A 69,074-nucleotide genomic window follows, 5' to 3' on the forward strand; every position below is an offset into this window, starting at 1 on the left:
ATGAGATAAATTCATACATATAGCCCCACAGTAAAATATGAGATAAATTCATACATATAGCCCACAATAAAATATGAGAAAACTGATCTACACCTCACAGGAACAAAGGCTTGTTTGGTGGCATGCCTGAGCTCATGAGGAGGACATAGAGGACCAGACTCACTGAGCCGATGTTGGAGAGTGTAAACGTGCCTCCCGTGAGGTCAGCGGTGCCCAACTGCCCCGCGGAGCCCAATGCCTGCAGGCGGTTTATCTCCACGGCAACGTCAAAGATGCTCAGCATTCTGGACGTTTTTTATGTTGGGCACCAGCAATCCCTGAGGGGTGTCCATGGCCAGGCCGATGTTATGCGATGCCTGAGAGAAAAAGAGAGATTAAAATAAATGTTATATAATCAGAAACACACAAAAACGCTTTAGGGACAACGTCAAACTAACTTTAGACGGTTGCAATAATTAGACAACCTGTCCAAAAATGCACCTAATTATTGGCATACAGTGCAATACAATACACAAGGCACAGCAAACGCAGCTGATTAGACCAATACAATACAAACAATATACATACAATATAAAAATATGCATCAATCAGATGCAGGTTGATCCACAGGAGAATGAATAAATTAGTGCAGTTTGTTGATCGGGTGTTATGCACTAGGAACAAAAGATATCTTGTTACATGAACGTAGTCGGACCCAGAGTGATAGAAAAAACACTCACTCTCTCGGCTCTGGCTGGTTGCAAATAGACCACTGCAGACCATCATTGGAACATTCTTTTTTAACTTTTGAGCTGATGACAGACTTTACCTATTTTTCATGAATTTCGCCCCCAGAGCGAAAAGTGTTTGGGCAAAATTCGTGAGGGTGTTTCGCTGTGTGGAAGCCTAGCATAAAAGTAAAAAGAAAGCACATGCGTTTTGTCCGACATTATTTTTTCCCCACAGAATTTACCCCAAACTTTCACTACGTAGCGTTCAGTTCCCAAACCTGTGGAAATTCGGGTCAGTTCTCAAAGGGCACCAAGGCAGCACTGGCTCCGCCACCAGCACCGGCATGGGCACCAGCACTGTCTAGTGGAAAAGCGCTATAATAAACCGTTTTGTCTGAGGTACATCTGTAGGGTTAAAAGCAGCTCAAATCTGGACGTGAAGAGGGCCATCTAGTGTCATTAATAACAGTCAGAGCCTTATTGTGTACAGCTGTATCATAAACAACACTGGGTATCTTTAGCTCCCAATCGACTGTTTTCCCAGCTGTTCTGACCATCCTGCCCAGTATATTCTGATCACGTTTTCATGCCAGCCTGAGAGATTACAAACAGGCTCTCCATCAGGTTGACCCATGGCCTTCTCAGGATGTGCACCATATGAGCCTGATTGTCTGATCAAAAACAAACAGAGGTTTGGAGAGGGGATTTGTTCGTGGGAAAGGTGAGGAGGTTGTCTTGCCTTGTAGGTGATGTTTTGGCAGCCCTCGTCCACAGAGGCATTGAGAATGGGAAAGTGTAAGAGGCCCAGAGACGCAGCCTGCCCAGGAAACCAACAAAAACACTGGGTTACACAGAGAATCAAACTCGCAAACATCACGAGTCAGCAGTCACTAATCTTTTAAACGTTAGATGAAGTGGCATTTGGGCATGCATCATAGTATTATGTGTAAAACACAGAACAAAAGTGTGACGTGTGAATCCGAGAAGATAAATATCAGTGCTAATGAAGGGACTCATACACTTTTGCAAACATTTAGACATCAGAAAAACAGGTGAGTCAGCTCCTGCTGTCCTTACTCATTACTAATCCACCAAAGATCCACAGATAACAGAAACATGCAACACTCCAAATACTCCCAAAATCTCACAGGGTTTTCATCTTACATAATATAAATGAAGATGTGAAAATGACATGACGTCTTTACAGGAGAAATATCCAACACTGTCTCCATAGGAGAAATATCCAACGCTGTCTCTATAGGAGAAATATCTAGTACTCTCTCTATAGGAGAAATATCCAGTACTCTCTCTATAGGAGAAATATCCAACACTGTCTCCATAGGAGAAATATCCAGCACCGTCTCTACAGGAGAAATATCCAACGCTGTCTCTATAGGAGAAATATTTAGCAGATGATACCTAGCACTGTCTAATCCTGATGAGTCCTGTGTTTTCATGAGAGAGGCAGTGCTGCAGTGCTCACCTCTCACATTCACACAGTGAATGACTTCAGAAAGTTCTAGCATTAGCTTGAAATATGACTTTAAACAGGGTGACTAGTTTCTGTGCTTTATATAGTGGAGTCAGGTCTTTAATCACACAGATTATCAGTTTTACCAGAGCTTACTGCGATTGGCTGGCACACGTCACCGAGAGACACAGACGATTTAAGGTCTATAAAGTCTAACAACATTGCCAAATGACCATACAGCTGGATAAAGAAAACCACAAGCTACAAGTAATTAAGCTATAAAGTAATTATCTCATAATCAGGAAACATGAAGAAGAAGGTCTTTATAAAAAAAAAAAAAAAGAGAGAGATTTAAAGGAGCCATTGATGGACCATAATTAGATAAGGACGCTCACAATGGAACCAGACTACTGCTGTTCTCCTGTTCATGCCACTTGCAAAACTGAAGTGCTTTGTAATGCCCTTTCCAGCTGCCTTATCCACCTCCACAGGCATCCCCCGCTGTCCCGGGGTGGCGTCACAAGGGCTCATCTAGTTCTTAGGAAGGAAGGGGATAGCCGTAAAGTAAACAACCTGATACGGTCAGTTCTGTGCTTTAGATTAGAGCTCCCGGTGTCATCAATGTAACTATCTGTGTAGAAGTTATTCATCTCTTTCTACATCATGACTGACTGATTTATGCTGACTGTACTGTCTGCCTGATGTATATATACAATGCCTTTTTGACTGTCAGGCAGTCACTTCTTGATTCTATGCTTGAGGTGGCTCCCTGCGCAGGTTGTACGCTGAAATAAAACTTCAAGCCCTTGACTTCGTCTCCTTTGGTCCTTCCATAATTGTTGGGGTTGCACCAGAATCCATAACTCATAAAGATCAATGAGGGTGCTAATATGGTTCACGTGTGAACGGACCTTGATGAAGAAGGGCATGTAACTGAGTTTGACCCCTCGAGATTCGGCCAATCCTTTCAGCTCTGAGCGCAGCCGTACTAACTGGGTCAGGTCCACTTCGTCACAGTACCCAAAGTGAGGGATCTTCAAAGCTGCCGTCATCGTTTTCACCATGGCTTTCTGAAAACCTGAAAACGTAGAAATGCACCTCTTAATCCTATAAACTAACTTCAATTCAAAACTTTTCAAAACTTCTGAACGAAAATTGTGAGTCTAACAGTAAAGGTGTCTCATAAGCTGATTCTTAACCATTTACACTTTGTGCAAAAGTTTAACACAGAAAAACACAAACAAGGATTCACGTGACACCTATCAGCAACATCTACAATGCAAACTTTTGCTTGACAGGCAGCAAAACCACCCCAAAAATGCCTTCCATCTAAGCCTTTCCATCTCACACAGTTTAAAACACTTTGAAAGTTCACACAAAAGACCTTTCTTAAGAAAAACAAAGAATAACTGATGTACTGAAATGATTAGCTGTTGTGCTAGAGAGGTGGTATTCAGTATGTCCGCTATGAGGATCCATACTTCATCTGTGGAAAACAATTAATGTTGCGAGTTAGTGATGACAGGGTATGTCGTCAGGTTTTTGAATTGCTCTTGTGCTCGCTCTCGTGCTGCTGAGCTGAGGCAAAGTGTCAGTTTATTGGAGTTCCTGAATAAAGAAAATCTGTTTATAAGTTCAAACTTCTTTTTCCCTTTTTATTTCCCCAACGAACCCACATTGTCCACAACAACAAAAACAACAACAAAAACAATAATAAGCAAAGTAAATAAATGAATAAGTGTCTAATAAATAAATAAATAAATAAATAAATAAATAAATAAAATGTCAAGTGTCATTGTTCTTGAACACACCGCTTTCTCACACTCACCTCTGAGTGGTTCCGTGCGGTCTTGGCCAGTGAAGGACGGTTGTGGAGTCGGCGGCCGGGGGACACCTGCAGCAGGCGCCTTGTCAAGGGGGGCGGAAGCGTCTGGGGTTGGAGGCGTCTGTTTCTCCTCGTCATAGGGGAGAATAGCTCCGGTCTGCTTGGCCAGGAAGTTGAGGATGTCCTCCTTCAGAATGCGCCCGTCCTTCCCTGTCCCCACCACCTCACTCAGTTTGATCTGATGGAACACGGGCGGTTTTAAGCCTCACCAAAATCTCCGCAGTCACATCAAACATACACAACAGCAATGCTGTGGGTTTTAATCCTTCTACAGCAGCCAGATGAAAACCCAACAAACTATGGCCTTTTAACAATCAGGAACTTTTTTTGACTGCCTGAGGAAACATCCCTATTCGAACAGACCAAGCTTTATGTCATGACAATTTAACCAACATTGTGGATAGAAATGGGGCATTGCGCGTGCTCGTGAGTAGCACTCTGTCTGTCACCTTGGCTGATACTTCTCAGGGCGACTAAAACACCCCTGAAGATGTACACTGGGGCTGTTAACCAAGCCTGCAGAGTGCACATCAGCTGTCTGACAGCAGCTGGTAAAACAGCCGCAGTAAAGCCAGCCCAATCAGAATCACTAGCACGACGGTATGGTTGCTGAATATATGCATGACAGTGTTGGAGGAAAGCAGGTGTAATTCAGTTTTCTGTAATGGGTTACTCAGGTGAAGCATCCTGACTTGGGCTAATGGCATTTTTGGACAGGTTTGTCAGAACAAAGCTGTTCTGTGTAGACCTACATTGTTTTCCATGGCTAGGCGACGCACTGCAGGGGTGGCTTGGGTTTTATGGCCCTTGATTTCCTGATGCGTGTGTTCACTGGACACTGCTGGTGTCTCCACCACATCCTCCTCAGGGGTGCCCTCTGCAGGCAAAAGAGAATAATACAGAGCTCAATGTTCAAGAGAAAAAATTGCTGCCAGTCCCTCCTAAGTACCACAATATAAAGTGTTCAGAAAAGTAACTATAACAAAGAGCAGAGTACCAAGAGAGAGAAAAAATTAAGAGGAAAAAATATAAATAAACAAAAATAATGAGATCTTCAGTATTTACCCAAAGCTTTGTCTGTTTCAATGTCAACAAGTGGGGAGCCAACAAGAGCAATGGCATCAACATCATAGTAGAGTTTCCGGATGATTCCGTTGTAACGACTTGTAATGGTGACTGATGCCTTGTCACTCTGGACCTCGCAAATGCTGTCAAACTGGGAGACTTTGTCCCCCTCTTTAACATACCTGAAAATGTGATGAAATGACAGAAAACATTGTTTAGATGTTCTGACATCGCTAACATTTCACACAACATGTACAACAAAAATATAGGGAAAGTAAAAAAGAAAGAATCTGTCCAAAAAAAAAAAACAACAACACCACCACCACAACCAAAAACAACTACCTCGTCATACAGAATTAGTCATGGTTTTAAATACATTACACCGCAAATAAATAAATAGCAAACAGCACAGTCCAGAGCTATTAAATCTAGGTCTTCTTATGATGATCACATCTCTAGAATCCAAATGCTTGAGGTCTTCTACCAAAAGACACAATAATAACAAGCTCCTGAAACACTCACTGTCTAAAGTGGTTCTATTAACTTCACAGCTATCAAAACTTGTGCTTGTGCTGATAACTTGATTGTGTACTATTAGTCACTAAACTTAGTTTCCTGCCTAGTTTCCAATTATTCCCTCAAGTTAGTCTCTCATCATCACCATAACTTCTCAGTAACTCATGGAGCCTGCTAAAGACAGGACCCTCCATGTATGTATGCATGTGTGTGTATGTATTTATTTATTCATCTGTTTGGGGGGGTGGGTTCAAAAGATAATACTAAAACAAAAAATTAGGGGCTAGAGGATAGATGCTGAACACTGGAACAAATCAGACAATGGTCCCCTCATGTCCTCTGACTGGAAACATACCACTCTTTCACCGTCACCTCCATGATCCCCTCTCCAATGTCTGCCAGTCTGAACTGTACAACTTGTCCTGTGGCCACTGAATGAGCAAAGAGGCAGGATTATATCAAGCACAAAACTAAAGCAACAATGATGTAAACAATGATGTTAGAACATTATCAGAAATTAGATTTTTATCTCAGAACAAGATTGAGATTTACTTAAAGGACAGAGAGAGTTTTGACTATAAAGTATAGAGTAACAGTACGACTGTGGAGCACTCCCCATTACATTACACAGTGCTGCATAACAGCAGTCTCTATGCAGCTGTAATAGTTACGGTAATTTCCTAATGTTAAGATGTCGAGTGCTACTGTGCAGACAGTGAACAAACTGTGAGTGAACAGTCACCGCTGGCACATACCATAGCTCACTCTGAAACCTCTTCGCTGCAGTGGAGAGTAGACAGGGGGAGGATGGGATGTGTGGTGTGGTCCAATCGCTTGAGTTTGGAGCCCCTGTCTGAGACGACGGCATGATAGCTGGGGCTTTGAAATGAACGATAAGACTATTAGTGTAGGGATACCGTCTTTAACATGCATGTTTTGTCTGAACAAACATTCTTACAAGAGTTAGTCGCTCAAAAGACACGCCAACCGTGTTGCTAGGGACAACTGGGTCACCTCAATGTCGACAGTCATTTAGCTAACTTCAAGCAATTTTAGGATATGTGTTTTACTCACAGCATAACAAAAACAGTAAATGGACTGACACTGCAGAAGGCGAAATGACAAACGTGCATCAGGTTCATTTTACAGCTCACTGTACATCTCACTTCCAAGCGAGAAAACTTTACAGAGAAACTGTTGACCGAGACATGCATTGCTGACCGATAGTGTGGTGTCGGGAAACTTTCTGTCCCTTCCTGAATAAGCATGTTTATAACCATGGCAGCAACACGTGTGCTGTCTTACCAATCGCCTTAAAATCCTCAAAGAACTCCGCATCGTTGTCACAGCCGCCATCTTTATTCCCCACTCAGACAAAGATATTATGGGCGTATCAAGAGACAAACAGCGCCCTTGCTCATGTTTGTGTTAGAACTCGTAACACCAGGTCCACTCTCTAATGGTTAAATAATTTTAAGCTCAACGTATTTAAAATAGCACTGCCTTGTAAGCTATAGGAGTGACCAAGGAGTTTAAAGTTTGCCAGAGTATTAAATAACCGGAAATGGCAACCCCTCAGTACATCGAAACGGAAATTTCATACAGACGTCTGTCTCAAAATATTATTCTCTTTAAAAGAAATGACAGTGATTCTGACGACATACACGCGCCTCCTTTGAATAGCCAATCACCACAATCACAACTATTAACCAGCGAAATTCGTCTTTATTTTCAAAGCTTTTGTTTTCTCTGTACGGCATTTATTTAAACACAGTTTTGACGAACCATGTGTTAGCTTTAGGAAAATAATAATGTAATAAAGAAATAATGACACATTTTACACAGTACACTGAGGCATAAACATGACGTAAAACATAGGTGGATTGCGTGGATAGTAGTATGTATTTGCACGTATACTTATTCAAACTGTTCGCCACTCTGGAAATACGTTGCCAATTTCATTCTGTATGACTTGAAAGAAATGTAAATTCTGAAAAAGTTACCATAAATATTCAAGATATAATATACCTACAACCTAGTAGTAATCGAATTAGCTCTGCCATTACGAATTGCTTATGGAACATAGATATCACATTCTGGAACACAGATATCACATTCTGGAACAGTTCACACTGATCCCGCGCGTGTATTCGGTCTGCAGGGCGAACACTTTTTTATGTGGAATATAACTCGCTTCCCTTTTTTAGATCTAGGTCAGGTGAATTAATTTATGACAACTGCTTGCCATAAATTTCTTCAAAATAGGTTTCCTTTGTAGCGAAACGAAAAGGATTTCGTACATGACACCTGATGTTCGATGGTCTGTAATGCTCCACGACCTCCTGTTCAATTATTTCATTCATCTGAAGTGATCGCTGTTATGACCATAGCGCCCACGCACTGTAAATGGTGATGTTTCTACACAGATGACCCAGTCTTTCTGACGTCACATCACTCAAGTTCTGACAGACCAATTGGCAGCAGAGGGCAAGTGACGATTCTCACATTAAGATTAGCGTCACCTGGAGCTCCGAGTATTTTCCACTGGTCTCTTAAAGTAGAGCTTAACGGGCTGATTAGATAGCCTGAGACAGGAATAGATAACAAGGTCTGACTCGGGTGTCACATACTGAGAGGGAGAGACGTGTTTCCTGGGTTAGAACATTGGGAGTATTCAAAATAAATGTATTTCAAAGAAATATTAATAACTTCTGTCATGTCATGGGAGCAGCTCTCCACTGTCTGACCTACACATTAGTTTCATTTTATACTCAGTACAGTATGTTCTTGTAACACTGAGTCAATGCAGTCTGATTGGATGCCATGAAATTGCACCTCATATTTTTTGGACAATGGGGTGGAAATTCTGCTTGAAATTCAGTGTGTTGGTAATTTAAAAAAAAGAAACATCAGCGACCGTGATTCTGAAATCAGTAACAAATTACGGGAAAGAGGGATACGATGATAAGAAATGGGTTGCGTAGTACTCTCTGCCAAATTCTTTTGTTCTGTCTTTGGCACTTTTTTTTTTTTTTTTAATGTTATGTCTGAGTGAGGAGGAAACCTGTTTTTGTTCTCGAGCAGGGCCCACTTCCTGTGTTTCTCATATAACTGCATACAGAAGAGATAACCTTTCTCAAACACACTTATTGACCTTTCTGTTATTAGAACCCTTGGTCTGTTCAGGTACTGGCCTCAACATAGCGACACCATCTCATGTTTTGAGTTCTCCACTCCGTCTTACTACTTCCAAATCCCACAGGATAGTGCCAAAGGCCTGGTTACAATAAGAGCTTTACATATTCACACTGCAATACAGCCACTGAGATGAATAGAGAGAATATAAGCTATTGGCAGAGGTCATATGGCAGAAGTAGTCAGTCTGAGAAGATATTCTGAGAGGAGAGAGATTCTCACCTTATGGGAATCTGGTGTAACAAAACACTCCTGTGGGACTTGAGCTTGTTTTTTGTTTTTTTTCCTTCAGGGTTGAACAGTAACCTGAGTGTGTCACCTGAGCTGCTCGTACCCTTGTTACATGTCACTTTGTTAGGCGAGGCCTTGAATCGGCACTGCTTTGCCTCTCTGGTCTCCCTTAGCGGATAGACCCAGTCAACACGGTACCTGCCTCTAAGCTTCGTACATGTTGGTGAAGACCCCTCGAAAGGGACTTCTTAACAAACAGTGATCAAGGTCTCTTCCTCACCTGGACTCTATCTCTTCTCTAACTGGACCTCAATGACGGCATGTCTCGTGTCTCAGCCTGGGGGGGACATTGGCGAGTCAAACGCAAGCCTCCAGCGTCACTGCCCCAGACAGCCTGGATCTCACACATTGCAGGTAACATCTCTGTGCTAATGGGCGAGCCTGTGTGTAGTGCCTGTCATAGGTTTTCAGTGGAGTGGAATGAATGAGCATGGTCAGCTTATGAGTGCAAAGGCAGAGTGTAACAAAAACATTTGCCAGTTGGACAGATGACTTGGGTAAGGGGAGGGTGCGTATAAATGTACAGTATTTCCTGTAACCTCTGTGAAATATTTCAATAGTTTTGGACTTTTTTGAGAAAGATGAGAGAAGTGTGTGATTAAATTGTTTTTTTATTCTGCTTAGGAGAGGAAATTTATTTTATTTCTTTTTTCTTACATACGTCCATTATTTGAATCGCGTCCATTGTCTGTTAGCTTCTTACGAATCTGACCGCAGTCGTCTGATGACCCGATGAGTGTTAAGGATTGCGTTTGAGCGTGTGCCGTCCGGTCAGTCTGATACTTATATTAAGCCGTGGTATGGTTGAAGCACGTCAAGCGCACGTGCATGTCCTCTCCGCAAGACCTCACACGGAAAGCGGGACATGATCACATTATCCTATCCTGACAGACACACCTCTGGGCTTTTGTGAGAGAACTGAATATCCTTAGGTGAAAGAGGAACTACAGAATCTGTAGTAAAGAAATGTAACATTTTTGTAATAACTGCGAAAAAGTATGCCTGTAAGTGAGAGAGTGTAGTGGAGAGTGAAGAGCAAACAGGTAAGAGAAAAGTTCTCAGATATATAGTGAAATACAATGCATATTGTACTGCTGCTCGAAATCAATAGCTACAAATAATCGTCAGATTTAACTTTGTGAGCTGAGCTGAGTTCATATTGGATTTAGTGGTAAAGAAAGCTCTGAAATTTACAATGAAAGCAGAGAATATCCATATCGTACCGACATTTCGCCCTACAGTTATCAGTAAAATATTCTCCAAAGCTTTCCTTACATCTCCTAGATGACCAAGACCCAGACATGTGCCCGTGAAGTTCCAGATCGTTTTAGAAATGCAGTGGCATTAATCCAAAATCTCGTCTCATGTTTATGTCTGGCGCAGCGTCTTCAATGCTGATTGGTCAAAGAAACCCCGTCCTTAGCAACGTGCCTTTGTGTGGTTGTGGGGCACGTGGTTACCAAGTATTGAGCCCTGAGGAGTATGCTGAAGTTTTGTTACTTTGTTGCGGTAATAGGCGAACATTTTACGCGAAAGTTTACTTTCTAAAACTAAAAAATGGCGTGAAAAGGCAAGAAACGTTTTGTGCATTTAGGGATTTCGAGATTCTGCAGTGATTTATCACTTAGAGGATTATGAGAGAGTTTTCTCCCTCTTCACAGGACATGGGGCCTTTTCAGTGGGATATTAAGAGCTTTTTTGTGGTTTATAAGTAGAATTTTCATCATTGCTTCGTCTCCTGACACTGCGATGTGATCGAACTACTGGCCCCAACCGCAAATTAAGTTTTCTTTTCTTTTTCTTTCTTATTCAAAATTGTTAACAACCTCCACAGGCAAATCAAAGCTTGTACAAACATTTAATCGTTTAAAAGTGTCAAGAGTTCGTAAATGAGATGGCTGATGACACTGATCCACTTGGAGCCACTGAGTTTATAAAAGGTAACTTATTAGTACAAGTTAGCTAATAATATCCCCTAGTCGGTATTAGTATACCTGTGTACGTGTCTTAGGCCATAAGCAAATCTGCTGCAAACCACTGTAAACTGTAGCTAATGTAAAATTTATAAAAATGATAGTTCATATCTAGTTTAATTATTTTACCAAACGTAGATCAACAAAAGAGGCTAAAATATTTTGTCAGGTGTCGATCAGGTATAACTGCTAGCCTATTTAGTGATGAGGGATCAATGTTCCATATAAAATAACGTTAATTTATTTTCATTTCCCCAATAGATCGGTTGTATTTTGCCACTCTCAGAGGCAAACCGAAAAGCACGGCAAACGCACACTACTTCTGCACCGACGATGAATTTATCTATGAAAAGTAAGTTTTTCTCTGTATGAAAGAAAACCGGACTACGGAAATGCACCGCTTAATAGCCTCCTTTAAATGTTAGCAACTGGTTCATAACCTGTCTTACAAAAATTTCACAGCGAAATCAGATGCTTTGCAAATACCGATAAAGACAGAGTTTGATTACAAGTGTTCCGATTTGAAAAGAACAGCTAACTTATGTCATGCGTCACAAATAGGTCTCAGGTGTGACAATCGTCTTGACCTTCTAGAACTCAAAGAACGCGGGCATGTTCTTTTACAAAATGACATACACAAAGCACAGTTCCCCAGATTATTGCTAGCCTACAGTACATTAATTCAGTGTTGTTTCTTGCTTAACTTTTGTGTGACGATATTTGTCTGTCTCAGTTTCTATGCAGATTTTGGACCTCTCAATCTGGCAATGTTATACAGGTACTGCTGTAAACTCAATAAAAAGCTGAAGGTAAGGCAACGATCGGTACCTGTCCTCCCTCAGGGATTTCTGAGTGAGCCCGTCAACCTCATCAGTACCTCTGTAACCTTGAAAATAAGGTGCTAGTAGTAACCTTAGGGAGAGTTCTGTGCAACCAAAATGTCCCCTGTGTAGATGTGGAACTGACGATCTCTCTTTTACATTTTCATTCACATCTACATTTATAAATAGCCTATAGCATAGACACTTTATTCAAAGCGACCCCCAAGAAAGGCAGAATACAAACCAAGCAATGCACAGTTTATAAATGGACATATTTACTCTTGCATTGTTTGAGGCTCATACTGACTCGGACATGTCCGTTGGTCTTAAGGGACATGAGCTCGGTTTATCCATTCGTTACATGACCATCCAAGGTTATATTCAGCCTAACATGTGTTTATCATATAATGAACTATAATCAACACCGTCCACAAGAGAGCGCTCTTTCTCCGGCACGATGTCAGCCATGAATATGACAAAAATTTATTTTAGGAAGGGATTAAAATCCTCTCTGAAGTGAAAGCTTATTCTTGCCAAGTTTCGAAATGACTTTCCTGAGTTGAACTTTGCGTGTCAAGTTGACTGTCTCACAATGACGGACAAAAAGCACAGACTATTGTTAGCTGTTAACGGGAATTTCACAGTGATTAAAAGCTTTTTAGTCCAAGATAAGAGTTAATGTGTGTCCAGATAACCAGCCCAGAGTTGCATTGTTTTTGACCAATAAGCGTATGTTTGCATTACCATCAAACTCAAGAGTGTGGCTTGTGTCGTTTAAATTTGATCAAGTCAGAAACTAAATGAAATATTTTGTTAAATTGCTGCGATGTACATGATACAATTACATTTAAAATTCATTACGTATTAACTAAGCCTTCCAGTAAAGGATTCATAAGAACTAAATGCGCAGGGAAGTTTGCAATTCACTGTTGCCCCCTTTACCTCTTTATTTTGGTATTATTTCACACATTTATTAATGTGTGTAAATCAGACGAGTTTGAAACTGAGATAATGAAACTGATTGATAATCAGTCTTTCATTTCAGCCTTTTGAACCTGACAGTTCTGTTCTGTTTCTTATAGTCCTTCACACTGTCCAGAAAACGCATCATCCACTACACATGCTATGACCAGTGCAAAAGAGCCAATGCCGCCTTCTTAATTGGTGCCTATGCAGTGAGTACAGCTCTCTGTTTTTCGCCCACCCGTTCCCATCTGTTTGTGTATTTGTCCCTCCATCCAGAAATGTTTTCTGACAGCCACAGTTGATATGAGTGTCGCTGGCTGTGTTCCAGGTAATCTACTTAAAGAGAACTCCAGAAGAGGTATACAGGGCTCTGATCTCTAGAACCAATGTGTCATATTTGCCCTTCAGGTAAAGTGCCCGATTCATTTAATCTGTTCTCGATGCTTCCAGAATCATAGTGCACTAAGCACCTCATTAATCGGATCAGTGAGTGCAAAATGGATACCTCACCAACTGACTGGAGTAGTGTATCTGTTCTGAGCCAGGCACTAATTGCAATGTTGGTTGCAATTTGTTTTACTTATATACACCGATGAGCCAAAACATTGTGACTACCTGGATAATATGTTGTTGGTCCTCCGTGTGTCACAAAAACAGCACCGACCCGCAGGGACTTTACAAGCCCCGTGAAGGTGTCCTGTGGTAGCTGGTTGCAAAACATTAGCAGCAGATCCTTCAAATCCTGTAAGCTGTGAGGTGAAGCTGCCGTGGATCGGACTTGTCAGTCCAGCACATCCCACAGATGTTCAATCAGATTGAGATCTGGAGAATTTGGAGGCCAGGGCAGCACCTTGAATACTTCATCATGTTCCTCAAACCATTCCAGAACAATGTGTGCATTGTGGCAGGGTGCATTATCCTGCTTAAAGAGGCCACTGCCATCAGAAAATACCATTGCCAAGATTAGAACTTGAAGGATCTGCTGCTAATGTTTTGGTGCCAGATACCGCAGGACACCTTCAGGGGTCGTGTAGAGGTTTTTTTGACGGTGCACGGAGGACCAATTGCATATTAGGAAGGTGGTCACAATATTTTGGCTCATCAGTGTGTGTATATATGTACATAGATGCATATAAACATATATATAAATTTATATGTATTTGAATATATATGAATTAAATAAATAATGTGCAATTTTCATTGTGTTCTCAGAGATGCAGCGTTTGGGGAATGCACGTATAATCTGACCATTCTCGATTGTTTACAGGGGATTCGCAAGGTAAGTGTGTAGAGGAACACTAGCCAAGATTTGTTCTGATCAGACAGTTTGCTCATCTCTGCTGTCGCCACAGTTTCAATCTTTTTACATCTCGGTGATGTTTTGAGATTTAGCGCTGCGTTATCTCAGGGGTCAGTTGACTGTGCTTCAATGACTGGCCCTTTAGCACAAAATCCTTTTAGTCCAATTATCTGTCTTTCCTGTCATGGCATGGGAAAGGCTGCTGATGGGAGCCAGAACACAGGAATTACAAAAGCAAAATCCGCAGAGCACAAACAAAGCTGGATCAGAGAGTTAGAAAAGAACAAGGATAACAGATAAATCAGTGACTGGAACTTTCCAAGGGAATAAAGGACTTAGTTTATCATGTACTGTGATAAATCTAAGATTAATTGTGTGGTAGTTTTGTCTTCTGCTCATTCTCTTAAGCATTAGTGTGACTGGTTAGATCCATCACTGAAAAAGATGAGTATTTTGTGTTAATATTCCCACTCTGTTCTCTGTGACCTAAGACATTCTCCTGTTAGATGATCCACCTGATATCAGGTGTTACCGCAGAACTATTCAGAGCATCAAATGAAACACGATTTCCAATCACACATGTCACATGATTTCTGCCAGGTGTTGTGTCTTTGGGAAAATTCTTAGGTGTATGAGTCTGATTGTACCTTGTATTTCAGGCCCTGCAACATGGTTTCTTTAATTTTGAAACCTTTGATGTTGAAGAGTATGAACACTATGAGGTAAAAGTCTGCTCATTTGAATAGAGACAGGTCACTCAGACTTGTTGTGTATTTATTTCAATAATTTGGCCTGTCCTACAACAGTTAATAATACTGTTTTCTTCACAGACTACAAATTTAATTAGAAATGTCCACACAGTAATCAATAATAATGAATAATCAAAACCAGATATGAAGAGATTGTTTGGATATACGTCCAATTTCATGCAAATTAACAAGTTGACAGAGATACTAACATTCATATGATTTTTCACCCTTAATCTAGCGTGTAGAAAATGGTGACTTGAACTGGATTGTACCAGGGAAGCTCTTGGCCTTCAGTGGTCCGCATCCCAAGAGCAAAGTAGAAAATGGTGAGTTTGGGATGTTCGACTGCACATCACGTCAAAGGCTGTGTCTCATTTTTGCTCGGAGAGTCAGCTTGTTCTCAGAGTCAGCCATATAACAATGTGCCTTTCTCTGTGTATAATCTATGTGGCTTTCTCTGTGTATAATCTATCTTAATCTACGTAAGATATAAAAGTATGTACAGTATCCAGTATAAAAACAATACACTGTTGTTACTGTGTATTACTATGTGTCACTGTCATGTTGTTCAGTTAGATGTGAACATGTTGTTCCATGTATCGCACAGTGTTATATCTACATCCACCCTTTTTGAAGTGGAAAGAGGAATAAATCTGAAAAGATATTTTATAAAGCAGTATTTGAACATGACTCTTTGGAGTGAAGGTTAACTATTTTTAGAATATCCAGATTTCAAATCCAGATTTGGTTGCTAAGTTCCTTCAGTCCCAGCTGAACAAACGACCTCTTTACCTTTGTGCAAATTTCATGTCTCTCATTTCTCTCCTCCGACCCCTCAGGTTATCCTTTTCATGCCCCTGAGGCGTACTTTCCATACTTCCGCCAGCACAACGTTACTGACATTGTGCGGCTCAACAGGAAGATTTATGAAGGTCGACGTTTCACTGACGCTGGCTTCGAGCACCACGACCTGTTCTTTGTGGACGGCACCACGCCCAGTGACTTAATTACGCGACGCTTCCTCCACATCTGCGAAAGTGCTGAGGGAGCGGTGGCTGTACACTGCAAAGGTGATGGTGTTAAGATATTGCAAAATTAGCCCCCTACCCTTCCCTTATACCTTGCTTAATTAACTGAAAGACTAAGAGCGTAAGCATAGATCTGAAATGTTGAACTCCATTTTACTTCCTCCTGTAGACTGTGATAAGAGCTGAGGAAGAGGAAGGGGAAGAATTCTGGAGTTCCACAACAGGAGATTAGTGGGGGGCCATTGGGAGTTTGACAGCAAAAGTTGGAGCCTCACTCTCATTTTTCCCCCTCCCTCTTGTGTGCAGCGGGCCTTGGCAGAACAGGCACTCTTATTGGCTGTTACCTGATGAAGCATTACCGATTCACCGCTCCGGAGGCAATCGCGTGGATAAGGATCTGCAGACCTGGCTCAGTCATTGGGCCCCAGCAGAACTTTCTGGAAGAGTGAGTTGTGTGAGGATATGTGGGTGTGGTATTCTTCAGTTCTGGTCCTTGAGGTCTGGGATTCCTAGTGTTTTTTGACCTGTGGACTGATTTTAACCTGGGAAATACCCATTGTTTTTTGCATGAAACACAGTTGGACCACTGGGACCAGATGTGAGAAACTGTGGTTTAAACAATACAGGCACTGGTGTGAAAATGAAGTGAGAGGTGTATGTGGAAGATGCTGTGGGGATCCTGTGGGGAAAGTTAGCACTGCATATCACACAGTGTTTGAGAATCAACAGCATGTAATGATTCCCACTGCTGCAGTTTACAGCCCTTGTGCACAGACCTTGCTGTTCTGACATGTAAAAGGTGTTCAGGGCTCTGATCACACAGTCTGATGGTGGTTAAACACTTTCCATGAAATTGCAGTTACAACACAGACTCCTGTCATGCTGCACACCTATGATTTTAAGGAAGAATGGTCATAGTGTGATGGATCTCATGGCATTTGGTTAGAGAATCACACAGCGTATTCCCAGAATTATTGGTTTTTATTAGTTCTCTACTTTTCTGACCTTCTCTCTGTGCACTCTTTCCTCTCACTGTCCATCCTCTCTCCTCCTCTTTTACAACATCTTTTTTCTCCAATTTTATTCCACAACATGTTTCTCTCTTTACCCTGACTCTCTCTCCTGTACTTCTTATTTCTTCCCCCTTCTGTTTATTCCTTTCTCATCTCTCTCTCTCTGTCTCTCTTTCTCTCTCTCTGTAGAAAGCAGCATAGTCTGTGGGTACAGGGGGATATGTATCGCTGTAAGCAGAAGCAGCTGCAGCTGCGCAGACAGCAGGTGCGCGACATGTCCCGTCTCATTTCCAGCATGGATGATATGTCAGTCAGTGGCAGCATCTCCCAAAGCATGGATGAGGTGAGCACACCAAAGACATATCACAGATGTACCACATAGCCCAGACTGTGAGTGGGGTTTTTTTTCCACATGCAGACCTTCGGACTCACTGCCCTGTTGTTTTTCACTCATGTCGAGTCCTGTTCAGTCCTGTCCTGTGTATGTGTTGTGATCTTGTGATAAAAATCATTCTGATTCAAGTCAGTTCATCAGTCCAGCTGTCTTCAGTTTATATTGGAGTAAAGTGCATTAATGTGATGGGTGTGAGAAACATGCTGTTAGACTGCACATTGTGTCTCTGTTGTATGGTGAGTTTTTAAGTGTATTGTATGTTGCTTACCTGTCTGTGGCAGAATGACTGTATAGTAGAGAACAGAGCATTGACCCAGGGAGATAAACTGCGTGCTTTAAAAGGTCAACGCCACCCTAGATCACCCAACACATTCAGGTATGTCTCATTTCAAATAAAACTAAACACATTGAGAGAGAGAGAGAGAGAGAGAGAGAGAGAGCGCGAGTGTGTGTCTGTGTGCACATGTATATGTGCATGTATGTGTGTATATGTGTCTGCACGTGAGTGTGTGTGGGCATGTATGCATGTACATATGTCTGCACGTGTGTGTGTGTGAGTATGTGCATGTGAATGTGTGTGTATATGTTTGTGTGTGTGTGTCAGTGTCAGGACTGTATCTCTCGCTGAGTTCAAGGATCACTGACTAACGGAGCACCTAATTAAAGAGATCTTGAGACATTTCTGCCGACTTTCATAGTGGTGTACATCAGTGGTTCTCTACTCCAGTTCTGGGGCCCACTGTCCTGCACGTCTTTGTTTGAACTTGTCTGAGCTCAGGTCTGACACACCTGATTCCACTGATCAGTTAATCATTAAGCCCTTGATTAGCTCAATTAACTGTGATAATGAAGAGTTAATACAAAGATGTGCAGGACAGTAGGCCTTCAGGACTGGAGTTGAGAAGCACTGGTGTACATTACCATAAAAATAGCATACCATCCGGTAACAGATATGCCGTAAACAGACTTTTCCAGACTGTCTGATTCTTTTCTAAATGCATCAAATAACTGGCAAGAAACATTCTCAGCATATGTAACAGCAGAAGAATTAGGTAAACAGTGCTAAATAGAGACTGTAACAGATATAAACTGAATAGTGCAGATGCAAAGTGTACTAGGCAATAACAGAATTAGATAGACAGTATTAGAGATAGATACTACATGGACAGTGCTAGATATAAACAGTAGTAGATGTTATGATGGTGTAATTGTAACACAGTTTGGTGTGGCATTGATTTGCTGTGTGATCATTCTCTAGTGGGATAAATCTAATACAGGGTACCATCCCTCAGCCCAAGTCTTCCAAAGCTCCCCTCTCTCTTTCATCTACCTCTGCACCCCGGAGGCTTATGCGTAGCCCTTCCTCTTCTGCTGGGAACCTTAAGAGGTGAGCGTACTATCATGTTGGTACTGAATGTTTAATATTGTTTTACCTTACCCTCACCACCCCAACCGTCTGTGCCCAATACAGTGTCAACCCCCGCTTAGCCCGTTCTCTTGGCAATCTCTACACTGACGACGACATCTCTGAGGATAGCATGGACGCAGCCTCTCCTCCCTCCTCCTTGTCTGTCTCTTCTCCGACTTGTCCTCCCTCATACCCCATAGGTCCTCAGGCCAGGTTTGGTTTCTGCTACCCTAACAATGACCCCCGACACCCTCCCAACCCAAACTACCACCAGGAAGACGACAACAACCGCGGCAGCTCCCCTGGGGTTGCCACAGCCATACCCGGTGGCACAGGCAGGCCAATCAAACGCCTCGGCTACATCCAGAACCCTGGCGGCCAGTCGGGTCCTCGTAGAGGCCCAGGTCGTCCCGGGCTCAGTAGGCTTAGAGGTCGCTACCTCAGCCGCTCTATCCCTGTGAGTACATGAATAGTCCTACTGCTTCTCCCCTGTTTCCGCTTCAAATTCCCCCTCTGACCCGAGCTCTGACTCCCTAATTCAATACTTGACACCCCCCCCCCTTTTTTTTCTTTTTGTCTATGAATATGATTTATCTTTGTCCTGGAACATTTTGATGGTGACAGGAAAGACTGATCATGGTGAGATGACATCTTTCTTCATAGTAAAGGAATGTTTGTTTATTTGAATTTAAATGTTTGTTTCTCTCCCCCCCCCCCAGTCCCTTCAGTCTGAGTATATTCAGTACTAAGGCTGTGGTTATGCGTTGACACCATTGAGAGTTGACCATGGAAAAGAAGATCTTCATGTTTCTCTGCAGTGGAATAACATCACATCCAGTTCCGCACACTCTGAAAGCAGTGTCACCTCAAGTGTGTTAGCAATGGTTCATTGTTTAAATACACAAACCAACACACATAACACATGGCTGTCATATCATTCCCTCTGATGCATTTTCAAACATTTATTTATCAGTATGTTTATTCTCTGTATTTGCTTAACACTTAACAGCTATAAAAGTGAAATGAACATTTTTGATTTAAAGGAATCGTCCTATTTCTTACAGTATGCAGGTGAAAACAATGTGTGTGTGTGTGTGTGTGTGTGTGTGTGTGTGTTCGTGCACACTAGTGCATTAGACTGTTAATATCACTTTTTTCCAGTATGTCAGGGTACAAAATCATGTAATTTTACATAAAATATCATTTCTAAAACTTATAGTTTTTATACCATATACTCACGTGTTCAGCTGGCAGTTTTGTGACTGTAACATTATAGAAACATTGCTAATTTCATGTCAACTGATTAAAGTTTTATGTTATTGTATGAGGTTCATTCTTTTTAAGGAAAAAATATCATACTCATTTTTCATTTTATATGTCATGGGATGGAGAGGAGGTGAGAGCCCTGGAAATGGTGCTTTCTTTTAACAATCGAGTCACAGCGACCCATAAGTGTGGCAGAGAGACCTGCAGCCTGGACTAGCCTCTGCACTCTCCCTCTCCTGGTCCACTCAGCTGGAGGTGGTCATCTCTAGCCATAGCTCTGCAGAGTCTGGGGAACTGGGCAGAGATGTTTACCCAACAGTGCCACAGCAAACTCCCCTTCCCTTCCCCAGACTCATGCTCTTATCCTGCAGCTGATGGGTTTCCATGAGCTTCACACGCCACTCGTCAATGAGCAGCTGGCCATGCCTCCATGGTGTTTCTGCTGAAGGCTTCTCCAAGGGCCTGTCCATCATCTCTCTCATAGTGTGTGTGTGTGTGTGTGGTGTAAACTCACATACAGAGTGAGAGAGAAATAGATATAGTTATAAAGATATAGATTTATATAAGGATGGTCAACTGATGCCACTTAGGCCTTATTAAATCTTGAGATAAATAATTAGAAAGCCACATTGTCAGAAACATGACTAAAATGTCTCTGGAGTTTCCTGCATAAGTTTGACAGAGGTTAACATTGTTAGCAGTCAGCCAAATAGCTCCAGAAAACTGTTTATTTTGGAACACTATCACACGCCCCCACACCCATCACTTGTGGCGCCAAGGCTACTGAAAGGTGACTTTCTGATTTTCAAAACAGAACTCCATTCTCTCTGTACAACTTCATTTTCTTTCTGTTCTGTGACTGTGGTTGTTTCATACACAGGGCCACTGTCACTGAGCACACAGTCTCTTACATGAAAACGGACCCTTTTCATCACATTCCTCTGATACTGTATGCTTAAAAGGATTAGGTATAAAGCTAAAGTTGTGCTTGCTCTGACCTACAGTCTGTTGTTTGGATTTAGAGGTAGGGGAGTGAGGGGGTTAATGGTTTTGCAAAAGCATGCACTGTTTTTAGACATTCTGTGGGTGTCTTTCTTTCTTTCCATTATCATAGTGTTATTGTATAAACTATACTACAGTTAAAGAGCAGAGCAGAGCAGGATGTGTCCCCAGACCGGCCCTACTTCAAGGCTTATCGGACCAAGAAATTAGAGAGGAATGGAAGGAGGAAGATTAACTAGAGTAGCATTTTTTGTTTACCTCAAACACAAAGACATCCAATTCAATGAAGAAAATAACAATGAGGTTTACAATGAAGTGTAATGCTTTGGTAAAGGGTTAATATCACAATATCATAATAATGATAGTTCACACATTGTGATTAAAATATGGCTTGAAAGACTAACGAGAAGAGCGTTTCCACAGTTCATTTAGGATGTTAACCATGTTCCTTGTACTAGGAGAAAGGGACAGGGATGTTTGACTGACCACTGTGGTGGAGCAGACCAAAAGAGGCAAAGCATCAGATCAAGGAAGCAAGCCACAAGGGGAAAAAAACTGCATAAAAAACATTCATTAATTTGCCATGTGTCAGGCTCCTTTGTGGAATATACTTTTTTACTTTCATATGGTAGGATACTGCACTGTAGGTTAAGAGTTAAAGTGTCAGTCACCAGTTCTCTTGGAGGGATGAATGAGGTGGAAATCTGTGCTGCCAATTATGTTCTGTAAGTTTCCATGGAGATTGACCTGACAGATGTTTAAATTAGATTGTTAGTGATCTCATGAAAAGTGCCAAGCTGCATTTCAGTGCCCAGGAAACCCAGTAAACCATTCTTCAATTTCTTCATATATATATGTGTGTGTGTGTGTGTGCGTGTGCGTATGCGTATGTATGTATGTATGTATACGTATATGTCCATAATGAGGGGCCAAACAGGAAATACATAAATATAAAGCTGAATATATAAAAGTAACTCTGAATATATAAAAGTTAGTTTATACTCAGGCATATCACAAGATGGTCGTTTTTCTTTTTTAAATAATTTCTCTTTTTTTATTCATAGCCTACTGAGTGAGCAAAACAAGTTTTACATTGGCATTGGTAAAATATGGTGTAATTCCACCATATGGAGTAATAATGACATGATATATAACTGTATAGTCACTAAAATTGCAATGACCTCAGAACTGATGTAATTTCTCTGTGAACCAATCTAAACAAGAACTATACGATGAGAGCTTCAGTAGTCTGATATCAATCGTGCTATTTAATCGTATCCAAGGGTAGGGGGCAACGGTGCTTAAGTGGTGTAATAAGAGCCAACCGGGACTTCTGAGATCTAGAAGAGGGTGATTATAACGTGATGTGTTTCACTACGAAAGGACACGTTTGCCTTTAGGGAAATTCATGGGGAGCTTTCCACCCTACACTGCCCGCTCTGAGCCGCTCAGAGTGGCAAGAGACCCGGTGCGACCTGGGCTGTCTCTTCCTATGTGTCACTAGGTTCGGGTTTCTCACTATTTTTGTGTCCTGTATAGTTCTTTCTAGATACAGTGCCTGTAGTGTGCTTGTGTGTGAGGATGGGTGTCATCTGTAACATCTGGCGGCGTAGCGGTGAAAGAACAAACTCGTGCATTTGTTCATACCGTCTGACTGAATGTTCTCTTAGATTTGTGTCCCAAAACAAAAAAAACGAAGATTGCTCCTGCACCACTACGTTAAAAGCAAGAACGCGCATTTAGATTTTGTTGTACTACTGCAGTCTGGCGTGGAGGTTCAGTTTCAATTAGGATAACGATGAACTTCCCAAAAATCATTATCAAATCATGAAGAGGACAACTTAATTTTCCAGTGCTTTCCAAATTTGTGGGCTGCTTAGATCTGACGTAAAGAAACGCGGGCTGGACGGTATTCGTCGTCCTTTGAATGATTCAAAGAATACACTTTGTCAGGGACGTTTGAAATAATGAGACTTTGAAAAGAGGGATACATGATTGTGTACTTACATTTTTAGTCATACAGTTTTTGGTAATTCATAAAAATACTAAATGGATCGATATTTTGCGCCGACATTTCTCGATAGCGATATCCCGTCAAGCCAAAAAGTGACGTTACAAATCAGCTGTTTTGGCCGGACAACCTCTAACGGGAAATTCCCGATCCTCCGCATTTATATTCGCATAATGCTTTGCAACGTATTCACTGAACAAACAGGAGCTACTTGATATATCCTAACAGCTTTAGGAACGGCAGTTCTTAACACTACCAGTCCCCAAACATGCAAGCCGTGTCTCTGTTTTGGATATTAATTGTACCGACAACAGGTGAATCTGCGCATTTGGAAATGCTAAAAGTACTTAACTAGAGTGGCATTATATACAGATTAACTTACAACTTTTATCCCTTCTCTCAGCTTTTAGAGTGAAGGTGAGCCCACAAAAAGCGGTGAGACATGTTGGAGACGCGTTGAAGTTGACATGCACGCAGACGGTCTGCCCAGATGATCAGTTAACCTGGGGAACTGCAACCGACATTCCGCTCTTCGGCAACCTGAAGGACAAGGAATATGTGATCAACAACCTGACCTTAGGCCATAATATCCGAATATACTGCAAGGCCTTCTGCCAGAACGAAAAAGGGCAAGGGAGCGCAGAGATAAAAGTGTATCGTGAGTATTTTATTTGTGTCGAGTTACTTAGATATAATATACTACACTAAATATGTATGTATGTATGTATGTGTGTGTGTACATATATATATATATATATATATATATGGGAAGCTTGATTGTTACAGTTTAACAAATAAATAAAACTAGGTACATGCTGCATGATTATGTAAAGCACAAGTGCACATTCTTGCACCCGTGTCGCTACTGAGTAATGCGTTTAATGCTTTACAGCATTTCCTGAGGGTCCTGAGATATCGGGCACCGAAGGTTTGCGTGTGGGTGAGGAGAAAAGCATCAACTGTTCTCTCCGGGCTGTTGCTCGTGACTACAAAGTTGATATCGAATGGCTTCTTGGAAATAAAGTTCTTCATAGATATACAGATCTAAATAAAAGTGACAGTGAGGACACTCGGAACGTATACTCCGTCTACAAACTGAACACTTCGGTTCAAGACAATGGGGAAACACTGACATGCCGGGCAAACCTCAGCCTTGAGTCTAATAACCGACTTGTCGGAGAATCTAGTCGTCGTTTGACTGTTTCCTGTATGTTGACTGTTTATATTTCTCAGCTGATTAACTACTGAACAGCTTTATTTGTAGCAGCTTCATAAACAATAGTAATAGGCCTACATGTTAGCATTCGCAGTTTTGCAACTGTCACTAATTTCAAAAGTTTATCTTCAGACGCGCCAGTAAACCTCATCACATCAGTCACCGGTCAAGCAGACCTACAGACTGGACACAATTTTGAGCTAACGTGCAACGCAGAAGGAAACCCTAACCCCGAAGTGGTGTGGATGAGAGCGGGACAAAACAAAGTGCAACCCACTCAGACTTTCAACGGAACGTTGGTAATACAAAACGCCTCCTGGTTCCACGCAGGCGAATATTTGTGCGTGGCGCGCAATGCAATTGGATATGACAACTCGTCGGTCAATCTCACTGTGCGAGGTCAGTGAAAAAAGAATTTGAGTTTGTTTGTGTGTGTGTGTGTGTGTGTTCTTTAAAATGCATATACATTTCTCAGAACGCTATATAATATAGGCCTACTTGCAGGTCCTCCTGATGCTCCTGTAATCACATTAAGTTCAGAATCAGATCCCAGAGAGGGAGACAATTTGACGATATCATGCCAGGCGAATGGTGGACCGACATTATCAGTGGTCATAATCAGACATCTGGATGAACTTAAAAACGTTACTTGGAGGAAACTACCGGTTGCTTCCACTTACATCCCTTCAATTCAGTTAAGAGATTCTGGGCTTTACCATTGTGTGGCCAATAACAGTTTTGGCTCCAAGATAAGCAGCATCAATGTCACCGTAAAAGGTAAACTATAGCCTACATAACTCACAAAATCCAACGAGTTTACAAGTCGTATTTTATCGTTAATGAAATAGCTTTATGTTGATATTGTCAGTAGGCCAAAATATCGTTCTCTACTAATTCATCTGTAAAAGGTCTTCAACTATAGAATTAAATACCAACTTGTGTTGATGTTCATTTGTGCCGACGTATGAGGTTCAAGTAGGCTAATTAATAGCACGCTAATGCTGCATTTTTCCTCCCTGCACTTGTAGAGACATACCATAGAGATCCCAGCCCAAACACACCTGACTTGCCGAAAATTGTTGTTCCTGCTGTGGTGTCCATACCCCTGATTTCCGCTGTAGCACTGCTAGTCCGCTTCTTACGACGAGCAAAGAGAGGGTCGCCGGACATTACTCCTCTGGACATGGCGCTAGGCATATAGACTCGAACCTAGAGGACAAAAGATGTGTTACTATAAGTGTCTACATTTTCGAACTTAATCTTAAGTGACGATTGGACCGCTGACCTTATACAGGAGGCGTTTGCGTTCCTATATGAGTGAATATGAATACATCCTGAAAAGGTAAGAGTATCTGGTCTGGACAGCTTTTTGTGAATTAAGTCCTGGCACGCTTTGTCAGATTTAAATTATTGAAAACTTAGTATGTGCAGGCACAAGATATCACAATGTTGGATCAGTGTAACGGTCAGTGTGTTGATTTTGTATATGCAAATAGTAATAATTATGTTATTTTAGAGATGCAAAAAGACATGGGTTATTTCTAAGAGAGCGAGATGATTCAACAATAAGCTAAAAGCTGTGGGGCTTTGTTTTGTTAATTTAATTTGGAGCTGTATATATATATATATATATACACATATACATATTTGAATGTTTATTGTGTGTGATATTAATAAACAAATAACTTTTTGTGCAGAAACAGTGATCAATATTATCACGGCTCAACCAGCACAAACCAATCCTAATTAGATCTGTGTTTCACCTTTGTGCTGATTCATGACTTATGCTTTTAACCTCAGTTTACTGAGTATTGAAATTGTCTTTATATTCTTAGATGTACAGTATTAAACTGCAACAGTACTGAGATATAATATCTGTATTTAGCTATTGTACTTTTAATAGTGTCTTTTTGTGAATTGTTTGTTTGTTTGTTTTGGACTGAATAAATAAATGGTAATGACGAGTAGGCAGACCACAAAGACAAAGATGGTTTGGTTTCAAGAAATCCCTCACAACCTTCATTTCACAAATTAAAAAAAATGATAACCATTTTTTGTTTTTCTTTTTCTTATTGTGTGCGTCCCTCACATAATGTACTGCTATTCCAAAAGGTAAAAGTGAGTCATGATGAGAAGAGTGGATATACAAGCTCTGTTCATACATTAGTTTTCATGTTTGTATTCACTCAGGTGCATTTTGCAGAACATGAAAAGCAACATGCAACTTCTCTTTTTGAATAAGCACATAAACTTCTGAACTGCAAATATGAACCCATTCAACCACAGGGAGGACTATTTCTGCTGTTAAATGAGCTAGAGAAACACTGCAAATTGACCTGGACTGAAATTCCCTAACTGAAAAGAGTGTTATCATTAAAGGGACTTATTTTGATGTTTAAAAATGATGTTAAAAGTTCCCTCTTCCATCTCCGATGACCACGACAGGTACTGTGGTGTAATGTGAAGTGGTTTGTTTGCCATGTAGAAAGAACACAAGCCACAATGCCTTGGCCAAAGGGAAAAAAATGTTATCAGCTCTGCTAGAAAAGGCAGAAAGATGTATGAGGAAAACTTATTGGAATGGGAGCTAAATAGTATTCAGTGAAATTCATCTTTGAGAATTCACTTCTTAGCAATGCTTTGGTTTACAATGATTGGAGATGTGTCAGAGCTTTCATTTTAGGTTGAAATTCATAGGTCTTAATATCCATACTAAGTCCAAATATATCAATCTTTCATTAAATTTAGAGGAACAAATACAGAGTCCTTATTGTAGTTATTGTATTAGTGGGCTGAACAAAGGGGGCTACCAGAGTGACTTCATGCCTTTTCCAAAATAAACACTACAATGTTTTTTCAGAGTATCTGCTCATTGTAGATAGCACACAACATCCAACTGCACATCATCTAAATCTTTTACACTTTGCACAGAATGTCCCACAGATAAGGAAAAGAGTTTAGGAACCTCCCCTGGATCCAGTTGTTATTACAACTCACATGATCCCCTTCGCTTCCTAAAATTAAGTGGTCGCCTCAAAGTGAAAGCAGCCGTGTTATTGTCAGACCCTCTGATGTGGAATTTCGTAATGCAAACCTGATAAATGAGTGGAAAATTTCTATTTGAGGTATTGCTTTCAATGATACGACTGAGGACACCTCCCTCAAAAACGTATGAGGGATACAGATGTAGCCTACATCCTCTTCATGGACTGGTTTGCGCCCTGGTTTTTTGATGACGGTTTGGTTTGTCAGTTTGGCTTCAAAGTCAAAATAACAACAACAGCAATAATAATAATAATAAAGATAATGAGAGAAAACTTTTTAGCACCTTTTATTTCAAGGTTCTTCCTTTAGAAAATTTTAAAAAACAATGAAGTCGAGCAACTTTGAGCAATGGTTATATTTCTAGGCACTTCTCCATGACATTCTCCCAGGGCTGTGGAGTCGGAGTCGTGGAGTCGGAAGCAAAATTGGGTTACTGGACTCGGAATTGGTGGTACCATAAATTGAGTGGTTAGAGTCGAAGGTTTTGTGTACTGACTCCACAGCCAACTCCACAGCACTGCTTTATTATACAGCAGTGCTGTGGAGTTGGAGTCAGAGTCATGAGGTCGGAGTCGGAAGCAAATTTGCGTTAGTGGAGTTGGAGTCGGAGGCATTGGTACCATAAATTGAGGAGTCAGAGTTGGAGTTGAAGGTTTTGTGTAGCAACTCCACAGCCTTGCATTCTTCTTCAAGTGTCCGCAAGAAAATGAAACTTTCTTGCGCACATTTTCTTGAAGAAAGTGTCACTTGTGCTTGGAACTGCAGCATCAAAGGAATCACAGAACGACTGTAAAACAGCCGACAGCCTGCTCTGACCTTTTTCAACTGTTCCTTTTCTCATTCTGCTAGGGCAACAAAGAAAGGTGGGGGTATAGCACTAATTTAAAATATTTATTTCTCTTCTAACACCTTAGCTTACCTAGTTTTGCCTCCTTTGAGTTGCTCTCCATGAAGATATCCTGTGCTACCTCATCATTCCTCATAGAAGTGCTCTAAAGCCCCCCGAGGCCCTGTAGTCAAATTCTAGACGAGTCCTCTGAATTTATCTCTGATATTATAGCTACAGTGAATAAAATTCTAATACTGGGGGACTTTAATATCCACATCAATAACAGTTCTGATTCTCTTAATAAAGCTTTTACAGCCATCATAGACACTTTTGGCTTCAACCAATATGTCCACGAATCCACTAGCTCTAGTGGCAACACTTTAGATCATATTCTAGCTCGCAGCCTAGATGTCTCTCACGTAGTTGTCTCTCCCTACTCCACTGCCCTCTCAGACTATTTTCTTATTACTTTCCAGGTAACACTCCCGTTCCCGCCAGTCGTCTCCACCACAGTTCATAGCGGCCGTCGCATTAACGCTTCCACCACTGCTGCGCTTGCTGGTCTGCTTCCTTCTGCCCTCACCTCTTTCAGTAATCAGCAAGGGTCCTTGAACAACTTAACGGACAGTATAAATTCTACCCTCCTTAATGCAGTTGATATGGTAGCACCATTAACTATAAAACATAGACGTAGACACTCAATACCTTGGTTTAAAAATGATACCTCCATGCTGAAGCAGGTGTGTAGGAGATTAGAACAAAACCGGTGCACCACTAAACTTGAGGTCCTCCGCCTTGCCTGGCATGATAGCCTGATGGTTTATAAATGTGTCCTCTCCACAGCCAAATCCGCTTACTATTTGAAAATTACTAAGCTTAACAAAAATAACCCCAGGTTCCTTTTTTACACTGTATCTAAACTAACCTAGAATCACTCCCCTCAGTCTAACCCTTTTACAGCAAATGATTTTGTTGAATTTTTCTCACAAAATTTCTCGCATGGCCTTGTCATGTCTCATCATGTCCTGTCATGTTTGTGTGTTTGAGTTCCTGTCCGTCCTTCATATAATAAAGGCAGTATTTTCAGATGAAAAAGAAAATGCAGATACTCTAGAATCACACTCAAACCAAATAATTATATTTACATGAATGTGATCACACTACAGAGAGCATCACACCTGCTATGAAGATTAACTGTACGTTCACACTGACTGTATGTTCACACGAGAGCGTCAAAACGACTGGAAGTCATTCATTTTCTGTGTGAGCCAGCGTCTTTGAGCGGCGAAGAGCGGAACGGCGAGTGCGTCAGAATAAAGTTGAAGTTTGGCTATGACACGGTTTGGTGGCAACCGCACTAGAGGATTCTAGAGAACTTTGTTCCCACAAAACATTTAATTATAGTTCCCAGCACAACGGAGGATTGTTTGATCAGCCGTTGCGGGTTGAAATGTTGAAATTTGACATAGCATTGTTAGTATGTTAGCGCTTAGCAAGACCACAAAAGTCACACCACACAAATGGTTTTTAATTATTTTGTTAGTTTATTTTGTTATCAAACATTGTTATTGTTATTGTTTGTTATTAATCATTGTTATTGATTAATTAATTCATTTCTTTCCTTAATCAATCAATTTCTAAGCTTCACATTTAAAAGATTTCATGAGTTAACTTATACCCTACTTGTGGTCGGTCGGCACAAAGATACTGGTCAACACGTTTGTTTGCCTTTCAGCCCCTTTAAACAACGTTTTGTTGTTATTTAACATAAAACTTACTGCATTAGCCTATCTCTAGATGATGGGTTCTTCCGTTTACTAGACGACAGTGTTTATAACCATTGTTTATGACCAGAAAAGAGTGAGGGAAATTCGGTGCTCCATGTTCTTTCAGTACATTAACGCTAGGCTTCCACACAGCGAAACACTTTGCGAATTTCACCCTACCTCTTTTCGCTCTGGGGGCATGGTCACGAAAACAGCGAGCAAGCTTGGCTGTCTTGTTAGTAGCAAGTGTGGTTGTGGTGCGAAGAAGTAGCCGGCTGGCAAGCTAGCTAGCTAACTAGCAAGCTATTGTAGCAAGCGATTCAGCTAGCTTGTGAAGTCAACCAGTCCACTGTGATGAAATGGCATAGACATTGCATTATGTATGCTCTCCACCAGTTTAATTACCTTTGTTTTTTGCCGTTTGTGTTCTGAATACAATGATTTTATTAAGACAGTTAAATTATGTTGTGCACAATGGTATGTTGTACAACAACACCGTGAATAAAATTCGCGCATGTGCTTTTGCTATCACCCGCTATATCCTACCTCCTGCTTTAAAACATACATTTTCTTAAGCTAATTATATTATACTGTGCACACATCCATATTTTTTGGTACTCCCGCCTCTCCAGAGAATGTCACATACCAAACACATCACATGCTGAACTAATTGGTTCTTGTGTGGTTCTCATTTGCATAAAGTTGGGGATTTGCCATTTCAGTTTCGCTTGCTTAGCTGGATTTTCTCAGATTTCGCCCAGTCAGAGCAAGTTTCTCCCCATACAACCCGAATTCATAAAGCTGTTTCCTCGTAATCAGGTTCTATGGAGAGGCAATCCCTTAATAAGTTTAAAAGTGGTTGGCAATCTTTACCTTTTATTCTTGCTTCTGGTTGCAATCAGAGCCATTGGTCTACAGTGTACAGCTTATAGCGATTTAAAGTACATTGGAAAAGGGTCAGAGCTGACACGTGATTGGTAGCGTACTTTGCACTTCAGCCAGCCAGTGTACCGCTCTAAAGGTGCAGACTAGAATGCTCAGAAGCTTATTATGCATATGAGGCTCGCGAGGGGGGCCAGCAATTGTATCAAGGTGGCCAGAAGAGAAAGGTCTACTGTGTTGGAACAGTGCGGCAGATTCGCCCTGGCAGGGTGCAGCCTCTCTGAGGATGCAGCAATGAGGAAGAAAGGCAGGGGAGCCTTTGAAAAGAAAGAAACCAGGCATGATGGAGTCCAGCTCAGGGCACTTAAATGGTATGACAATTGTGCTGTTACACTCCTCTCAGTCTCCATGACAAAGTGGGAAAAGAAAAGAAAAGAAGCAGTGGAGGTTACATGCCCAAGTATTGTTCAGACCTACAATAAAAGTTTGGGAAGAGTGAATCTTCTAGACTTGCTGATTGCTCTTGGTGGAACAAAGATGAGGTCAAGGAAGTGGTATCACAGGGTTGTATTCCACATGATGGATTTCACTCTAGTTGACGCATGGCTTTTATACAGCAGGGACTGCAGGGTGTAAAAGATGTGTACAGCTTGCTGAAAGGGTGAGGTTGCAAGTTGCCTTTGCATGGAGAGGAAAGTCTCGAAGAGGAGGGGAGACTATCACAGAATGTTTATGGAGACCTGGCCGAGAAGAAGCCTAGAAGTCATGCTGCACCAATGCCATCAACACCCACGTGTCAGGACAACATTGATCATTGGCCTGTTTGGGCAGATAACAGGGGACAGTGCAAACACCCTGGCTGTAAGGGCAGTGCTCAAAGTATGCCACTTACCTATGCTTCACAGCTGAGAAGAACTGCTTCATGAATTTCCATAAGCAGAGAGCCAAAGATGGCAGCAACACAACAAATGGTGGCAACATGTCAGGAAAGACACGTACCAGGAAACGGAAAACAAGCATCTAAATGTAACACAAATGATCAAACACTAAAATGTGACTCACTATCTTGTTTTGAAAAGGGTTATGATAGTTTGGTTTAAAGGATTGTTGATGTTAAGTTTGCTGAAATATGCTTACATTCCTTAATGCATTCATTCCTATGGGCTGCTCCACAATGGTACAATGTTGTCTGAGGGTAATATTCAGACAACCAAAATTATGAAAAGAGTTCATTTTTAATGTTTTTCTACATCAAATGGCATGATTTTGAACTGTTGAGGCAACTGAATATTTTCCATGAGTATTGTAAAAAATTTTATTCAGATTTTAAACAATAACTCTCTTTTTTCATTCCTTAACATTATGGTACTGTATTGCATTAAGGTAACGCATCCTAAAGTACACCCAAAAAAATAATTTCTTAAAAATTTCTTTAAATTTGGTCTATTTTACGATAAAAAAAAAACATTACAAGTGTGGCACACCCCCCCATTAATCGTAATTTTGTATTCCCATTTGTATTTTTTTGTATCCCCACCAGGATTTTGTAGACCTTCTCTTTGTTGTTGCATTCTGATATTTTAGTTATTGCCTCTGTTTCATGCTGTGTTCAACTGTTTAAAATACGGACAGTTTGGGTATAAGGGATTGTGAGTAAAGTGAATGAGAAATGTTTCGGTTCTTGAACACATACCCGTTGCTTAGGGTTACGGACAAGCGCACATGCGCTATACTTACCTGCTGGAGTAGTAGAATCCGTTGGAAAAAACTGTCGAGTGAGTAGAGTGCGAACCGGTGAGAGGAGATTGTTGGAAGAATATCGATTTATTGGACGTTACGGAATAAACAGAAAAACATACAAAAAAACAACACTTGTCCCGAGCATCATTTAGTCAAGTGTGTAACAAAAATTGGCGCCCAACATGGGGCTCAACGCGTCGCCAAAGGAGTGCAGAAGATCGGAAAAGGTTGAACACACAAAATGGAGCTGGAGCGGCTACAGGATCAGCTAACAGAAATATTGTGTCAGCTTACGTTGGAGCAGCTAAAAGAGGTGTGTACTCAAGCCAAGATCTCTGCAGATAAGGGAAGAAGGCACACGTTGATCCGGTTAATTAGTGAATCAGTCGATCAGGCATTAGAAAGTGAGGAGGAGGAGGTTGTTGAGGCATATATTCGAGACTTGCTAGCTGTAGCTAAACGGTTGAGAGAGAGTGAGATGCGCGAGCCGAAGGGGAAGGAGCGAAAAGGCAGTGAGGACGACGAGCTACAGCGTCTACAAAAACAGTATATGGATATGAGGATAAACTTCCAGGCCTCAACCAGAATGCTTGAGGAAGAAATAAGCCTGTTAAGAGAGCAAGTGAGCAGAACAACGGTGAATTCATCACCGGAGCCTCAGCCTATTCACCTCACCATGCCGTCTCCACTCTCCAGAGCGCCTGAGGTGGTCATCAGACGTGAGTTTCGAATTAACGGTCAGATTGGTGAGCCGGGTCAGAGGGACAAGTTATCATATACTAATCTAATGCACCAAATAGATACGGGAAAACGTAAGGGCCATAGTAAAGTGGAGATAGTAGAAGCTGTAGTGAAAGCTGTTAGTCCTGGGCTCAGTTTACGTGACATGTTGGAAACGAAGAGTAATCTGACACTGGCACACCTGAAGACAATCCTCAAAGCTCACTTTAAAGAAAATAGTGCTACTGATGTGTTCCACAAACTCGTTAATATAACCCAAGATGCAAAAGAATCTCCTCAAAACTTTCTTTTTCGTGCAATTGAACTCAAAGAGAGGCTCATGGCAGCTGCAAATGATGTGGGTGCAGATGTACAGTACAGTCCAGAACTCATTCAAAAGAAATTCCTCAGGTCAGTCAGTACCGGACTGTTGAGTGATCACATAAAGCTTCAGCTGAAGTGTTATCTGGATGATCTAAGGGTGACTGATGAGATCTTGATAGAGAGAATGAATGAGGCTGTAGCTGTTGATGGAGAGAGACAACAGAAATTAAAAAGAAATATGAGTAACAAGCAGGCTAGAGTGAATGAGCTGCAAACAGAGACAACCACCTACCAGACATGTGATGACAAGACAATAGCCCCTGGTCAGTCACCTGGACACAGCGCATCAGTCAACGCCAATATTAAAAGTCAGAAGATAAAAACAGTCAATGGTCAAACAGGCTCTGAACTGATGGAGGTAGTGAAACAACTGAGAGAGGAGGTAGCTGAACTGAAGAAGAGTATGCAATACTCACCCCGACCACCTAACCAGTTCCAACGCAGAGCCAAGAGGGCATGTAGGGGGTGTCAAGAGAGTGGCAATGACGAGCGGTGCGACCACTGCTTCAAATGTGGCCTAACTGGGCATCTCTCTAGAGGCTGCCGAGCTCAAAGGAACACAGCAGGTAAAAGTGATTCTGTCAGTGTTGCTGGCCAAAAAGTTGAATGTACATCTTCTGTTACTCAGGAGCAACTGAGCAGGTCACCAGATACCCAGATCGCCCTCACAGAAAGCATTCATCAATTAGAAGAAAGACTGATAAAGGACAGAGGGGGCCCAGGTGAAAGACTCGCAGGATCTGTGTATATCAGCCACATTTCCCCACGGCACCACTCACAGCTGTTAAGCCTCATCGGAAGCAAGTGCATGGTGAACTGTTCCCTTGATGGCGTAAGAACTCAAGCGTTATGGGACACAGGATCACAAGTCTGCCTCATCAATGAGACCTGGAGGAGGAAGTATATCCCGCAGGCCAAGGTCCGGAGCACTGAAGAGATCCTTGGCCCTGGTGCTCTCATTGGAAAGGCCGTCAACCAGACAGACATTCCCTTCAGAGGCTGGGTGGAGGTGAAGTTCCAGCTGGATCCAGCGCAAGCTCCGCAGCTGGAGCTTCAAGTGCCTGTGCTTGTGACAGGGGAGAAAGGGGTAGCGGAGGAGCCTATCATCGGCTACAATGTAATTGAGCAGCTGTTGAAGAACGGTGTGGAGCATCCATATGAGGTAGTAACACAGGCCGCGAGTACAGCTTTCTCCTTTGACTGCCAGAAAACAGAAATATTGGTGAAAATGATGAGAGCCAGTGACCCCGAATGCAGTGATGGTGTGGTGAGAGTGGGGAGGCAGAGGGAAATGATCCCAGCTGGCCAGGTGAGAAATGTGAAATGCTCTGTGAGAACCAGTCCTCTGCTGTCCAGTCAAGAAGCTCTCTTCCTTCCAGAGGAACACGCCCCCTGGTCCGAAGGTTTGAGCATGCCAGAAACGATGATAACTTAGTAAAGGAACATATTCTCGTTTAACACTGCCTGTCACTAATAACACCTGTCATGATGTCACCCTCAGTCCACGCACAGTGTTGGGGCAGGTCCAGCATGTTAAAGCTGTATATCCAGTGGAGGCCAAGCCAGTTACTCACCTGCCAGTTTCTCCAGCTGCATGCCCAGAGGTCAACAAAACCGATAAGCCTGAAGAGGATGAAAAGACTGCTGATGAAGGGGAACGGTGGGACCCGCCAGTCACACTGGACCATCTTCCCTTGGTTCAACAGAGAAAGGTGAGGCAGATGCTTAGAGAAGAATGCAAAGCATTTGCCAAAGAGGATGACGACGTAGGGTGCATTCCTTCTCTGCAGCTGAAAATTAGACTCACAGATCCAACACCGGTAAGACGCACTTATGTTTCTGTGCCTAAGCCGCTTCATAGAGAAGTCAAGCAATATTTAGAAGATTTATTGAATAGGGGCTGGATCAGAAAATCCAGGTCACACTATTCATCCCCCATAGTATGTGTGCGTAAGAAAGATGGAAAACTGCGTCTCTGTTGTGATTATAGAGAACTTAATCAGAAGTCTCTGCCTGATCACCATCCCACTCCCCGCATCCAGGACATGCTTGATAGCCTACATGGTAGCGCCTGGTTTTCAGTGTTAGACCAGGGTAAGGCCTACCATCAAGGATTTATGGAAGAGAGTAGTAGACCACTCACTGCCTTTATAACACCTTGGGGCCTGTATGAGTGGATACGCATTCCTTTTGGACTCTCTGCAGCTCCTTCAGAGTTTCAGAGAAGCATGGAGGAATGCCTTGTTGGACTTAGGGATGAAATCTGCCAGCCTTACCTTGATGATAACTTAGTGCATAGGTGAACCGTTGATGATCATCTAAGAGATGTGAGGAAAGTGCTTCAGCGTTACCAGCAACATGGGGTTAAGTTGACTGCAAAGAAATGTGAGCTGTTTAAAAATCAAGTTAGATTTCTGGGAAAAGTGGTGTCAAAAGAAGGTTATTCAATGGATCCAGCAGAAGTAGCACCCGTTCAAGACATGAAGAACAGAAAACCAGCTACAGTGGGTGAGTTGAGGAAAGTGTTGGGGTTCATCTCATACTACAGAGCTTATATTCCAAACTTCTCTTGTATTGCCAAGCCTCTCTATTGTCTATTGTGTTCAAAGAAGTCGATCAGTGATACCCCAAAAGCAAACAGGAAACAGAAGGCTGGAGGTAGAAGGGAAAAACAAAGCCAGCTTCCCTCCCACCAGCACATTACCTGGACAGAAGAACATAGTGCGGTACTTTGTCGGCTGATCGATTGTCTGTCCAGCCCCCCTGTCCTGGGCTACCCAAACTTTGAAGAACCATTCATTCTACATTGTGATGCTTCCCAAGATGGACTGGGAGCAGTGCTCTACCAAAGACAAGAGGGAAAGCTTGTGGTCATTGCCTATGGGTCCCGCACCCTCTCAGCCCCAGAGAAGAATTACCATCTTCACTCTGGTAAGCTAGAGTTTTTAGCAATGAAATGGGCTATCTGTGAGAGATTTAGAGATTATTTGTATTATGCCCCATCTTTCATAGTATATACAGATAATAACCCCCTCACTTATGTGCTGACAACAGCAAAACTGAATGCAACTATGCTGAGATGGGTGGCTGAACTGGCTGACTTCAGATTTACCATTAAGTACAGGCCAGGGAAGTCAAACTCAGATGCAGATGGGCTATCAAGGATGCCCCTAGACATAGAGAAGTATATGCTTACCTGTTCCCAGCAGATACAGCCTGAAATCTTGTCCAGTGTGTCTAAAGGTTTGTCAGTCTACTAAGATGAGAGGGAGCCATGGCTGTGTCCGGTGATCATTGCAACAGCGATTGCAGAGCAGAGCAATGAGCAGCAGATGAGTACTGTGAACCCAATTTCCCCTCAAGTGCTGAGAGCCGCTCAAGAGGAGAACTCACTGTTGCAGCAGGTGAGGCAGTATGTCACACGACACCAGTGGCCAAGAGTGAAGGATGTTCACAGTGAGTTGGCTGTTTTTGCAAGGGAGAGAGCGAGATTGTTGATTGATGCTAATGGTGTGCTCCGGCGACAGACAGCAACACGAACGCAGCTAGTGGTACCTCCAAAATTCCATTCACAGATTCTTAAGGAGTTGCATGAGGAGATGGGACATTTAGGTGTTGAGTGGACGCTCCATCTAGTCCGTGAGCGCTTTTTCTGGCCTCACATGCAGAGGGATGTAGAGCATCACATAAATCACATAAAGGTGTGTAGCTGTGTGAAGCGGAAAAGACCACACAAAACAGTAAGAGCACCTCTTACCAATATTGTGACAACATATCCCTTGGAGATGGTATCAATTGACTTTTTGCACCTTGAAAAGTGTAAAGGAGGTTATGAGTACATTCTCGTGGTCATGGACCATTTCACTCGGTTCGCTCAGGCATATGCATGTACAAACAAAACTGCTAAAACTGCTGCAGAAAAGATATTTGGAGATTTTGTCCTGAAATTTGGCTTTCCAACTAAATTACACCATGACCAGGGAAAAGAATTTGAGAATAGATTGTTTGCTGAGCTCCAAAAATATTGTGACATCCAAGGTTCTCGCACTACTCCCTACCACCCCCAAGGGAACGGGCAAGTGGAACGCTTTAACCGCACCCTGCTGGCCATGCTGCGTAACTTGGATGATGACGCAAAAGCTGATTGGAAAAGCTCTCTGGCCAAAGTAGTGCATGCCTATAACTGCACACGCAATGAATCGACAGGATATGCCCCATATTATCTACTCTTTGGTCGTAACCCCAGGTTGCCCATTGATATCATGTTTGGCTTCAGACCCTGTGACAGCAGTGCATCCCATCAAGAATACGCCAAGAAATGGAAACAGAGGATGGAGGAAGCATACCGGTTAGCGTCCAAGGCAGCGGAGAACAGTGGCAAGAGAGGAAAAGACTGGTATGACCGAAAGACTCTGGGAGCGGAACTGGATCCTGGATGCAGGGTACTGATTAGGAATGTGACAGAGAGAAGTGGACCAGGTAAACTCAGGTCATTCTGGGAGGAGAAAGTACATGTAGTCATAAAAAGAAGACATCCAGACAGTCCAGTTTATGAGGTAAGACAAGAGGATGGCCAAGGCCGCACCAGAGTGCTTCACAGGAATCTGCTGCTCCCCTGTGACTTCCTGCCAGCAGACACATACACTACAAATAAGAAAACAAGTGGCAGAAGACACAAAGAGAAAAAGCCACCAACAACACAGACCACGGAACCGGAGTCTTCATCTGATGGAGAAGAGGATGAATGGAGATGCATCTCAGGACCCCAAGAACACTCCCCAAGACAAACCAGGAGCAACCTCAGAGCAGAGGCGAGGGAGTTCCAGCCATGGACAGCAACGCCAGTACCTTCGGGAGACAACAGGGAGGAAAGGGAGATCCTGTGGACATCGGAGGCAGACATAGATCAACCAGGAGACATGATGGAGACAGAGCAAGAGGATGCGCATGAAATTGCAGTGACACCAGAGCCGTGTGAGGACATTGAGGAGGCTGAGCTCGAGACAGCAAACCATCACGACGAGGAAGACATATCACCACTCTCCCCACTGCCTGCGCGGAAGTATCCTTTAAGAGTTAGAAATGCACCCAAGACATTTACATATAATAGACTGGGGAATCCCACGCTTAACTGAATTGGTTGAGTTTCAGTATGTTAAATAAGAATTGATGAGAGATGGGAGGTTCATGCTGTTCAGTTTAATAGTGCAAATTTATGTTTATGTAAAAGTCGTTAATTCAACAGGTGGTTAAGAGAAAGGTGTTTAAAAGAATTATTTTAAGTTGATATAGGCCTACAAGATAGGAGGGAGTCAGTTCATGCACTTAGAATCACACTGGAAAATTGCCGATGTAGAAATGGTTGTTAGACAACATGCTTATGAAAAAGAAAAGGACTGGGGTAGGACTCATACGACAAGATAGAGGAAGAGGTTGGACTTTGAGTCATTGCAATTAGTGAAAGTGTGAGATCCTGTGTGATTGTATTACAGGTCAAAGGTCACACCTATGCCAGTCAAGAGGAACTCCCCGTGGACACAGCGGAGTAAATAGTTGGCTGTCGTAGTGCACAATGACACCCACTGTTTGACACATGACAATTAAGAAGAGATGTTTGTTATGTGAAATCTGTTATCAGATGTGTCTCTTGAACACTGGACTCTTCTAACCTGTAAGCAATCAAACTGTTAAAATACAGTGAACTGGGACTGGAAATGTCGGGACGACATTTAGTTGTGCAGGGGAGAGTGTGGCACACCCCCCCATTAATCGTAATTTTGTATTCCCATTTGTATTTTTTTGTATCCCCACCAGGATTTTGTAGACCTTCTCTTTGTTGTTGCATTCTGATATTTTAGTTATTGCCTCTGTTTCATGCTGTGTTCAACTGTTTAAAATACGGACAGTTTGGGTATAAGGGATTGTGAGTAAAGTGAATGAGAAATGTTTCGGTTCTTGAACACATACCCGTTGCTTAGGGTTACAGACAAGCGCACATGCGCTATACTTACCTGCTGGAGTAGTAGAATCCGTTGGAAAAAACTGTTGAGTGAGTAGAGTGCGAACCGGTGAGAGGAGATTGTTGGAAGAATATCGATTTATTGGACGTTACGGAATAAACGGAAAAACTTACAAAAAAACAACACTTGTCATCATTTAGTCAAGTGTGTAACAAAAACATTTTTTGATCAACTGGCATCATAATGGGTTCTGTAGAGTGTTAAGCCCCACATCCAGTACATTCATTCATTCGTTCATTCATTTCTAATCTGCTTATCCTAATTAGGGTCACAGGGATCCTGGAACCTATCCCAGCGCTCATTGGGCGAAAGGTGGGGAAACACCCTGGACAGGTCGCCAGTCCATCGCAGGGCATGTCCAGTACATGTTTCGTTAAATGATTGCAGCCAACCAGAATGGTCAAAAAAGTATCAAAGAACAGTCCAACAAGGTGTGAGAATCACTATTAAGCGTCATTTGAAGGCAAGACTTTTTTGACACATGGTCACAGGAGCACATGGTATGAGAAGAAGGTAAGATTATTTGCTTTAGTAATCTTACTTAAAATGACATGAACTGTAAATAAAAATATGTGCGTGTGTGTATGAAGGTGTAAAGAAGCCTTTTGTCAGGTTTTATGAAGTTTTTTTTATTTTGCATGTTCAAAAATTCAGTTTTTGTTTTCATTTCCTCGGGGCAACGTTGTGCGATAAGTGTCTTTGCTGATGATATGTTTGGATGTTATCACATATTATCACAAGTATTTGTGAGCAATATAAGCTCTAAATATATTTGTATTTTTCATTTGATTTTGCTTCTTTTAACACATTTTGACAGAAAAACGGACATAAGATTGTTCTATGGAGGAAAAGAGCAGGATTGGCATGTTAGGAAAATCCCATCTGACAGTGAAGACAGTGAGATATACAGCAATGACAGTGAGGAGTGAAATGGAGAAAAAGGTTTGAGCAGAAGTGAAAAAAACAGGGTTTTAAAAATTGCTCCTCTGGTTGTTAGTGAGCTCATTTGTACACATCCATATCTAATGTATTGATTAATTTTCTTTAACAGAAGTTCTGACAGTAGATCTGGTTGTCATTCAAATGATAGGTTTATACAGCAGACAGCAGACAAAATTGGTATTAGAAACTCACTTTTTAGATATTTGTATGGACACTTGAGATACCAGTGAGGATGAAAATGTGGACAAAGATGAAGATGACAATCTGTCTGAAGATGACAGTAGTTCTTCCCAGGCCTCTCGATGGAAAAGCATGTCACACCACTCCCTCTCCAGTACACCCTGAACGGTTACACATCCCTCCATCAGCCTGAGAAATTCTGTCTCCATACGAATATTCCAAAAGTCTTCTCTCTGGCAACCTCTTTGAGATTGTTAATGAGTCAAACCTATACAGTATCCAGTGCAATCCTTCCAAACCGCTTAACTGTACTGTTCAAGAACTTGAACAGTTCTTTGGGGCTGTGCTCCACATCATAATTCAGTTTTCCAACCACCGGCATATTTTGGAGCCACAGTAGCCGCAATGTACATGTTGCTGATGTGATACCACGTGTACAGTGGGAAGTCATTAAAAAATTTCTCCATTTCAGCAACTGTCATCAGCCCATGAGCGATATGACTGACTACGATGAGCTATACAAGATTCGGCCTCCTCTAAATCATATCCTCACCAAGTTAAAACAACTTCCTACACATGAGATGTCGAGTGTAGATGAACAAATGGTACCATTTGAGGGCAAGAGCAGAATCAAGTGGTACCTACCCAGTAAACCAAGAAAATGGGGTTCCAAAACACAGGCCCTTGCTGGATCAGATGGTGTTCCACACAGTTTTGAAGTTTGTACTGGGAAAGCTGTCCATCCATCTGAGCTCCCAGATGGTGGGGCAAGTGGGAATGTAGTACTGCGCCTGGCAGAGCCAATACAGAAGAATAGGAATTTCAAGCTGTTCTCTGGCACCTGGTTTACCTCAGTCCCACTGATGCTTGTGTTGCAAGTCATCCACTGTCTGGGTACAGTGCGCTCTAATCACTTGCCAGACAGATCCAAGGTGCCAGACGCGAATCTGAAAAGATCTGGCCGTGGGTCCTTCCAGGAAAGAAAAGGCGTATGTTGGAGAAACCCAGCTGCATGCAGTCACATGGTATGACAACAGGACAGTCACCCTCTTCAGTAGCTATGTAGGTGCTCACCCTGTATCCCATGTCGACAGATGGGACAGAGTCCAAAAGAAAACCATCAAGGTCCCATGCCCTGCTGCAGTACCCACATACAGTCAGCACATGGGAAGTGTCAAATTGTTGGATTCAGTGATTGCTTTATATCGCACCGACATCAGGTCAAAGAAATGGAACCACTGCCTTGCCTTTCATTTGATAGATATAGCAGTGGTGACATGTTGGCTCATCTATAGACGGGATTGTGCTGACAATGGAGTGACGATAAATGACTACATGCGCCTTTATGCCTTCAAGTCCCAAACTGCACTCGGAGGGTGCAAATCCAAAAAAGAGGAGGAAGCAGGGGCCCATTGCTCCCATCCCTAACCAGGATGTTCACTTGGACAATACCTCACACTAGCAAATAATATGTACAATAAATATGTTTCAGGTGTTTTTCCCTTTTTGCTTAATGATTTGTTGACATTTTTTTAAAAAAGATTTTGTGATTTTGATTTTGATTTTATATTGCTCTCTGAACATTGTCTTATGATCTGTGACTTCATCATTTTCTCTATGATTCTGTACCATTGTCACACAACTTTGTCCTTAGGCAACAGGGGTTTCCGTTGCTAAAATAAGTTTTAGCAATAAAATGTCCAAGAATGAGCCAAGAAGTGATGTGGAATAATTTTTATCATGTACCCTCAAAATGTGTGCAGTAGGGGTGTTAATGAATCATGCAAAACACAGGAAATAATCCTGTTTTCTTTAACCAAATAACAGTGGTGTTAATGTTAATCCTGTCAGTTGATGTGCATCATTTGAATTTAACGTCATCTTGCTAAGGCCTACGTTGAGTAGACAGACGATGTGGTTATCATCAAAAAGCTGAAACTTTCACCTGTTCAGTAGTGTAGGCCAATACATTGCAGTTTTAGCGTTAATGGCAATGTTAAATGTGTATTTGCATAATATTTCAGAAACCACTGAGAGGCACGAAAAATGAAGCAAAAATGGTGACATCACCAGTTTTTTCGACCCAAAAAGGAGGGATGAGGGAGACACAGCAGACGATGTAGCAGGAGAAGTGGAAAATACAAAACAAGATGGAGGAGAAGCTGAACAAGGGCAAGAAGTTGATATGCTGAAAAGAGAAGAAGAAATAGACATACAATTCAGTGAGGAGGAGACAATAGAGTCAGACAACAGAGGGGAGGAGAGACAGCCTGAGTTCCCTCAGGTTATGCCCAGTTGTTCTGGTCCCTGTGGTAAGATGGAATTTGAATGACCGTTGGAAGAGGAGCTTCAATATTACTATGCTACTTTGCCATGCAAGAAACAATTAACATTAATGTTTGAAATACGGTGTATGTTTAAATCACCTGAATCATCATTAGAAACGTGTTACAATACAAAGGAGGATTGAATTAAATTTTTGTAATGCTTATCAAATTTAGAAAAGGACTGTCGAGACACAATTGAGAGTTCATGCAATATTTTTCTTTTTTTTTTCCTTCTAGTCATATCCAAGTTTAGAACTGACAGCCCAACACAGCCACATCCAGAGAGATTTACCAAGACATATCAAGGAGCTTCGGAATCGAATGGTGTAAAATACACCTGGCTGGAATATTCCCAGTGTAAAGACTCCTCTTTTCGTTTTGCTTGTTGACATTTCTCCCTTCCTGATGCCCCCAAAAGTGTATGTACCTCAACTGAGGGATATCGTAACTGGAAGAAAGTCATGTTTAAAGACACCGGGTTCTGTTCTCACGTCAGATCTAAGAAACATATAACAGCAATGCTTGCATTGGCAGAAAATAAAAAAATGAGTGAAAAAATGTATTTCTGTTGACTGTTATGGATGCTCATCGCCAGAAAAAGGTGACAGAAAATCAGAATTACATTAAAACACTTACAGAAATTCTAATCTTGACTGCTACAGAAAATATAACCCAGCAGAGCCACAGGGAGTCTGTTGACTCAGATAAAAGGGGCAGTTTCCCGGAGATGTTAAACTTGGTGGGCAACCAAGCCAAAAATGCATTGTACACCCGTAAAACAATCCAAAATTAAATTCTGTCATATTTGACTGAGATGGTTACTGAGGGTATCATGCAAGAGGTTAAAGAGAGTGCACAACTTTCAGTCAATGTAGATGCGACTAAAGATGTCAAGAAATCAGAGCAAATCTCTTTCGTAGTGAGATACTACTGCAATGGAGTCATTCATGAGAGTTTTCTAAAATTTCAAGAGGCAGACAGACTGGATGCTGCTGTGTTAATCAGCAAGATTATTGCCTGTTTGGAGAAACATGGACTGGAGTACAAAAAGAACCTTGAAGGGGCATCTGTGATGAGCGGGTCACATTCTGGCATCCAAGCAAGGATAAAGGAAGTAGCCAAGTATGCTTTCTGTGTTCATTTCAGTGCCCATAGCTTAAACCTTGTCATAGTAGGTTCAGTCTAAAGTGTACTTGATGCTTCTTTTCTTTATCAGAATTATTGTACACATTCATATCTGGATCTTATGAAATGGCTGAAAGTGCAGCAGGAAATGATGGGGCACCAAGGGAACTGCAGCGCCTTAGTGATACATGTTGCTCTTCCAGACATACAGTACCAGTCAAAAGTTTGGACTTTATAAAAAGTTTGGACACATACTCATTCAAGGGTGTTTTTTTTTTAATTTGACCATTTTCTACATTGTGCTTTGTTTACACTTTTTTGCTTACTACATGATTCCATATGTGTTATTTCATAGTTTAAATGCCTTCAGCATTGTTCTACAATGTAGAAAATGAAAATAAAGAAAAACCATTGAATTTTTCCAGAAACTTTTGACTGGTACTGTACATTCAAATGATGCACATCAACTGTCAAGATTCGTTTAGGAACATCAGGCCACAAGTCATTTACGTTAACACTAACGTTATTTAGTTAAAGAAAACAGGATAATTTACACGTTGTTTTGCATGACTCATTAACACCCCCCACTGCACACATTTTGATGGTACATGATAAAAATGATTCCACAGCATTTCTTGGCTCATTTTGGGATATTTTATTGCTAAAACTTATTTTAGCAACTTAAAGGCCTTTTTTGATGACCTGTGGATTGAAATTGTGCAGACATGTAAGAAAATTGGCATTTCAGCTCAACCCATCCCAAACGGTCAGTACAGAAAACAAAGAAACTTAGTGATTGTCTTTTTACTTTCAACTTTGGACAGCATGCACAACCAGAAAGCAAACAAATGCTTCGAGTCAAAGTGCTCTACCCAGTAATCAGTTGTATGAAAGGGGAAATGGAAAGACGCTTTTCTAGCCTCAACTGCAACATGATGAAAGGTGTTCAGGCATGAAATCCACCAAGCACCATATTTTTGAGAGAGGAGGATGTGCATTTGGCGGTATCAAGGTATTACGGTATACTGGGGTATTTAGAAGTCCCGAAGGTATGATTTTCAATACTGTCAAAAATACAGATGCTCCTCTTTCTATTAAACTGGTACGGAGATGCTGTATTGAGGTAGGGTGACCAGACGTCCCGCTTTGCATTGTACTGCACAGCATTCTGACCCTCTGTCCCGCATCCCGAATATTGAGATAATGTCCTGCATTTTCCTTGGTCGTTTGGTTTTCAATTGTCAGAAATAAGAGCAAATGGATGCATTCTTTTAACCGCCCGGCACATGAACCGCTTATGCCGTCGCAGCGTAGTTTCTACTCTGCTGAATAGCACTATGTCAAAAGCAGCAACCTGGTTTACACAAATGCAACACAGCCAAGCTTTTTTAAAAGCCTGGCTTTCATCCAATGGCTGAAAAAAGAGCAGTGAATGCGGTCATCAAGAGGCTGTGACGGCCGTCAGTCAAACTGTGCAGACATGGGGCCGGGCAGGTGTTCTGTCGAATTTTGCTACCTATCAATATGATCTACCAAGAGCACAGTCTTGGGTAAGGGTGACGGTTAGGGTTGGGGGCGGGGTTACACTCTGCTATCGATTCGCACTGTTGTAGCATTTCTCGACAAAGTAGCACAACTTGTCAGAACACCTGCGAACTCGTCTGCTATGTCACAAAAACCAAACTTACACAAACTTTGCAGATATGAAGGTAAAAGCTACCAGGCGACATCATGGCTACAAAGAAAGGAAAATGTTCTTTAAGTAAAGGATGGGCCGCGACATATTCCTGTGTGTCATTACTTAACTTTCTCCAGTAAGGAGCAGTAAAAAGAAGGGATGTTTGTTCAATTGTGCAACATAAAGAAAGCTAAAAAAAAGTTTAGTAAGTCATAAATGCATAAAATGTATAATACATAATGTACTATATGTCACTGATTCTTGAGATAAGGGACAAAACATGTTTTATGTCTTCCATTTTTTCTTTAAATACTACATTAATTTGAAGTGGATATATTTATAGACAAAGGTCTCAGCTTACAAACCATGTAAGGGAACAGTTTTTTTATTAAAACACTTTATGAAAATTGAAATTTATTCACGTCATAACTTGATTTGTGTCAACTCCATCAGACACACCAAAAAGCACGGTATTTTAATTTGATCAGTTCAACAAGAGTGTAAAGTCTTTAAGTATCCAATAATGGTGCTCTGTGACAGAGTGAAGTAATAAAATGCATTATAAACATTTTTGTTCCGATTTCACACTATTTTGAAAAATCCAATTCCGAAGGTTCTTAATTTTGTATATACATTTTAATATTAAACATATATAATGTTCTTAGGCAAAAAATACGACTGTATGTAGTTCAGCTGATGTTTTAATATATAACCACAATCAACTGAACAAAAATTAACATATTTCTTTAAAAAAGGACAAAAACCTTCATCTGATGGTGTTGACAATTACCGACGGTGTTGACAAACAACTGATTGAGATGAAAACTGATTAAATATTTACAAATATTTTACTAACAACTGACTGAGACAAACTTTGACATGGAACCCTCAAGAGAAAAGGAAAAGAACACCTGACAAAGAACACCTGACAACAGGATCTCCAGGCAGAAATCAAGAGACTAACATGTACCTGGCATCAAAAGAAACCTAATGACCGAGAACTCTGCCTATACCCCAGTAGAGGTGAGTAGGACAGGTAAGTATAAAAGGAGTTTGATTTATCTAGAATACATATTTTCTGAACAGGTTAGTGTTGCAGGTACAGTTAGTATAATGGTAAGTATATTGGTGTAAGATTATAGTGACATCTGAACAGACATGGTTCATGATAGGAGAACTGTTTAACCTGATGGTTGTATTACCATAGATACAAAGAAAGCTTCACACCTTTGGCGCCACGTTACAGTTGGAGCCAAGAGCAACTGATTAAGGCAAAATACAACGGGCAATGAGCTAATGGCAGCCATCACAGACGTGCTGCCGGATTCCCCCACCACCAAATAAAGCTTTTCTCCAAGCGCACTTTTGGTCTGGTTCGTTTACTTGTAAAATCACACGAAAATCCAACATTGGCTTCAGTGTTGAGGTAAGCATTACCATAGGACACCCTGTAACAACAACCAAAATGCTCATCATTCTATGGGAATACAGGAGATCTTTAGCCTATTTTGAAACAGGGTTAATTAGTTAAGATTTCATTTTTGTCTGACCTGCATGACTTAGGCTTTGGGCAACAGGCGTTGGACATGCTCGCTGTCTATGAAGTCCATTACATCAGGGGCTAGGCTGTAGAGCTCTCTTGTAGGACTTGATTGGAGTGGACATGCCTTTCCTGTTAGTTTCAGAAGAATGTCTTTGACTGGACAGAAACAGACATCCCTCTTCCCATGTTTTGGGTGAACACTTGCTGTTGGACCATGAGGGTGCATAAACTCCACTTTCACATCTTGGTGCTCAGTGTCTACATCAATGGCCTTTGCTAGCCACCAGTGGTCATCATACACCACTGCTAGCCAGTCTCCATCCTCAATGCTGTGAATAGTTATTTCGACTATAGTGCCCTCAGGACCTTTCAGCGGCTCCTCTCCCATTTCCTCCTCCATCAGCTCTTCTATTTCCTCCATCTCCTTTTCCATCTCCTCCATCAACATGGCCAAAGGACCTTTCTTCCTGGCCCTTGCGTCTGCTGTTCCTCTGTGCAACCATGTAAACAGAGAGTAGCTGGGGTAAAGCATTGGCAATTCAAGGGCTCGCTGCAAAACCATGATAGCTGTCTGTGGCAGACACTATTTTGATGTGGGATGACCTGGTGTATTTTTCTTGTCAATGGAACCTGTTTGAGTTGTCGCGTGAGAGGTGTGTCATACCTTTCCATGTCTTCTTCCTCAATGTGATACAATTGAACACCATTCAGACTGTTTGAGATCTTTTCAAAGAACTCTTTTTCATCCCTCACATCATTTCCTTACAGAACCAATTTGTCTGCGGTTCTTTTTACTGTTCCTCCAATGCCATCTGGGGCACCCTTGCCATGGGATGTTGGGAAATAATTCAATGTGGTTCTGTTGAAGCCCAGTGTGGGTGGTACCTCAGAAAGGAGGAAGAAGTTCCTCCTGTTCTTATACTGCTTACTGGGACCATCTGACCAAAAGTGCACAGTGGTAATCAATGGAAATTTTGTCCGAATATCTTTTAGGACTGGATCCATGTATGTCCAGATTGCTGCAGCATCTTATCTCTTAGACTCTGAAACTGTGCAAAATGCTGCCTTTTCACCGTTGGTGTAATACATTCCAGTATGAAGATTCAACTGTGGCAAATTCTGGCCAAAATGGCAGGCTTGAACTTCAGAGGCATACTTGCACTTCCAGGATTCTGAAAAATCAACATGTATGATGACCGTGTTCTCACTTCAGGTCTCAATTAACGTTCTGTATGCCTGTGCTTGATTGTGAACCAAGCACACATGTGTTGTGGTCTCACTTCTAAGTTTCTCCTCGTATATATGGAGCAGCTCTGAAAGACTCCCGCTGTACAAGTGAAGTTTCACGTTGAAGTGGATCCCGCTAGCTGTTTCTTCTTGAACTCACTCCCACTGCCTCCATTCAACATGGATTCCACCTTGCTCTGGGGCCAGAGCCGTGTGTTTGTTTAAGCATCGTAAACAGGTGCGAAGAAGGCATGCCTCACTTGCTGGAGAGCAACAAACTAATCGAAAGCTGTCCTCTAATTTGATCGACTTCACAACACCCAATGTCCTTAGAACCTGAAGCATAAAGTATGCATTTTCATGATACTGACACAGACATGTCTTCCTATCAGATGCCTTTGGTGCTGTAACATAGAAGGGCCACAGAGCACAGAAGGAAGAGTAACTGAGCTTCACAGCTGGGTTCCTGTTGATGAACTCACTGTGGAGTTTGATCATGGAGTCAGAATCATTCACTGGCACTTAATCTTGTTTCTTGTGATGGTGTCAGTTTTATCTGTTGTTATGCAAGAAGAGTTCACGAAGAACTCCTGAACAGACTGGCTGATACCCTGGATAAAAGTAGCCTTTTTCTGTGTTGTCTGTTTCTTTTTACTCACTAACTTGTAAGTCAAACCGAACTGGCGGATCTTATGAAGAAGGTGATATTTCTTTAGAATCTTGCCTGATAATGTCAGTCAGGCTGCTCTTCTGATATTTCCCCTCTAAAATAACACATAACCTAAAATTCCGACTTTATTCTCGTAATATTATGACCTTTTCTCGTAAAATTATGACTTTATTCTCACAATATTATGGCTTCATTCTCGTAATATTACGACCTTATTCTTGACTCTCAATTTTTTTTCCCCTCAGTGTGGCCCTTATACTCTGTCGTATTAATCAACCAAATAATTAGCATTTTCAGAGCCTGCCCATTACATAGGCCATATAGGCGAATGCTAGGGGCGCCGCCCACCCATAGGGGGCCACATATGAGGAAAGAAAAAAAATTCAAAATTTTTCACTTTTACTATTTTTACTACTATTATTTTCTCAATGTCAAGATCTGTCACAATCTTTTATGACAACATTTTAACTCTCATCATTAATACAGTCATTATGCAGCCATAACGAATAAGTAGCCTGTCTGTGTGAATGGTCTAGACCTGGCAGTAACTTCAAAAATATGTCTATAATACAGCATGTACCTATTTTAAATGGCAAAACAAATTGACAACAAAGACTCATTTTCATATCTTGTAGGCTATACCAGTATGCATATTTTTCACCATTGTGTTGGCACACTCCTACGTGTAGCGCCCCTATGCGCTGAGTATGTTGCATAGGCCTACCCCTTTTTTGTGCCTCTGAATGTCATGTCTAAAAGACCAAAGCTCTCTGGTGCCCAGGGAAGAAAAAGAATAAGAGAAGAGGAGGAAAAATGGAAAAAAGACAGAGGTATGAATAGTTTATTGCACATTAGTAACCACTGGAGCAGAGTGCTACTACTTTGGACAATAGTAGCGTTCGCTAATTTAATACATAGCTAGAGTTAACGTCAGTTACTCCCACCTTAAATTCATTAGGGAAAGTTGGAAAGACTGCGGTTGGCCGTGGTATTTGCAAAATGCAACGTGGCATTCTTTGGATACCATGGTATGGAAATTTCTATACCACTGTAGCCCTAAATGTACTGTAATATGTAATCTAAGACTCACTAAACTAATGGCTAGTGCAAGTTTTACTGTGAAATAACAAATAATTACATATAGAATGTGTTCATTTACAGTAGTAGCCTACTGACTCACCTGTCAAAATAAATAAATAAATAAAACCTGCTCTGTGCTCTTTTCCCATAAATGCAGTGAGGAACTATGAAGCAATGGGAAAGGAAGAGAGGAGAGAAACTTCCAAACCCCAGGAAGCAGTTCCCAGTGTCTTTTTTTTTGCATCTTTAAGATAAGATGTTAGACTTCACTTGGGGTCTTGTCTCAACTTAGTATGTGCTCTTTCACTCATCTGTATTTTCACATATTTCCAACTATTCAGTTATAATACACTACACCTTTGTCTACAATTAGGCTAGCTAAAATAAACTTGCTCTGCTTATGCTTCTGGACCTCAGCTAATATTTTGCCCTGGCTACGGGCAAAATGGGGCTTTGTATAGCCTATATTTGGATGATTCATAACTTAAAGTACCAAAACAATCAACATTGTCATTAAAGCTGAGTGATCGATCACTCAGCTGAAGCACACACGCTCCACATGATGAGTGTGGCACACCAGTTCTATTTTCTCTCACTGAGAAGTGAGAAAAGAAGTGCTTTGTAAATAGGCTAACATGCTCTAGGTGCGTACCTCCCTTATTGGCAAAAACACAAACTGTGAAATGTAGAATATTTACTCCATGCGATTTGGTATCAGGTTCGTAAAAAAACATCCCATTCAAAAAAGCCGAACTGGAATTTTAAAAAATCCACTATTTACTACTCATGAACGTTACCGTGAACCAAACCTTAAAGTGGGCCTACAAAACCGTCACACCCCTAACTGGGTGCTGTTGAGCCATGGTGTGCAAAACAGTTGGATTGAAAATGAATTAAGCTTATTAAAACACTTAATTGCAATAGTCCTGCAATTATTTGTTTTATGTGATTTATTTTCAAGATAACTGAACCAGAGGCACCAGTGTATCAAAATTAACTTAACATTTCAACCCCTGCCATATTGCATTAAAAAAATTTCCTCTGTAAAAATCCCACGGCTCTAAATACAGGAAATACCAGGGTGTGGCCGTTGAAATACGACGTCCTCTCCAGACATGCACACGAATATACACTTACACACAGGCTACAAACACACAACGCCTCTGCAATGTAACGCAATGTTGTACAGAAGTACAGAGAAAACACAACTGAGGTTTAACTTCAGATCTGAGTGAATTTGTAACTTTTGTTTCATACTGAATTAGATACTGTAAAAAGAGATACTTTAAAAAAAAACTGTCTGTCTGTTTGGACCTTTGATTATATTCTTTATTTAATAGCATACTCTGGAAGTTGTTAAGAAAAGAATTCTTGAAGTGCTGGTAAAATTGTTGCACTCAATCAAATGTAAGCATTAACATTACCTTAAAATAAGTGGTCTTTACAACTTTACAGCTGGATGGCCACCATGGGTCACGCTCACAGTACCTCACCTCAGCTTCACTCTCATTGTTTGAGGGTCATCTCCTTCATCTAAATTCAGTAGCCCTCCATTACTAACTTTCCTCTTCACATGAAGCTCCCCCTACTGGTCACACATGAGCAACGCACTGTCAGTTCTGTCACGTTAGCAGCGAAAGGAGAGCATACAGAATATTACAAAGGATGTAACGGTCACTTTTATTAAACATTTATAAAAATGTAGACATCATTGTGTTAGATGAGAATAAAAGGTTATTCAGCTCTTTGGAGTATTTTTTAGTCCACTATCAACTGTCCATTGGCAATCCTCCACTTGGAATGATCCACTCCTAAAAGATTTTCTTCCAGCCAGTCAAACATGCATCAATCTAACATTTAGAGTCTCCTGAGTACCATGATTAGCTAAGCTGTGATTGGGCAAGATGGAAGAAAAATTCCTACATACTCAGTGACCTACCACAGGGGAGGACTTTATATCTTTGGATGAACTGTAACCCCACAATATGTTATGATAAATATATTTCACTGTATTCTACAGTTAGATCACCATTGCTGGAGAAGGCTTTGTGAAGTGCACAAATCTCTAAAACACCAAATCACCTGAAAAATGTAATTCACATTCTGAATCAGCTGGTCGGCTGATCAACTGTATAATTCAGTAATACACTCTAAGTTTTGTTTTCTCTTTTGTTCCGCAGATTAAAATGTGACAACTCTCATACACTAGTAAAGCAAGGCAAAAAAAGAGCACCGGTGATTGTGTCAAAAGTGTCCAATAGTCACGCACACCTGAGTATACCTTTCACCAGACCTTGTATAACATAACAATGAGCATGGACTCTTGTCGATGACTGAGGCTTGTTTGGGAGTCAGGCTGAGGAAATGAGGGTATGCCCAGGTCAAACGTGGCTCTTGTGGTTGGCATAGCTGGGAAAGCCAAACTGGGAGAGCATTAGGTTTGAGTAGCGCAAAGGCATAACCCCATAGATCTGTGCCAGTTTGTTTAAGCAGTACGAACGCTGGAGAAGGTGTTCTGCACGATGCCACATGCCCAGATACCCACTGCTGGCGTCTCGCTCCAGATTTCTAAGGTCTACAGGCCTCACAAACAATCCTGAGGACAGCAGGGCTCTGCTGTTTCGTGCTAGCTCCTGAGCCACCACAAAGTTCATTGCAATGTCATCGCAGTTTTGCGTCTCATCCAGTAGGGTATGCACTTCAACAGGCTGCTCCTGGAAGAGCTGCAAGAAACGCCGGTGAAAGAAAGCAGCACCCACCAGGACCATGGAGTACCTGTGATAAAGACAAGAACAAAAAATGTGTGTCAAGTGGACAGCTCTCATGTTATGCCATCTCATGTTTACATGGGCTATGTGTGTAAGGAGTGGGCCACTGCATTGTCATATCCAGTTTTTGTGTTGTCTTGCAGATTGGACTGCTCTTCCGTCATTCTACCAAGTGTGTATGTGAACACTGAGAGGACAGCAAAATGATTGTGTATGTAGAGTGAACTACCATAGTGGCATTATGTATGCACACTTAAGAACTGTATCGGGTGTGTGCGTGTGTGTGTGTGTGCGTGTACTGGTTGAATTGTTGCTCTCTCACTTATCCCCCGCGCCTGTGTCTGGGTTCTGGAGCTCAAAGCTGCCATAACTGTAAATGCCAGAGGCCGTGGTCACGTGTGTCCGTGGAACAAAACCCACTATCTGCTCCGGGAATTGCTTCAGTGCACAAACAAACGCATCAAAATACAGTTATGAACATATAAAAGACTATATTACAGAGAACATTGCCTGCCATGTGAAAAAACATCAGATTACAACATTAAGATTTCTGACAACCACATTGTTCTGGTCATAAAATCTACATTATTTGTGTTTAAGAAAGACCAGACACCTAAAAGAGTCTCAAAGAACATAATACAGCAGCAGTGTAACACAATGATAATCCAATACAGTGACTGTTGAGGACTATCTTACCTTCCAGACAGAGAAGGCAAAGCTAATGTCAGGAACACTGACCAGTGTGTCATCGTCCAACATCAACACAGCTGTTGAGGAGACATGACAGGTCAGAGATCAATATGTTTTAGACAGCAAAGCAATGTCTGACACAAAAACAGTATTTGTTTGTACAGATTCAACTTGAATCAAGCGGCTTTCACAGCGTAGCCTGCACATGTTTCGTTTTCCATTGAGGACTTCACTCCTGGACATTAATCACTCTCAACAAACAGCCTATATGGAATGATAGTTTTGTGTGCACTACGTCTTCACTGCTCTGAGAGGTACGCACCTAGAGCATGTTAGCCTATTTACAAAGCAGTTGTAAAGCTAAACAAATTTTCATTTTCTTACTGTAAGACATAAACATACCATCTGTTTCAATCTCAGGAAACGGCTGTAGTCGGTTACGCATTCGGTTAACACTTTGCTCTTTGAAGATTACAGGAACAGGGTGAGGGCCGAGGGATTGCCAGAGCTGCCTTGGCGGTTGTTTTCCTATATTGTTCCACACGATAATGACCCGCTGCAAATGAGGTACGGCTTGGTAATGATTGAGAAGTTTTAGAAGAACGTCAGTTCGGTTATATGTTTGCATGACGACTGTGAAGGACTCATGACGGCCTACAGAAGTCGGTGGTACTGAAGTGCTGGCGCCGCGGCGGAAGATACCGGTCAAAGCACGGTCTTCAGCAGGAGGCAGTAAAGAGGTCAGAGCTGCCCCGACGAGAAGCAGCAGGAGCAACGAAGCGATAATGATGTGTGCCCAGCGAAGGCTGCGCACCCTGCAGCCGCGGAGACAGACCCTGTGAGGTATGAGAAACAAGGCTTTACAGAGGCAGTGTAAACGCAACCCGGCATTTAAACTATTTAGAAGGCGCTCACGCGTGTCGCTATGGTAAACCAATAACATGAAAGACGGAATGCGTTTAGTGAGAACGTCACAACACCAATTTAGTCGAGGCCGAAGGCATTTTAACACGTCTGAATCTGAGAATTCCAAATCAAGCTCTTGCACAGTTCGGAGCTCCGCAGCAGACCTTACAATTCAAAACAAACGCTCCGTGTGAAATACAATGACGACAGTAGCTAAACGACCTGTAGCAGAGGGTTATGGTGCATTTTTGATTAACATAACAATTTTGAAAGAGCGTGTAGGGAAACATGCTTTACCTCATCTCTTCATTTCATCCCCAAACTTCCATTGACGTGACTATCGGGGGTTTGCGCAGGCGCAGATGAGTTGTTTAAGAACTGTGCGTGAATGTGCTATAACTAGCGGTCTGTATGACCAGTCTCAAGGAATTCATGTAATACTGGCTGCTCCTAACTTAATACGAGAGCCACTGTGGCAGAGGGAAAAGCAATGGATACAGGCCCGGTCATCATAGTAGATAACATCGAATACCAAGGGTGAAGCTCAACCGAGCCCAGTTTCAAGTTAACCAGTATACCAATGCCAGCATACCAGGTGTGTTCAGGAATATCAAAATCCCTGACACTGAGGAGCCCTTTCTTACTTGCCCAGCCGCTAAGACGAGCGGAAATGATAGCGAACGACAAGACTAAGAGGGTAATTTGTTTCCCATGGGCTTCCGCTATGTTAAAGCGAATACACTTTATAAAAATATAAAATTGTCGAAAATAGGTAGGGGTCCTTCACATAGTTTTGAAAGATGGCTTTGAACAGATTCAAGCATGAAACATACTGGCAATAGGACTGGCCCGCTCTTTCCACTTGGCTGTTCACAGGAGCAGATAACCCACTGCCGTAAAACAGGAATCATGAAAGGTAAATTTACGACAGTTTGCAGAGTAGCAAGTAGCAAGTTGGGGGGTCGCAAGCTAATAGAATCGGCTAACCCCCTTTGATTCGTAAGACTATATGTGAAGTCTTAAGTAACTTAAACTGTACTGCGGCTTGTTTCACGAATGTTTGTTCATCTTAAACATAGATTCCGCTGCGACTGCTGCCATGCAATCGTCTCCAACTGTCCCTCTTTCCAATGGCTTGCAAATTCCAATACTTGGACTTGGTGAGCATAACAATTTGATTTTGGGTACATTACAATAAAAATATTTCTATGCAAAATTATCATGCATATTTATGTTTTTCCTTGTGACGTCACGTGAAACCAACATCTATAGGCTACACGGTGAAAGCTCCTTGTTGCAGATTAAATTTGTACAAACAACTCATAAAATACTGTATTTTTTTTCTGCTGTCTAATATACATGGCTCAGTGAACATGATTATATGCACATTCCTTAGATTGACTTTCGCTCCCTGTTCCCGGATTCAGAAACGCAGTTTTCTGTGTAACGTTAATTCCGAGTGGATTTGTGTAATTTCTGGCGACTCAAAAGTTCTAGCAGACACGGCCTCGGTATTCCTCAGTGTTCAGGGGTTGCTTGTCTCATGCCACAGTTTTGTTACTGTCAGTCATTTCACAAAGATCTGCCTGAGGCACACAACCGCTGCATTTCAAAGCTGGCCGTTTTAAATGAACTGTCAGTAGACCCGCTTTTCGTAGAATCCGAAAATATAAAGGCTGAAAATGGTATTGTACCCCGGGGGCCTGACTAATATCAGCCCTCCAAGCATATGTTGAAACCCATTGCCAGTAGCCATCATTAGTATTTTCTTTCCTTCCTTCCTTTTCTTTGCAACTCCCTGCTCACTCTCTCATCAGGTACATCACACCATGGTGGCTACTCCAATGAGGCAGTGCTCTACGCTCTGCGAGAGTGTGGTATCAGACATATAGACACGGCAAAGCGGTATGGCTGTGAGGAGGCTTTGGGCAAGGCTGTAGCAGAGAGCAGTGTGCCACGACAGGACCTCTGGCTCACCACCAAACTTTGGCCTGGAGACTATGGCTATCAGAGCACTAAAGAGGCCTTCCGGGCGTCCTGTGTCAGACTCGGTGTGGAATACTTGGGTAAGACGACAGGTCGTATAGGGTCCAGGCATCTCATAGTTTAAGGAGTTGTTTAAGGAGGGGAAAGTGTGTGTTTGTTTGTTTACATTTGAGCTGTATTTGGTTCTGAAGAGCCTTTGGGCTGAATGGGTTACTTACTGAAAAGGCATGCTATCAAAACCAGAGGAAGTCACTTAAGTGGCTGTTTCGATAGCGTTCACTTTTACGTGTTTTCATTGTACACTTGTCTGTTTCTGACACACCCCTTGAGGGACTGTTTAATGAGCACTTTCCTGTGAGACAGGACAAAACAACAGTCCTCCGTACACTCAGTACAGTTCTCTGCACTGACCCCCACTCTTCCTGTGTCAACTTAGGCAATATGGTTAACTCTTTGTGGTGTTTTGATACCTCTCCTCCTGACAGACCTGTATCTGATGCACTGGCCAGACTGCACAGTTCAGGGTCGGTCCAATAGGGAGGTTCGGGCAGAGACATGGAGGGCCATGGAGGACCTGTATGATGAAGGTATTAGATGTTATCTTTTTTATTATTATTATTATTATTATTATTATTATTATTATTAAGCTCCATCATCTCGAGGGCAATGGTAGATTCCCCTGTTGGAATTTTCAGAAAAAATAGCCTTCTGCAGATAGAGAGACATAACAGGCAGAAGCTGAGTACAGAGCAGTAAAATAACAGGATTGGCATTTTTTCTGAGTAGATTTTTTGTCAAAGGTTTTGCCACCACAAAGCCTAAGTATCTCTCCTTTTGCTCATAACTGCGGGTCTTCCAGGGTTGTGTCAAGCAATCGGAGTCAGCAACTTTCTGGTTCCACATCTGGAGGAGTTGAAGGAGGACTGTGGAGTAGTCCCTCATGTTAATCAGGTGTGCACTGGAGTGTCTAAACACACATAACCTACCAGCAGTAGTTCACCTGGCAGTGAAGGAAAGATCATCTGATCGTGTCATTGACCTGGAAGTGATTTTGTGAAGGGAAGATGGTCTGATATTGTCATTGACCTGGAAATGATTCTGTGAAGGGAAAATGGTCTGATATTGTCATTGACCTAGAAGTGATTTTGTGAAGGGAAATTGGTCTGATATTGTCATTGACCTGGAAGTGATTTTGTGAGGGGAAGAAGGTCTGATTGTGTCAGTTCATCTTGTAGGTGGAGTATCATCCCTTCCAGCAGCCCCGGGTGCTGATGGACTACTGTTGTAAGGAGGGCATTACCTTTGAGGGTTACTGTCCCCTTGCCAAAGGCCAAGCCTTAATCCATCCCACCATCCTCCAGATAGCCAACAAGTACGGACGTACAGCCTCCCAGATCTGCATTCGCTGGAGTATTCAGGTATTAACACACAGCCCAGATATACCTCAGATATGACTGGGTTTATCCACTGTGTGATCAGTATATGTATAATCTGACTTTTTGTTGTTTTGTATTCAACATCTGTCTTTCTTTAATTCAATCATCTACTAAATCTGTTCTTTCTCTGCTGTTTGCTCAGTCAACCTGTTGCACATTCAAAAGCAATTAAATTGAAAAAAGTGTCTTGGGAATAATTTTTTTAAATAAAACAGGAAAAAAACTATCCTTTCAAATCACAGTGACTATTCTGGTACATTTTGCAGAATGGAGTTATTACAATCCCAAAGTCCACCAAACCAGAAAGGATTCTCGAAAACTGTCAGGTAAGTAGGAGAAAACAGAGAGGTGCAATTTCCGCTTATGTAAAGTGAATCAGTATCAACTTGAGTGAGAAGAGGAATATTGTGCATGTTGACACAACTTGTAATAAGTTAAACAAATGTGTTATAAACTGGCAGACCGACTGCATCAGGCTTGTCTTAACTTATCAGAATTGTAAAAACGCATGTTATAAAACCATGTAGGTCTAACACCAGAGGTCTGATGTAGTCTCAGCAATCTCTCTGTTCTCTTTCTTCTAATCATGGCATGGGACACTCACTATTAAGTGTTTGGTATAACTCTACTGTCCTACATATCCATCCATTCTTCTGTCACTCCATCTTTAACTGGCTGATCAGGTGTTTGGGTTCCAACTGGATGACACAGCCATGACAGCGCTGAGTGCATTGCATGATGGGAGACATGTGTCCTGGGACCCAACACATGTTGAGTGAGAGTGCGTAGACTCGATATCCCAGTCACAGTTTGGGCTGTTATGATCCCGGTCCTCAAACTTGCAGGTTCTGCTTGTATATACCTTTACCTTGTAATCAGGGACATAATACAAGATATAAGGAGAAGATCAGGAGAGGATCAGTGTTGTTTTGTTTATGAGGCTAGTGCAGTTACAATGCAAATAAAACACCAAATGGAAGAAATAAACAAAGGCCAAAATAGCAGGACTCTTAAGGTTTGAGGGCCAGATTTGAATAGTCCTGGTTCACATAAATTATTACATGATTTGAATAGCCTTGGTTCACATAAATAATTACATGAATAGTCCTGGTTCACTTAAATAGTTACATGATTTGAATAGTCCTGGTTCACATAAATGATTACACGATTTGAATAGTCCTGGTTCACATAAAGAATTACATGAATAGTCCTGGTTCACATAATTGTATGATTTGAATAGTTTACTCAAATAATTATATGATTTGAATAGTCCTGGTTCACAAGTAATTACATGATTTGAATAGTCCTGGTTCACATAAATAATTACATGATTTGACTAGTCCTGGTTCACAAATAATTACATGATTTGACTAGTCCTGGTTCACATAAATTATTTTATGATTTGAATAGTCCTGGTTCACATAAATAATTACATGATTTGAATAGTCCTGGTTTACATAAATAATTACATGGTTTGTTTTAACTTCTGCTTGTGCCAATAGAGTAAAAGTGAGGCCTTAGCAAGTGACAGTCAATTTTTTTCTTTTTTTCACGGGTTGACCCTCCCCTTTGGTTCTTTTCTTTTTCTGGTATCTCAGATGACGTAGATGGTGTGTGATGGTGGGTGGTTTCAATCTCAACCTTGATTCATTCCATTATACTGAAGATTTGTAAGGGTGATCTCAAGACATAATCAGTACATTTAATTATCACAGAGTAGCAAGCTAACAATCACAAGTTTTTTTCTCATTTTCAGATGAGAAAAAAATTTTTCCCCCACCAAAATGATTTTTCAACACACCAGCACTGACACTGATTTTCCTCCTGATGGCAGGTTTTCGGGTTTACGCTGAAAGAGGACGATATGGAGTGCATTAAGAGACTTCACAGCGACAAGAAGCTAATTCACCTCACTTATCCTCTTTGGAAAGGATGAACATCCAGGTTTTGTCCGAAGATCACGACCTCATATTATCACCAGTTATCTCCTCTGTTCAGAACGATGCACAAAATTTTGTTTCTGTGGTTGAGAGTGAGAACGGAATGAACTAGACTAGGAAAACAAAGCACAGTCCTGGTGTGCCCCCACCCCCCACCGGATCCTGAATCAACAGACTTCATCAGTACTAGTGCTGCTCACATCCCACATGTGCCTTAAGTGAAGAGTAATAGGTGTAGAATATGAACTGTGTGCAGGGAGGAAAATCAGGTCTCTGTCAAAGCCACTGCTTTGGTCTGAATGGATTAAGACTTGTGGATATCCAGAAGTGTATGATGGTCTAAATGGATCAAGACTTGTGGATATCTAGCAGTGTATGACGGGTGAAACAGATGATTTGAAAATATCTTTATTGTCCTTGTTTTTAACTTTTTTTTTTTTAAACACTAATCTTATGTGTGAATGAAATAAAGGCACACATTGACATGATAACAGTGTTATCAATATTATTTTTAATCCATCCGTCTCATTTAGAATCACTGTTGCACTCGAGTTACATTTTTTTTAAATCCTCTCAATATCACAGGTTTTCTCTTCACCTTTAACTGCCTGTTACTCCTTCCCTCCTCTTCTCAAAAAACAAACAAACAAAAAAAGCAGATTGTATTATACAAAAATGCAAACCAATTTTCACACAGTGAATTCTTTTACAAAGTCATAAAATGGCGTAATAATGGCTACATCCACATTGGAGTAAGATGGTTCTAAACATTCCTTAATGGAGTATAATATATATTTATATATAAAATCTTTCCCTGTTGAAATCAAGCCTGTACCTTAATTTAAGAGATATTTTACAAGACAACTTGGAAGTAATCATAAAAAAAGCCATTACATTTCCCAAAAAAGATAGGAATAAAATGAAAATAGACAGCCATAACAGTGTTACCAAGGTTCAAAGGAGTTAATTTCGACATTTGTTTAAATGACTGCGTGACAGGTCCGCTCAAAACAGACAAAATCCAAGTAGTGAAATGAATATCATCCATTTGGAACAGACCCGTTCCCATAGAGACAAAGACACCGCTCTGAGCTCTCTATTGTAGAAATCATGCACAAAGCGCTTGAAAACGTTGAGTCTCTTCTGCTTTTTTTTCCTCTTGTTTTAAAGATTAAAGTTGTTGAGGTTGCTACTTGTGCATGGTTGGCATGTTTTGCCCTGAAAAAACAATGTACACATTCCTAGCAATGATCAGATCGCTGACAACTGGGGTGAGAAACAAAAACAAAACAAACCTGCACACCCCAGCAAATGCCAATTTGATGAGAAATAACTTCAGCAACCATCAGCACACGAACAAAATACAAATCTGAAGGATTCTAACAAAGACACTGTGTTCCCCACACGAGCCACAGGCTGAGACAAGTACTGCCTTCAAGCTGTTTTAACTCCCAGAAAATCTACTGTGGCAGCACTGAGAGAATTCCAATCTCTGACAGATGAATCCCCCGCATTCCGACTGCACACTGTCTCGAGTGCCAGGCTGGGAAAATGAACCGTTTTCAGTCTGTGTTCAGGTAAAAGAATGCTTATGCTACACTAGTCCTATTGCTAAAGTGGAGCCAAAGGAGCATTGAATGCCAACAGAAGCGTGGAGCATGCCCGTGGAAAGCTCTAAAACGATTTCAGTTTGGCAGTCAAGTTTAAGACTGGTCAGGGCGACCGTGATGCAGAACACTGCATGCAGTCAGGAGCAGACATGCAAGTCTCCGACGTGAACGTTTTTTTTTTAATTCTCAAAAAGGTAGCTCTAAGGCCGTTCTCTCTGTTCAGTACAATGGAGCCAACCTTCGTCAATAACATCAATATGTTTTAGCTACCGCCCAAACTCTTAGAAAAGACATATCAAGACGGCCATCTTTTACATTTCAACGAAACTTAATATACACTACATTTTATTCTTTTTAAGCCATCTTCTTTTGAAGCGTATCATTCAAAACATTTTTATTTCCTTTGTTTGAACACAAAAATAATTCAAGAGAGGATGTCCTGGATTCCCAGTGCAGTATTCCTTTAACTGAGAAAGGATAACCTATGTGACTGCAACCAGGAAAGGGAAAAAAAATAGAGAGAAAGAAATTTTGCCCGTTTTGCGTAGAGATCATTTAATATAAATGCAACTGAGCGGATTACGAGGTGGCACGTAATAGTGCTTAGTATATAGTGATACAGATATTTGTATAAAATGTGTGCAAACCTAAGCACTGAATAGAGCAAAGCCTGCGATATTAAGAGCGAAAACTGGTGGACAAACATATGATTTTTTTTTTTTTTTTTTTAGTAAGGACAACCTTTACCATAGAGGACACAGAGTTGTTTCAATGTGCCTGTCTCTGTTAAAGACAAACTCTCACATAAGAGTTTGAGTAGGCCAAGACGATTGATTCTGTGTTTCCAACGCCCTGAGGGGTCGTCATGTATTTTGTTGTCGTTACTGTAATTCTAATCTAGCAGAGACAAGGAAGAGGAGATATTTATGAAGACATTTATGAAGATGGCAACTCGGGCATCAGCGATTCTGAGGAACATCTCGTTCGGTACGACGCAAAACGTCTGGTTAAACGGGGCCAACCTGTCTGAAAAAAGGGGGCTGGCACCAGCTGTAAGCGTGTCAGAGCAGACGCTCTCTCTATCCAATCTTTACGATTGCTTCAGAAAAGGCTGCGTGCTCTTTGATGAGCATTACGAACAAACAATGACCATGACTCTAAGTCATCATAATTACATCAACTACGCAACAACAGTCAGCAAAAAAAAAAACACACACACAACTTACACATTAAGAGGTTGCACCCAAAATTGGAGCTTAATATCAAAGTTGGTCTCAAGAGACTAGAAACAAAAGTCACACGTGAATATTGTCACCACTATGGGAAGACCTGAAAACTTCTCGGCTAGTCTTGCTCTTCTGATGAACAAGTCCTCCGTTTCTTTAAAGTCAGTAAACAGGTATGTGTAAAAACACATCTAGTCAAACAGGGCTAATACAAGTCTGAGCTGAATAAACGTCTCAACGGAGAATCGATTCAACAAAACTAACTGGCAAGAATTATAGAGAGTTCATTTACAGTGTGAATTAATTGCAAACAACTCATTTAAAGGAACGGTCATAAAACCTGTTATTAACAGGCTGGGGATTGGTTGCTGTTGGTAACGCATGAAGGCCAGACTAAAAATTTTGTTTAAGGCCCATATGTGTTCACAACCCTTCCCACTGAGTCCTTTGCAGCCATTGAATCTTGGAGCTAAAATATGCAAACTCAACCAGGAAAAAAAGGATTGCAACTTCATAGAAGTCAGGGAAAAATAAAAATCCAGTACATTTCCAAATGACCAGAGCTCTTCAACAGTGGTCACAGGACCACAGAGTTCCAACCTGGGAGACACAGGGATCCAATAACTTCATCTCTCAACCCAACAAAAAGTGTAACCTCGTGGAAAAAACATGGAACAAAAAAGTGCTTATTTCCAGAGAAATTACAAGCATTCTCTAAAACAGAATGCCTCTGATTTTTCAGTAATTAACTAACAAATTCCTGAACAGGTACAAAGCAGAAACAATCTGAACAAAATACAAAAAGCAGTTTGTTTGTTTTTTCCATTCATTTTTTTCCTGTTGCTTTTCACCCTGCAGTCTCCCGAAGCGAGGACTCTTCTCATTTGTTTTGTTCCTATGTCAGTTGTAATTTACTTTCTAAAATCACAAAGTTTGTGGCCTGTCTTTTGGGAAACCTGCTTGTCAACATTCATATAAGATGGAACAATTCTAGGTTCTCCATATTGCTATATGCCTGGTCTGTCCGATGGTATATTCACGGCTGCACAGAGGGAAGGTTGTGATTCAATACAGGACCCACTGGAAGAGTACCAGATGTCTAGGCATTATGAGTATGAGTAATTACTACATTTCTGTTTGTTCTCATCGTGCTTTTGGTTTTTAAACTTCTTCTTGTGTGTGTGTGTGTGTGTGTACATATATATATATATATATATATGTGTGTGTGTGTGTGTGTGTGTGTGAGTATGTAAAGGAAAAAAAAAAACAGAATGAAATGCGTAATCAAAGTCCCTGGTTTCCAGGCGATGAGAGGTCATTTAAAACAAAAGCTCATTCACAGAACAAAAAGAAAGAAAATTCTTATCACGGCAGATACTGCTCATCTTTTTCTAAATAAAACAACAAGTCTGAGTCTGGGCATGCATGGAACGGCATGCCTGTGGTGTGAGTGTGTGGATCCCTCATAGCAATGAACTCCAGCCATACACACACATACTAACTATATATATATATATATATACACACACACACACACAAATATATATATATATGTATGTATGTATGTATGTATGTGTGTGTGTGTGTGTGTGTGTGTGTGTGTGTGTGTATATATATATATATGTATATGTATATGTATATGCGCACGCGTGCGTGTGTGTGTTTTTGTATAAATGCTGTTAACTGCGTTTCATTCTGATCTTGATTCAGAGGTCTGATGTATTGAGGCCCTATGGACAATAAGTTCCTATTGTTTGTTTGTGTATGTGTGTGACTGAGCTCTAGGAGCAGGAGTGCACAACACCATTCTTCTGAATCTCTGAAGCACTTGATGCTTGGTCGGCAGAGCAGAGACTGAGTGCAGATGTCTTACTGCTCAAAGACAAAATGGTTCCACCCACACTACTGGCTGGCACCAAATTACTCGATCCATTAGTGACGTCGCTACAAAAAGAGAGAGGTTTTTTCTTTTTTTTTCATTTGAGTTATGGTCATAAATCACATTACATAAAAATGAATGCTGTGCTTATTTTAGTCATTCTGCCAAATACTGAATAAGAATCAATCATTGCATATAATTTAACTCTCAGGATTTAGTAACACGAAGTTGGCAACTGTGTTTAGCCACTCTAAGTAAGGCGTATCAGAAATGCTGAATGGAGTATCTAGGGATGTTTAGGGATGGTTTCATGCACACCACCACAAAGGCCTCTAGGCTGGTATAGTTTGAGATGTAACTCACCCCAGAGAGAGAGAGAGCTCCTCCAGCTGGGCTTTGTGGTCAGGCTGACCGTTCTCAGTGGCTTTGAGTTTATACTGGGCCTCGTGGGCCACCTGGTTTTCCTGGGAAAAGAAAAAGGTGTCGTCTCATGTAATCTGACAAACAGGAGAGCATCGGAGCTTACAATCCACTAAAAATCAAATAAAAATGGGCTTAGAAAAATCAGCTATGCACACAATAACAACAAAAAAAGAGTCGTATATAAAATTTGAAAACAGACACAGGAGACATGATCCCCAGTTTTATGTACCCAACGCAGAATTCCCAAACCACTGCTACAGGACTCCACGTCTTGGTTTCAGCCCAGTTCCAAGAAACTTAATTCAAACATTATTTTTCAGGCCTCTGACAGAGAAACCTGAGCCAGAGCTCATTCATACTAGGTCTTACAGACAGGTATAGACTCAGAAAGGCTGACAGCCTTAATCCATCAGGACTAAAGTCTACCCCTCTCACCATGGCAATTTCACGGGTCCGCTTTCCAATCTCCCTCTCCACGTGATGCAGCTCTAGACTAAGCTGCTCGCTGGACACAGCACCCCCTGCAGGCCATTTAGTGGTAGCAGCAGGCTGGGAAGCCAGAGCACTGGCTTCTCTCTGCAACAGCAGAGAGTTACTAGCAGCCTGGAGCAGAGGGAGAAATCAATAATATTAATTTAATGCTAGTGAAGCCAATCCAAATCCATTCAGTGACGTTTTCTTCCACTCAGAGTCGTATTTGGTAAAGTTTAGCTCTGAGACCCACTGTGAGTACGATTTCTAAGACTGTGGGTTAACTTAACTTTTGTCTCATATGATATAGCTGTAGGAAAGTTTAATCAGATGATGAAATATGCACATGGTACCTTTTCTAAACACTAATTATTAATTTCTATCAACAGCTTTATCTTCAAGCCCAAAAAGACATTCATGATATATCTGTATATATATTAGCTCTTACACTTATTCAGCAAAGCAGTCTTCTTTTGTTGAACATCTAATCCAATGCTACACTACTCAGCATTTCCAAGATGATGACTGAATCACCATTACCCTTAACAGACAATGTAAAACCAGAGACTTGTAGCCTGTAAAAGTCCAGTCTCCAGATTGTCCACAAAATTTCCAGATTTGCCCCCCCCCCAAATTACAGAGAGCAAAGAGACATACCTCCATGCCTCGGATCTGGGTCTGCTGACTGATCTGTTGGTTAACCTGTTGGAGTTCAATCTTCAGCTGTTCGCGATCAGGGGCTGGAATGGGCAGTCTTTGGTAGAGACAGAAATAAGTTTCTTACACAAATTTATTGGCTTAACAAACAAAAAAAAAACCCTAACAGGCCAATGTAATGTGCGTTTGAGAGGGGGCTGAAAAAGCCCTGGGCCTTACCGTTCGCTGAAGTGTCCCTGAGATCCCACACTCTGGTGCTGAGGGTAAGAAGATCCACTCCAGGCTCCATGGTTCCCATAGGAGTACTCTGCTGTGGGGAGAGCGGAGATCTTACCATCTGCTCACACACATTGCACAGATGATCACACCCCTCTAATTTCTTGCAAACACCTTCTGCTCAAACCTCACTCACAGCCTTTCTTTTTGCAGCACTGACCCCACTTATAAGCCAACAGGACCTGTAGATGTTGGGAGTCCTGTGGTGTGTCTGTGAGGTCTCCGGCTTACCTGTCATGGTCATGTGCTTAGAGCCAGAGGCCTGTGAGGACGCCATGGCTTGCACTGGGCCGGTGGTTTGGTACCCTGTTTTGGATGTCCGAGAGATGGCACCAAAAGGCGAGACAGTGGGCAGAGGGCCAAAGGGGATGATGGGGTCATCGTCTTTAGCTTCTGCCGACCGCCGCTGAGCATCAATGGGCGGTTCCCTCAGACTCTTCCCCTCAACATTCTGGAGAAAGAGACGGAGGATGGGTGAGAGAGAGAGAGGGTTAACAATATGGCTTGTAAAGGTTGAGGGCATTAAGGTGGACACCATATGTTAAATGAGGGGTAGTTCATTGATGGGCACTCACCATCATTTCCGTTGCAGCAGTCGCCATGACATCTTTGGGCTTGGCATCCTTAGAGCCAATGTAAGATCCAATGGTGTCACATGACCAGGGGGAGTACTGGCCAGCATAGTCTGACTCTCTGCCCGTCCCAAAGCTCTTAGAGCCATCCTCCAAATACTGCAAATATGCCACCATCAGACTGAATGCAGCCTACAGTTTTATACATTCAGATGCACTGTTTCACAAACCTCTACACCATGTCATAATACAGAATAAGCACCCAGTTGTTCAGTATCCATTTATTTATGTTATTTTCTTGTCATAGATTATTAAACTTGATATAGACTTTGTTATGAATGTTTACAGTATCCTTTAACTCTCCTGAAGAAGTTATAAATCAATCAATCAATCATGTGAGCCGTCACATTTTTTTGTGACACCTTATAACATATGATGTCATGTCTGTGAGGAGGTTAAGACAGGCATTAATAGGAGGGGGAGGCCAGGGACTGACCTCCTGAGGGTAATCACTGCTGAAGGCATGGGACAGAGTGGGGGAAGCAGCAAAGGGTGGTGGAGAGATGACCTTCCTCTCCTCCAGCTGAACAAGGAGCTCCTTGCGTCTGCGGTGCAAATAGTCCAGACTGTGCTGGGTACGGCTGTAGGGGTCCTGAGAGAGAGGGGGGGCAAAAAATTTAAAAAAAACAAAGAAAGACCATCAGCTCCACAATTCACTCCTGCTGCTTCTGCTGAAATGTTATCAACTTCATTTGATAATAAAGCTTTTATTAGGACACAGTCACTGACTGCAAGTGCATGCCTTTGAAAATAATACAAAATAATCAAACAGACAGAATGAACATCCCCTTGCATAAACACAGCACTAGTCAGAGGTGGACGGGTTGCATAACGAATTACATCATCGGACAATAAAACTAAAACAGTTTAAAAACAATGAGGTAGGGAACAAATAATTACTGCATTGCACAACTGATCTGATGTGCCCCCAGTCAACTGTGAGATTTTTGCCACTTTATATTTAACAATCTTTGATAAAGCTGAGAAGTCAGGATTGTCTCTCTCACCCTTACATGGGACCTCATCTGGCCGGGGTGAGGTCCAGCTGGGTAATAGCCCTCAGGTGGGTAACGCTCCCTCAGAGACGATTCTGGGTGGTACAAGGACCCTGCAGCCCCCGTGGAAGGTGGAGGCATGGGTGCTGGAGGTATGTCAAGGGGCACAGGGCTCATCCTAACCAGGTCCTCTCTTGGCGGGGCAAAGGACTGAGGGGGTGGAGGGGGTCCGGCATAGGGGGTGTGCCTTTGAGCGTCGTAGTGGGATGGGGGAGGGTACGGGTGCGGAGCTGAGAATGGGGGGCCGGAATGGGGGCCTGGGTACGGGCGCTCGGGGCCATAGCCAGGATAAGGGTCCTGATAAGGTGTCATGGCAGAATCGCTTGGAGGTGGTGGGTTACGGATGTAGCGGGATGGCACATACTGGGGAGGCTGGTATGGGTAGGGGTTACCTGATGAAAGAGAGCGTAGAAAGACCATGCTTGGTCAGGTAATGTAACAGTTACTGAACATTATAGAGGAAAACACTCACTTCAGGTTTGGTGAAGGTCACTATTATCCACTCTTGGGAAAACTCCCACTTAAGCTACTTAGTCAAAAAAAAAGAAATCCATACTACTCACACAATAAAGAAAACACATAGGCTTCTGAAGGTAAAACGACAACCAGCTTCAACAAAACAACATTCTATCACTATGTTGTTTAGATGAGATCAGTCAGTTTTTTTTAAATCAGGCCTCT

The 69,074-nt window shown here is 41.7% G+C and overlaps 5 protein-coding genes and 1 pseudogene across 7 annotated transcripts in view; 3 read left to right on the plus strand and 3 right to left on the minus strand.

Annotated features, from left to right (window-relative positions):
* The window catches only part of LOC115812904 (lipoamide acyltransferase component of branched-chain alpha-keto acid dehydrogenase complex, mitochondrial-like), an 8,301-nt pseudogene extending 1,293 nt beyond the window's left edge, over positions 1–7,008 (minus strand).
* A 4,016-nt stretch (positions 7,009–11,024) lies between these two features.
* On the plus strand, positions 11,025–19,534 carry cdc14aa (cell division cycle 14Aa). The gene is made up of 15 exons (XM_030774259.1): positions 11,025–11,073; positions 11,368–11,458; positions 11,840–11,915; positions 13,010–13,102; positions 13,222–13,301; positions 14,106–14,172; positions 14,853–14,915; positions 15,181–15,268; positions 15,782–16,012; positions 16,277–16,415; positions 17,173–17,326; positions 17,659–17,753; positions 18,636–18,764; positions 18,849–19,242; positions 19,505–19,534. The coding sequence occupies exons 1-15, from the start codon at positions 11,028–11,030 to the stop codon at positions 19,532–19,534; spliced, it is 1,776 nt and encodes a 591-aa protein (XP_030630119.1). The 5' UTR covers positions 11,025–11,027.
* Positions 19,535–23,275: 3,741 nt separating this feature from the next.
* vcam1a (vascular cell adhesion molecule 1a) lies at positions 23,276–24,312 on the plus strand. The gene is made up of 3 exons (XM_030774805.1): positions 23,276–23,378; positions 23,468–23,722; positions 23,957–24,312. Exons 1-3 carry the CDS (start codon positions 23,333–23,335, stop codon positions 24,310–24,312), a joined length of 657 nt encoding a protein of 218 aa, XP_030630665.1. The 5' UTR covers positions 23,276–23,332.
* A 28,316-nt stretch (positions 24,313–52,628) lies between these two features.
* On the minus strand, positions 52,629–55,104 carry extl2 (exostosin-like glycosyltransferase 2). Its single transcript, XM_030774807.1, has 5 exons — positions 55,100–55,104; positions 54,299–54,732; positions 53,903–53,973; positions 53,529–53,644; positions 52,629–53,213 (listed from the first exon to the last, which is right to left on the minus strand). Exons 1-5 carry the CDS (start codon positions 55,102–55,104, stop codon positions 52,820–52,822), a joined length of 1,020 nt encoding a protein of 339 aa, XP_030630667.1. The 3' UTR covers positions 52,629–52,819.
* Positions 55,105–55,775: 671 nt separating this feature from the next.
* Positions 55,776–60,652, plus strand: zgc:110366 (uncharacterized oxidoreductase ZK1290.5). Of its 2 annotated transcripts, XM_030774457.1 has the most exons (8): positions 55,776–55,962; positions 56,620–56,868; positions 57,274–57,375; positions 57,648–57,739; positions 58,024–58,206; positions 58,491–58,550; positions 58,908–59,005; positions 60,059–60,652. In XM_030774457.1, the coding sequence occupies exons 1-7, from the start codon at positions 55,902–55,904 to the stop codon at positions 59,001–59,003; spliced, it is 843 nt and encodes a 280-aa protein (XP_030630317.1). In that variant the 5' UTR covers positions 55,776–55,901; the 3' UTR covers positions 59,004–59,005; positions 60,059–60,652. The 2 variants fall into 2 exon arrangements, with proteins under 2 accessions (XP_030630317.1, XP_030630319.1); XM_030774459.1 differs by lacking the exon at positions 58,908–59,005.
* Positions 60,653–64,634: 3,982 nt separating this feature from the next.
* Positions 64,635–69,074, minus strand: part of rc3h1b (ring finger and CCCH-type domains 1b) — a 10,554-nt gene continuing 6,114 nt past the window's right edge. The window contains exons 11-19 of one of the 2 annotated variants that reach the window (XM_030775418.1): positions 68,346–68,785; positions 67,775–67,930; positions 67,282–67,437; positions 66,938–67,157; positions 66,650–66,737; positions 66,431–66,527; positions 65,738–65,905; positions 65,243–65,343; positions 64,635–64,944 (exon numbers count right to left, since the gene is read on the minus strand). In XM_030775418.1, the coding sequence (XP_030631278.1) occupies positions 64,782–64,944; positions 65,243–65,343; positions 65,738–65,905; positions 66,431–66,527; positions 66,650–66,737; positions 66,938–67,157; positions 67,282–67,437; positions 67,775–67,930; positions 68,346–68,785 (1,589 nt within the window). In that variant the 3' untranslated portion in view covers positions 64,635–64,781. Of the gene's footprint in view, positions 64,945–65,242; positions 65,344–65,737; positions 65,906–66,430; positions 66,528–66,649; positions 66,741–66,937; positions 67,158–67,281; positions 67,438–67,774; positions 67,931–68,345; positions 68,786–69,074 lie in introns of both variants that reach the window. The other variant, XM_030775417.1, reaches the window with a different exon arrangement.

The sequence above is a fragment of the Chanos chanos genome, chromosome 5 (genome assembly GCF_902362185.1).
Source record: "Chanos chanos chromosome 5, fChaCha1.1, whole genome shotgun sequence".
Classification (NCBI taxonomy): domain Eukaryota; kingdom Metazoa; phylum Chordata; class Actinopteri; order Gonorynchiformes; family Chanidae; genus Chanos; species Chanos chanos.

Bases quoted from the DNA above. Each gene is read 5' to 3' on its own strand.
- zgc:110366 (XM_030774459.1), top strand. From the start codon at position 55,902: ATGCAATCGTCTCCAACTGTCCCTCTTTCCAATGGCTTGCAAATTCCA. The intron at 56,869-57,273 runs GTAAGACGACAG...TCCTCCTGACAG, and splicing joins ACTCGGTGTGGAATACTTGG to ACCTGTATCTGATGCACTGG. The intron at 58,551-60,058 runs GTAAGTAGGAGA...TCCTGATGGCAG, and splicing joins GGATTCTCGAAAACTGTCAG to GTTTTCGGGTTTACGCTGAA.
- cdc14aa (XM_030774259.1), top strand. From the start codon at position 11,028: ATGGCTGATGACACTGATCCACTTGGAGCCACTGAGTTTATAAAAG. The intron at 15,269-15,781 runs GTGAGTTTGGGA...CCGACCCCTCAG, and splicing joins CAAGAGCAAAGTAGAAAATG to GTTATCCTTTTCATGCCCCT. The intron at 17,754-18,635 runs GTATGTCTCATT...ATCATTCTCTAG, and splicing joins AGATCACCCAACACATTCAG to TGGGATAAATCTAATACAGG.
- vcam1a (XM_030774805.1), top strand. From the start codon at position 23,333: ATGCAAGCCGTGTCTCTGTTTTGGATATTAATTGTACCGACAACAG. The intron at 23,379-23,467 runs GTGAATCTGCGC...CCCTTCTCTCAG, and splicing joins ATTAATTGTACCGACAACAG to CTTTTAGAGTGAAGGTGAGC. The intron at 23,723-23,956 runs GTGAGTATTTTA...AATGCTTTACAG, and splicing joins CGCAGAGATAAAAGTGTATC to CATTTCCTGAGGGTCCTGAG.
- extl2 (XM_030774807.1), bottom strand. The intron at 53,974-54,298 runs GTATGTTTATGT...TCTCCTCAACAG, and splicing joins TCCTGAGATTGAAACAGATG to CTGTGTTGATGTTGGACGAT. The intron at 53,645-53,902 runs GTAAGATAGTCC...TGTGCACTGAAG, and splicing joins TTGCCTTCTCTGTCTGGAAG to CAATTCCCGGAGCAGATAGT.